At 43.0% G+C, this 71,424-nt stretch overlaps 4 protein-coding genes across 13 annotated transcripts; 1 reads left to right on the top strand and 3 right to left on the bottom strand.

The window, feature by feature from the left end:
• The first annotated feature begins 28,774 nt into the window (after positions 1–28,774).
• On the top strand, positions 28,775–37,282 carry LOC121847721 (cell growth regulator with EF hand domain protein 1-like). 2 transcript variants are annotated; one of them, XM_042329829.1, is made up of 6 exons: positions 28,775–28,943; positions 29,421–29,526; positions 30,047–30,118; positions 35,506–35,576; positions 35,648–35,772; positions 36,086–37,282. In XM_042329829.1, exons 1-6 carry the CDS (start codon positions 28,907–28,909, stop codon positions 36,485–36,487), a joined length of 813 nt encoding a protein of 270 aa, XP_042185763.1. In that variant the 5' UTR covers positions 28,775–28,906; the 3' UTR covers positions 36,488–37,282. The 2 variants fall into 2 exon arrangements, with proteins under 2 accessions (XP_042185763.1, XP_042185764.1); XM_042329830.1 differs by having other exon boundaries at positions 28,910–28,966.
• A 378-nt stretch (positions 37,283–37,660) lies between these two features.
• Positions 37,661–43,076, bottom strand: LOC112261490 (cathepsin B). Of its 2 annotated transcripts, none has more exons than XM_024436861.2 (9): positions 42,941–43,076; positions 40,153–40,360; positions 39,769–39,883; positions 39,575–39,690; positions 39,406–39,491; positions 39,153–39,299; positions 38,919–39,035; positions 38,682–38,810; positions 37,661–38,592 (listed from the first exon to the last, which is right to left on the bottom strand). In XM_024436861.2, exons 2-9 carry the CDS (start codon positions 40,353–40,355, stop codon positions 38,519–38,521), a joined length of 987 nt encoding a protein of 328 aa, XP_024292629.1. In that variant the 5' UTR covers positions 40,356–40,360; positions 42,941–43,076; the 3' UTR covers positions 37,661–38,518. The 2 variants fall into 2 exon arrangements, with proteins under 2 accessions (XP_024292629.1, XP_024292630.1); XM_024436862.2 differs by lacking the exon at positions 42,941–43,076 and adding an exon at positions 41,756–41,896.
• Positions 43,077–43,897: 821 nt separating this feature from the next.
• Positions 43,898–53,591, bottom strand: LOC112261489 (XK-related protein 5). The gene is made up of 9 exons (XM_024436860.2): positions 53,350–53,591; positions 52,271–52,466; positions 48,928–49,094; positions 48,664–48,797; positions 48,499–48,577; positions 48,193–48,362; positions 47,997–48,108; positions 47,493–47,905; positions 43,898–47,182 (listed from the first exon to the last, which is right to left on the bottom strand). The coding sequence occupies exons 1-9, from the start codon at positions 53,456–53,458 to the stop codon at positions 46,478–46,480; spliced, it is 2,085 nt and encodes a 694-aa protein (XP_024292628.1). The 5' UTR covers positions 53,459–53,591; the 3' UTR covers positions 43,898–46,477.
• A 684-nt stretch (positions 53,592–54,275) lies between these two features.
• LOC112261487 (protein eva-1 homolog A-like) lies at positions 54,276–64,974 on the bottom strand. 8 transcript variants are annotated; one of them, XM_042329824.1, is made up of 6 exons: positions 64,344–64,974; positions 62,740–63,744; positions 57,933–57,983; positions 57,405–57,743; positions 56,239–56,589; positions 54,276–56,120 (listed from the first exon to the last, which is right to left on the bottom strand). In XM_042329824.1, the coding sequence occupies exons 4-6, from the start codon at positions 57,511–57,513 to the stop codon at positions 56,008–56,010; spliced, it is 573 nt and encodes a 190-aa protein (XP_042185758.1). In that variant the 5' UTR covers positions 57,514–57,743; positions 57,933–57,983; positions 62,740–63,744; positions 64,344–64,974; the 3' UTR covers positions 54,276–56,007. The 8 variants fall into 8 exon arrangements, with proteins under 8 accessions (XP_042185758.1, XP_024292623.1, XP_024292625.1 ...); XM_024436855.2 differs by having other exon boundaries at positions 62,740–63,300; XM_024436857.1 differs by having other exon boundaries at positions 62,740–62,831.
• Between the last annotated feature and the right edge of the window lie 6,450 nt (positions 64,975–71,424).

The following is a 71,424-nucleotide window of genomic DNA, read 5'->3' as shown; positions in this document are numbered from 1 at the left end:
GGCACTCTCCCTCAACATGGATGAGTTTGTGAAATATTTTGCCAGTTCTCACCAGAACCGCAGAATTATGCTGTTTTACATCTACCTAGGATAATTTGGCATTTAGGCAGTCCTTCCGGTCATGATTAAAATCTGCACTGTGTACTAGCTAGTACACTGAGATTCTAAAATTATAAATCCAAAGGGTATCATGTCACACAGATTTAATTTGGTCTTGATTAGGCCAATTCCAAAACTTTCTCTGCTTTATTTTCTGAAAATATTTTGGATGTTCAACACTTATAGACCCAGATATGATATATTATGGAAAACAGAGTGACCCAAGTCTCTCCAATATGTGAGTACAGTCATGTGTGTGTGTGTGTGAGAGAGAAAGAAAGAGATTCATCTGCAGATCTGAGGTAGAGACACTGACTATTCATAGTATGTTAAAGAATTCCAGTGAAGTAACCCTTTTGAACCACCCTATCTGCCACATTGAAGAACTCCGGGTTAAGTGAATTATCACTTCTACCTCTAATAAGAAACCATAGGATTCATTCATGCTCCTTAGATGCCAGGTTAAGGTTACACACTAATCTTCTGTCATGGTCTATGGATCCCCTGAAGTAGCCTTGGCCACCCCACGTATGAAACTCTAGTTCCGCCACTGACCTCATGGCTCATGTCAACTGGCAGGTGTGAGCCTTTCCAAATCATGTCCAATCAATTGAATTGACCACTGGTGGACTCCAATCAAGTTGTAGAAACGTCTCAAAGATGATCAATAGAGCTCAATTTCAAGTCTCGTAGCAAATGGTCTGAATACTTAACCAAGTAAGGTATTTCTATAAACCTGTTTTCTCTTTGTCATTATGGGGTATTGTGTGTAGATTGATGAGGAAAAAAAGTAATTTCATCCATTTTAGAATAAGGCTGTAACGTAACAAAATTTGGAAAATGTCAAGGGATCTGAATACTTTCCGAATGCACTGCTACCTGGTTGTTGCTGAGGGTCGCTAGCAATAGGGGATAATAATTCATTAAAAGTTGGACATTTTGGGGGGACATGTCGCCTATTTGAATCATTATGCAACACAGACAAAACGTGGCAGTTTAAACCTGGAGCTTGGCATACTGTTCACGACGGGACCATTGTCATCACAGTCCCATAATCAGTGAAGACTGAGGTAGGTTTATATGACTAATGTTCAACTACTATTGTACACTTTTCTCCCCTTCTATTATTTCATGGATTAAACGACTGAATATGGCAATTTTCAGGATGAATCAAACCTCTGTATTTTTGATTTCCCAAAATGTTGTGCATAAAGGCTTTCCAAACTTGTTTTCTTTTTCATGAATTAGATAGATTTCTTAAATAGTAGATTTCATACTTTCATAACCCTAAATAATCTATAAATCAGAGTGTTTTAATCTACTAAACAGAGACAAAGGCACATTTGGATGGCTTTCTTCATTGATCCCTAATACTTAGAACCCATTCTCTCAATATATTCTTGTGAGTCTGTCGAGAAAAGTTTAGATAATTGTACTGAAAATCCTACTGAATGAAAACTCCATGAGAAAATCAATTGGCCAACAAGTGGGAGGGTTCTTGGCAGCTTAAATCAAAACACGTAAATAAGACATACATTTACAAATCGACCCCATTGAGTTTAAAAAAATATTTTTCAAGAGAGACCTGGCCATAGGCAGCACAAAGTTGTACACATTTAAATATAAAACACAAAGCACTACAGTTGAGAAACATCAGTTTACACATTGAACACATTGGCACATTGGTTTTGGGAGGAGTGGATCAACTTGGGGTCAAAAACATTTACAGCCCCCTAAATCATTATCCACCGTAGATTTGATCTTAGCTGTCTGTTCTGATGGACGTTAAACTAAAGACTCTCTTGGCTTTGGATGATGCCACTTCAGGGTCAAACTTCTGCACGTGCCCAGTAGGGTTCCACCTCAGAGTCAGTTGGAAAACAACCCTGACATTTCCACGATGACCCAAAAACCTTAATTAGGGAATAGGTCAAAGCAGCTCCTAACAACTGTCCTTGTCATTGTCAGGTCAGGAGGCTCCCATCCCATCCATAAATCACCCATAAGTAATCTATAAATCCAACAATGACTATTATTACTCCTGGACTATAAATAGACCTAGTTTTCACAGGATCAGAGATAGGGTAAGGGATAATCCCTCTGACCCTATGCTACATAACTAATGGGGCGGTGGGGTGCTCGGTGTGTATGTGTGTGCACGCGTGTCCTGTTTCTGTGGGACATGCACGTGAATGCACTTACACTATGTCTTGGAAAAACACAGCCATTTTGTTGCCTGACTGTAACTTCAGTTAGAGCAGTCCATGCTGGATGATGGGAACAAGCAACACAACATAGTTAGAGACGCATGTGGGTCGTTCCACAAAAATAACGCCTTTTAAGTAGAAATGTTGACATGTCCCTCGGTGAATCGTCTGTGACTTCTAGGGAGAGTTTAACCCCCCAAAATTCTCACACTTTTCACCATCATCGTACGCCCTAGTTATTTTGTTGCTTTGACAAAATCATCTCTGAAGATGATTATTTATTTCATCAGTGATTCATTTTAAGTTCAACACTGTTAACTGAACTCTTGTTTTAATATGGTAAAACTATTCCTTTTTTTTCAAAAGAAACAGTGAACATCTAATAGTCAAATCATAGTGTAAAAGCAGATGAGCCTGTTCTACTGTTTTTGGCAATTTTCTGGAGTTTTGTGGTGGAAAACGCAGCGAGTTGAGCATAACACATCAACCCTATTTACCCATAGATTAACCTAACATAGCAGGTGTAAAAGAAACACCTGAAATTAGATTCCCTACATACATAAGTAAGTGGACACCCCTTCAAATGAGTGGATTCAGCTAGTTCAGCTACACCCATTGCTGACAGGTAATAATATGTCCTTGGTTGCAATAATCACTACCGAGTTACAAACTGCCTCTGGAAATAAAGTCAGCACAAGAACTGTTCATCGAGAGCTTCTCAAAATGGGTTTCCTTAGCCGGCTGGTGTGATGTAAAGCTTGCCACCATTAGACTCCGGAGCAGTGGAAACGTGTTCCTGGAGTGATGAATCACGCTTCACCATCTGGCAGTCCGACAGAACAATCTGGGTTTGGTAGATGCCAGGAGAACGCTACCTTCCCAATGCATAGTGCCAACTGTAAAGATTGATGCAGGAGGAATAATGATCTGGGGCTGTTTTTCATGGTTCGGGCTAGGCCCCTTAGTTCCAGTGAAGAGAAATCTTAACTCAACCGAATTCAATGACATTCTAGACGATTCTGTGCTTCCAACTTTGTGGCAACAGATTGGTGAAGGCCCTTTCCTGTTTCACCATGACAATGCCCCCGTGCACAAAGCGATGTCCATAAAGAAATGGTTTGTCAAGATTATGTGGAAGAACTCAACTGCCTGCATAGAGCCTACAGAGTTGGTTATGCGTAAAGTAGCTTTTCTTTTCATTTTTAAAAAGGAATATATTTGTCTTAAGGGGGAAGGTGTTACAGGCTTTGGTTTTTCCATTTATATTTAGAGTTTGGACGTTAGCACGTTGGGCACACCGATTGGTGTCACCTCGTTAGTCAGTATGTGTTACACTTGTGCTGGCTTGTCATCTCAGAAGGTGAACCTGCCAGCATAGTTGATATTTAAGAGCGTCTGGTCCAATGCTCCAGTTGGCTTGAGAGATATGGAGGGTTAACACCTTTTAGTTGGCATCTCGCTATTTTGATATCTATAAAAACAATCCTTTAACTGATCTTCCCTGTTTTTGTTTTGCTCCACTTTTTGGTTTGCTCCCTGTCTAAGTTTGGTGTGGTTTTTATTTTGTTTGCCTCTTATTGGGCAAATGTAGTGGGTACTTATGTCTTTTAAGGCCCCGTGGTTGCTAGTCAACTTTGTGGCCACCCTCATGAGTGTCTTTCAGAACCCCTACAAAACTCCACCTGCTTCATTTTAGTTAGTGACATTTTGTTAGTTCCTCCTGTTTGAGTGATGATTTTTGGTTTCTTGCTGGGAGGCAACTAGAGGCTGTATGTGGGAAGAACCATCAACTGACTGGCCAAGAGCCATAGGACTACAATTTCTTTCAAACAGGAAACCAGCTGAGATAAAAGGCAGATTAAAAACATTACAGATCTGACCTTTGTCAGTAATGATGCAGGAGTTTAAAATGACTTGCTTAGACAGGGAAGTAAAGAAATTACACCAGCTTCAGTGAATGAACAAACGGTTTTCCAGAATTTAGAGTGATCAGTCAGTAATAGCACCAAGGAAGTAGTTTGTTTTAGCCTGTTTAACCGAGGCAGTGCACCTATTTCTCAAGTGACTAAATAGCCGCCAATCAGCTAACTAGCCAGTTTGACGATGGCCAAGGCTCGATTTTTTTATCAAGAGGTCTGCGAGTACAGAATAGTACCATGGGCTAGTTTGGTTTATCAGCCAGAGGTAAAAATAGCTGAGAAAATGTAGTGTCAAAACAGGATTTGGTTTGCAGCTAGTTGAAAAAAGCTCTGAATAATGTAGATCACAAAGGAACGCCTGGGGAGAGAATGTTTACATTTCTCTTCACAATTCTACTGAGTCAGAGTTTTTAAATTTGGTATCTAATGCAAGCAATAGGGCAAGGGTATGGGGTCAATTTCACTCCATATGTATTGAATTCAAAATAAAGAAATCGTGAACATGAAAAATAAAGTTTGTCACGTTCTTTCAAAATCGAACCCAGAAGCAGACCAGGACAAGGAGAGTAGGAAGAAGGTGAGTATTTATTTACAAGTGAATGTGAATGGGTAGATATATCCAGGTGGCGTAGCGGGCAGCGGTGGTGAGTTGATGGGAGTAAATAGGTGGATCCAATGGGGTAGCGGAATCCTCCGACGACCAGGCGGGAATGGGGTAAATGATCCGGGTGAGTAACTGAAGACAGAACAAACGGAGGTAAGTTTAAGGCAAGCAATACGTAAAAAACAACAAAACAAATTCTATCCAACTTGAGGCTGATACTATGGCACAACATACTGTTCATGGCTAACGATCCGGCAGGGAATGGATGTCAGGTCAGAGCTTTTGAAGGGGAGAGGTGATGATCAGGACAGGTGTGCAGATTACTGATGGGATACAGGTGCGGGTGAACATCGATCTCCCAACAAGCTAATTCGCCCGGCAACCAGACAGGGTGCGTTCCAGGACACCGGAAACACACTCCAGGACAGAAACACAGGCAAACACAGACTCAGGAAGCGGGATTCGTGACAAAGTTGAAGTTTATATCCACTCAATTACTATTTGATAGCATTGCCTTTAAAATTGTTTAACTTGGGTAAAATGTTTCGGGTAGCCTTCCACAAGCGTCCCACAATAAGTTGGGTGAATTTTGGCCCATTCCTCCTGACAGAGCTGGTGTAACTGAGTCAGGTTTGTAGGCCTCCTTGCTCACACACACTTTTTCAGTTCTACCCACAAACTTTCTATGGGATTGAGGTCAGGGCTTTGTGATGGCCACTCCAATACCTTGACTTTGTTGTCCTAAAGCAATTTTGCCACAACGTTGGAAGTATGCTTGTCCATTAGTCCATTTGGAAGACCCATTTGCGACCAAGCTTTAACCTCCTGACTGATATCTTGAGATGTTGCTTCAATATATCCACATAATTTTCCTCCCTCATGATGCCATCTATTTTGTGAAGTGCACCAGTCCCTCCTGCAGCAAAGCACCCTCACAACATGATGCTGCCACCCCCGTGCCTCACAGTTGGGATGGTGTTCTTCGGCTTGCAAGCCTCCCCCTTTTTCCTCCAAACATAACAATGGTCATTATGGCCAAACAGTTCTATTTGTGTCTCATCAGACGAGAGGACATCTTTGTTCCCATGTGCAGTTGCACACCGTAGTCTGGCTTTTTTATGGCGGTTTAGGAGCAGTAGCTGCTTCCTTGCTGAGCAGCCTTTCAGGTTATGTCGATATAGGACTCGTTTTACCGTGGATAGATACTTTGTACCTGTTTCATCCAGCATCTTCACAAGGTCCTTTGCTGTTGTTCTGGGATTCTTTGCACTTTTTGCACCAAAGTACGTTCATCTCTAGGAGACAGAACGCGTCTCCTTCCTGAGTGGTATGACGGCTGCGTCATCCCATGGTGTTTATACCTGCGTACTATTGTTTGTACAGATGAACATGGTACCTTCAGGCATTTGGAAATTGCTCCCAAAGATGAACCAGACTTGTGGAGGTCTACAATATTTGTTCTAAGGTCTTGGCTGATTTCTTTTGATTTTCCCATGATGTCAATTAAAGAGGCATTGAGTTTGAAGGTAGGCCTTGAAATACATCCACAGGTACACCTCTAATTGACTCAAATGATGTCAATTAGCCTATCAGAAGCTTCGAAAGCCATGACATAATTTTCTGGAATTTTCCAAGCTCTTTAAAGGCACAGTCAACTTTGTGTATGTGAACGTCTGACCCACTGGAATTGTGATACAGTGAATTATAAGTGAAATAATCTGTCTGTAAACAATTGTTGGAAAAATTATTTGTGTCATGCACAAAGTAGATGTCCTAACTGACTTGCCAAAACTATAGTTAGTTAACAAGACATTTGTGAAGTAGTTGAAAAAAAGAGTATTAATGACTCCAACCAAGTGTATATTAACTTCCGACTTCAACTGTAAGTACAACTCAGAATATGCTATTCTGTTCTTTTTATTTAACCAGGTAAATTGACTGTGAACATATTCTAATTTACAGCAACGACCTGGGAAATAGTTACAGGGGAGAGGAGGGATGAATGAGCCAATTGGAAGCTGGGGATGATTAGGTGACCATGATGGTATGAATTTAGCCAGGACACTGGGGTTAACACCCCTACTCTTACGATAAGTGCCATGGGCTCGTTAGTGACCACAGAGTCAGGACACCTGTTTAACGTCCCATCCGAAAGATGGCACCATACACAAGGTAATGTCCCCAATCACTGCCCTGGGGTATTGGGATATTTTTTATACCAGAGGAAAGAGTGCTACCTACTGGCCCCCCAACACCACTTCCAGCGGGTGGGGGCAGATGTTCCCCAATGCTGGAAGGGGGGCCCAGAGTGAAAAAGTTTGGGAACCCCTGGTGTAGGCTATATTAAATGGATTTATTAGACCTTTTAAAATGTAGATGTTCCAAAGGTCTGCATCAGTCGCTTGTAGGCTATGCGTGGAAGCCAGGTGATGCTAAATATGTTAATTAAAAGGTCAATTATCGTGAGACCGGCAGTTTTTTGCATGACAATCACCGGCTGACAAATGTAATGACCGCCACAGCCCTACTCAAGACAGATATTCTTAAACTGATCTGAGGCTTGTGTAAGCCAATCAAGATTTATATCTCTTATACAATGGGTTAAAGTTATGTATAGAATAATGGGTTAAAGTTATGTATAGTAAAATAGTATAGGTGTAAAACAGGATGCACCTGAGCTCAATTTCAAGTCTCATAGCCAAGGGTCTGAATACTTAGGTAAATAAGGTATTTCTGTTTTTTCTTTGTAATAAATGTCAAAACATTTCTAAAAACCAGCTGTCGCTTTGTCATTATGGGGTATTGTGTGTAGATTGAGGAGGAACATTTTTATTTAATCAATTTTAGACTACGGCTGTGATGTAACCAAATTTGGAAAAAGTCAAGGGGTCTGAATCCTTTCCAAATGCAATTCTATTTTACTGAGTTACAGTTCATGTAAGGAAATAAGTCTATTGACATACATTAATTAGGCCCTAATCTATGGATTTCTCATGGCATCTGTTGGTTACAGATATGTATCTGTTGGTTACGAATACCTTAAAAAAAAGGTACGGGTGTAGATTAGAAAACTAATGGTGTGACCACCATTAGCCTCATGCAGCGCGACACCTCTCCTTTGTATAGAGTTGATCAGACTTTCGATTGCGGCCTGTGGAATGCTGTCCCACTCCTCTTCAATGGCTGTGCGAAGTGGCTTGATATTAGCAGGAACTGAAACAGGCTGTCATACACATCGATCCAAACCATCCCAAACATTCACAAATTGGGGCATGTCAGGTGAGTATGCAAGCCATGGAAGAACTGGGACATTTTCAGTTTCCAGGAATTGTGTACAGATCCTTGCGACATGGGGCCGTGCATGATCATGCTGAAACGTCAATTTTCTGCAATGTTGCAAACTAGCTAGCATATGGAGCAACTTTCTACATAATGTGTCCTACCTGGTCGGAAAACAGTGACTAACATAACATGTACCACACCCTTCAATGGGCGTGTGGGGCACAGGAGGCTGCTGAGGAGAGAATGGCTCATAATAATGGCCGGAACGGCGCAAATGGAATGGCATCAAACACCTGGAAACCATGTGTTTGATGCATTTGTTACCATTCCACCTGTTCCGCCCCAGTCATTAGAGCCTGTTCTCCCCAATTAATGTGCCACCAACAACCTGTGGTGTGGGGGGACGGTTCTTGGAATGTAACATCCAATCAAAATCTTGCCACTGGGAGGCAGCGGACCATTCAAACCGTTTTTGCAATACAAAATCCTCCAGACCCCCAAGGGAGGCGTGACAACGATGTGATTCTGGAGGTATGGCAACGTGAGACTACACCTATCCTACCTGCCACTGGTAATAGAACAGTGAATGTGTACTGTATGTGTTCACAGATGCATCTATGGACCCAGCACTTGGAGACTTGACCGAGAGATAGGCACTTAACACATCCACAATGTAGGACTGAAGGTAATTACTAAAAATACAGGACAGCAGAAATATCCAGTATTTCAAACTTCAACATAGTACCTGTTTGTGTGTCAGATATTATCTATCCTTACTGCCATTGGTGATAGTCACGGTTCTATGTGTGTATGTGTTCACAGAAACATTATTGGAGACAGCACATGGAGACTTGCAAGATGATGTGTGAAGTCCAGACTGACAGACTGGCTTGATACTGATGTCTCTAAATGGAGAGAGACCTGCCACTCGGCATGACAATTTTACTAGACACAACTTTTACTTCAATTATTGAATTGATTATTGAATTGAATGGTATCAGTAAATATTGGGAGGGAGAAACCCTGTGTATTCTGTACCAGGATCAGGGAACTCCTGTTGTATACCGATAGACACAGTATATGTATCGGCTGGGAATGACAATGAAAGGTGAAAGGTGGACATTGTTATATTAGCTGAAAACTGCTTCTATGGTATTAGGTAAAGGGTTGTTTATTCTGCACGGACCTGTTATTACATTTGAAAGTTATCAAAACACTTACTTTAGAATATCTAGATAAATTACACAACTGCATTCTTCTCATATTATTCTGTAGGCTACTGACCTATTCAAAGCTTCCTCTGGCATCTCACCATACATCTTAATTTTTTATATAACTAAGGCAAGTAATTTAAGAACAAATTATTTTTTACAATGACGGCCTACCCCGGCCAAACCCTAAACCGGACGACACTGGGCCAATTGTTCGCCGCCCTTTGGGACTCCCAATCACGGTCGGTTGCGATACAGCCTGGAATTAAACTAGGGTCTGTAGTGATGCCTCTGGCACTAAGATGCAGTGCCTTAGACCAATGCGCCACTCAGGAGCCCCAACTACATCTGCCTGTAGTTATTGAACTCAACCTATATCAAGCCAACTCACGTTCTATGAAAAATGACCTATAATTACTTGCAATTTAAGTGACATTTCATCCTTTAAAAAAATTGTTTTCCTCATCCTTCTCTAGACCTCTGATTGGCCAGCTCATCCTCCTCATGACATCATACTATATTAGGAAATAGCAGTTTTTGATACAAGTTTGAGGTGGGGGTTTTTATGTTTTTTCTCCAATTTATGCTTTGTCCACACATCAACAACATTATTTGGGTATTTGGGTATTAACTTCTAAATGTTAGATTTTCACAGGACAGTTACTTTAATTGTTTTTATTTACATGAGTGTAGCCAAGCTAAGTAGCTAGCTCACTTTTGTATGCAAGTCAATTAGAACAAGATGGCATTTTGGAAGATTTCATATTTTCCATTATAAATGTTTTGGCTCTCAAATGTGTTTTTATTATTATTATTTTTACAAACGAGGGCTCATATTGAGTGTATTTACATGTGTACATATGAACCATGCTCATTATATATATTTTAGAATGCTACTTTTTATGACATTTGTATCTAATTGTCGCATGCTATTTGTTAACTGCTAGCTAGCTTACTAATAGGCGGTAGTTAGTCTTCTATTTTGTCCTAACTAGCTATTTTTTTGCTTCTGAATCATAAAACACGGGACGAGATGTTAAAAACGGTCCATTTTGCCAATAGATGGTATGCACTCACATGAGATTTGCCGTGATGTTGACAGAGTGGCATGGGAGGTTTATTTCTTAGACTGGGTTAAGATGTCAATTTTGGGACACATCCTCAGTAGTGTGCCTTTGAATCAGTGGGTGTTTCGGCCTTTAATCACTAAACACCCTCATCAAAGGTGGCCAGCTAAAGGGTGATCAAGCCTTAGCTTGTGTCCTATGCCCAATTAAGATTTCCCACGTGACTATGCAAGGCAGGGGCGTCCTCTTCCCTGAGCCAGCCCTACAGCTGACCGCATACCTCATATGCCCTCCTCAAGTTGGAGGGATCTGAATTGGGTTCTCAGGTGGGGGTGGGGGGTCATGAAGTTATAGCCCAGCAAGGGTCCTTCCGTTTGATCCAGATCCACTGGCTGCCTCTTTCACCTGCTTGAGAAACTGCTCTGACGGTCTGCCGCAGAGCCTGTCCATGGATTCCAAGTTCTTTCAGCAACCTGATGGTGGAAGAAGCCACGAATCCTCTGCATCCCACTTCAACTGGCCAGACTTTTGCATTCTAGCCACGCTGAGTTGCGTCTGCTGCCAACTCTGTGTAACACAGTTTCTTACACTCGTAGGCCTCTTCAACAGAGTTTTCCCACGGGACTGTGAGCTCTATGATGTACACAGCCTTTCGTGAAGGGGACCAGAGTACCATGTCTGGCCTAAGGTTGGTAGAAGCAATCTCTTGTGGAAAAATTAGTTGCTGGCCAATATCAACAAGCATCTTCCAGTCCCGGGCCATGGCTAGGTGTCCAGTTTCTGGTTTCGTAGGAGGATGCTCTGAGCTTTTTTGTCCCTCCCGGATGAATGTTGTTGTTTTGACAGGATTGCTTGTTTTTGGATTGGTTGCACTCCTCTTCGTCTCAAGTGCTTCAGCCAGGCTCTTGAGGACCTGATTGTGCCTCCAGGTGTAGCGGCCTTGTGAGAGGCTGGTCTTGCAACCTGTCATTATATGCCTGAGAGTCGCTGGAGCTGGGCAGAGGGGGCAGGTCGGGTCCTCGCCATATCATTGATGTAGGTTTTTTGGTGATGGAAGCACATCATAAACAGCTCTTATGATGAAGCTGATGTTGCTTGCCTCCATTTGCCAAAGCTTACTCCAGTTGATCTTTCTCCTCTCCAGGCCTTCCCACCGCGTCCATTGCCCTTGTTTAGCAAGAGAGACAGCCTTTGCACTTCTTGCAGTCTCCTCCTGTCTGCGCACCTCCTCGACCACCAGCTTCCTGCGTTCAGATGTTGTTGCCTTATGGAACGTTGGTTTGCTTGCTGCCAGGCCAAAGCCTCCTCTTCCATGCTGGATATTCCCCACAATGTCTTGGTGTCTCTGGGCTGATGTTGCTTGCTGCACAGCCTTGTATGATGTTCATTTCCGTCCAGTTTGTAGGGGAGGTGCAGCCTTGCTAATGGTCTGGTCTTTGGAGTCCTTCAATGTCATCTGAAGTCTTACTTTAGAGCACTTGTACTCCTCCATTAGACTTGTAAGAGGTAGTTCAAGGACCCCTTTGACATAGAGGCCGATGTTACTCAGGCATCGTGGGACACCCAGCCATTTCTTCACGTATGAGGTAATGGTTCGCTCCATCTTCTCCACTGTTGTTATTGGAACCTCATAGATGGTGAGTGGTCACATTACCCGGGGGAGGAGTCCAAACTGTAGGCACCAAAGCTTGAGCTTCCCAGGCAGTAGGGTTTTGTTGATGTTCTCAAGACCGTCGGCGATGTCCTGCCTTACTTGCTTCACTTGATCTTTATCCCGGAGGCTTTCGTTGTACCATCTACCCAGGCTCTTGATGGGTTGCTCAGACACCATTGGTATCGGGTCATCTCCAATGCAGAACCTCACATCTTTAAGCTGTCCCTTGACATGGAGATGCTTCGAGATTTGCTTGGCTTGATTTTCATCCGGGCCCACTTGATGTTATCCTGCAGTTTTGCAAGTAGCCGCCTAGTGCATGCTGCATCAGTGTAGTCATGTCATCGATGTATGCTCGGATAGGTGGGAGGCGGAGCCCTTCCTTAGTTCTCTCACCGCCGACCACCCATCTCGATGCCCCGATGATGACTTCCATGGCCATAGTGAAGGCCAGAGGTGAAATTGTACAGCCTGCCATTAAGTCAGGTGTTGTAAAACACAATTGCAGGTCTTGGAAATAGGCCTTTACCAGTGTAGTGATGGGTTCTGGTACATGGAAAATGTTGAAGGATTCCCAGAGGAGTTCATGGGGAACTGAGCCAAAGGCATTGGCCAGGTCAAGAAAGATGACATAGAGGTCTCTCTTGTCCTGCTTAGCTGTTTGGATCTGGTGTCAAATCATACTAGTATGTTCCAGGCAACCAGAAATTCCTGCTTTCCGTACAGATGTATCAATGTACTTGTTCCTTTCCAGGTAAGTGGACAGCCTCTGTGCTATTATACTGAAAAAGATCTTCCCTTCAACGTTGAGAAGGGAGATTGGTCGGAATTGACTGATGTCTGTCGCAACCTTCTCTTTTGGGATTAGCACACCACCAGCCCTTCACCATGCCTTTGGTATTATTTTCTTCTGCCACATTATCCTCATGAGCCTCCAAAGAAAGCGTATATATTTTAGAATGCTACTTTTTATGACATTTGTATCTAATTGTCACATGCTATTTGCTAACTAGCTTACTAATAGGCGGTAGTTAGCCTTCCATTTTGTCCTAACGAGCTATTGTTTCGCTTCTGTTATTGTTACATTTAACACACAAGCCGAAAAGGAATTTTAATGTATTTGAAAATGTATGAACATTTGCTATTGGAAAAAATGTGAACAGATACTTTAATTGTATGGTCTGAAAGTGTAAAAAACACCCAGAAAACATCAAAAATACATTATCTATAGAGCTAAAAAATTACAATGCCATGTCAAAACAAACTGACATTGATAAAAAAGTATGCTTTATCAATTTACAAGGTTTTGCTATCCATTACTTTGAAAAAAATCAAGATGTCAATATTCTTGTAATGCTTTTTATATAAAAAAACATATATATAAAATTACAGCTCAATTTGAGCAGAATTTTGTATATGTGATTAACTAACATTTTTAAACATTTGTTAATTGAACAGTCAATATTATGAGATTGAGAGAAATGTATAATAAAAAAGAAACCCAGCGTTGACCCTCTTGGTTTAATGGCCAAGACATTGGCTTCTCCCATTGGAGACCCAGATTGGGTACATGGTAGGCCATGAGATGCTACGCGAGCCAGTCCAAGAGGTGGCCTACCATTCAAGGGGTCTCACCTGAGCCTGCCCAAGTGGCTTACTCTGCAATGCCTACAGCACTCCTGACCAACAAGTGGTCCTAACATGGGGAGGCGGCCCACATATGCCAGCTTATCACTGTAAATGCCCACTAGGGTCGCACACCAGAAAGCCACAAAAGGGCCACTTTAGCCATTAGATTAGTCAGTAAAGTAAAGGACTGCATTGAGCTTTTACCAATTAGAAATGTGCAACACACATTAGGGACGGCTGTACAAAATCCCTCCTAGTGGAGCAGAATACTGCTGAGATGGACTTGATCAAGCAAGTGGATTTCACCTGTTGACTCTCATGCAATCACACACCTGTCACTAAATATCAGGAATGCCCTGATAGGCTCACCTATTAATAGAACAAAGTCTGATGGGCTGGCTCAACTTCAGAGAGAGATGGATGAAAATTAATCTCAATGAGCACATGTGAGGAAAAGAGAGCAGAGGCAAATGGATAATGGAGGAGAGAGGCAAAGGGATAATGGAGGAGAGAGAGCGGTGAGAGAGATAGGAGAGCGAGAGGGCTATAGAGTGGTGAGAGAGAAGAGTTAAGCTTCAGTTATGTGGTGATGTCTCTGAATGGAATTCCACTGAATGGCTGAGTTGGTTTAGCTCAGCCTATCCAGTGAGCTGTGTGTGTGTCAAAAAGTGGAAAAGTGACAAGTTATTTTGGATCTGGGTTTAGCAGGCAGAGTGAAGTAGGCTGAGTTTATATCAGCAGCTTAATTCTGATTTTCACCAATCACATCAGATCTTTTTCAGAGTGGATCTGATTGGTCGAAAAAAAAATTAGTGGGGAAAAAAGATCAGAACAGAGCTACCGGTCTAAATGCAGCCATTCACAGACATCAAGGACCAGTTTCAAACATTTAATAAATGAAGGCATGGATTACGTAACTGTTGTTCTCAGTCTCAGAATGTGATATGTAATCTTTAGTTTTCTATTCACACATCAAACCCAACCAATAAACCTTGCATATTAAAGTCTAACCAAAACCAGTCACAGGAGGTGGTGCAGCCCAAGAGGCAAGAGTTTGTTCCTCAAACTCACAAGCCTCCATTACAACATGCCCCCTGGTACAACCATACCTCTGGTGTGCGTCACCTCCCTAGCGCACCTCAAACAGAAACAAAATGGGGTTAAATACAATACAAATAACACAGTTAGTTAATGAAATGTCTTGGGGCGTTAAAAAGGAAATTAGTCACACCTAATGTGTGTGTTTATGATGAGTAGAATTTCACCATTGTTCAAGTCTGTGAGGAAACCGTTCCACAAACTTTCCCATCACGCACACACAAACACATGGCAGCTTTCAAAACACTTCCGCGATAAGGAGCTGAGATACACTTGTGCTTCTTAGGTAGGAGGAGGACACTCCTTTGTTCGCCTACTAAAAAATTGTCACTCTCCTCGACCACTTATCGGTTTCCGGGTCACGTAGCCGAGGAGGACGGAAGAACGAGGAGAGAACAGACTTTTGCCCAATTAGGATTATCCCTAGGAATTAGGCTAACAGCACTCAATTTTGACCCCAATGCAACCTGGGAGCAGAAAATTAGACAAAGATGGTTCTCTCCCCAAGGAGCCATTATGGGGTCAGGAGGTTACGTCTCCACAGAGTAACTGATGAGTCCTAGAGGACCCATCTCTCATAGAGGACCAATCTCTCATAGTAATGCGTGGGTTGAAACAACCTGCAGTCCCCATGGTTATATCCGCAGGGTGGGCAGGTTTAGGGCACTGAAATATTGTGTGGGTAAAGGGCGGGTGGTTTGAATAAAGAAAAACCAATGCATTCAAAATCCATAAATGTATCATTCTTGTGCAGTTCATATCTGTAGGCTACATTGAGGTTTGTCTTTTACTATCTGGCGTTAGTGTGTAGCCTTAGCTTAATTTTCAGATTTGTCCTGTTTTTCAATTTTTCAGATGTTAAATACATTTTCTAAACTTCATTTTTAAGCCCACATTATATCACATTATTTATTAAAAAGATCTGTCAGCTGTGGCCTCCTGAGTAGCGCAGTGGTCTAAGGCACTAGCTGTGCCACTAGAGATTCTAGGTTCGAGTCAAGGCTGTCGCAGCCGGCCGCGACCGGGAGACCCATGGGGCGTCTGGGTTAGGGGAGGGTTTGGCTGGCAGGGATGACCTCGTCCCATCACGCACTAGCGACTCCTGTGGTGGGCCGTGTGCAGTGCACGCTGACACTGTCGCCAGGTGTACGGTGTTTCCTCCGACACATTCCTCCTACCAACTGGATACCACAAAATTGGGGAGAAAAAGGGGTAAAACAATAAATAAGAGTGTCCCCCTTATCCTCCCTAAGTGGTTCCTTCCAAGGTGCACCACGGAGCAGATATTCATGCAGACAGTATCATGAGTGGAGGAGGAGAGAGAGTGTTACGAGTGACACAGAGCATTTGATTTGATTGTAGCTGCCAGTGATGGCCAGGACTAGCAGGTAGTAAGTTTGTAAATTAATTTCATCAAGCTATGTAGCCTATTGATTCCTTCTTGATGTATAAATACCACATACTGTACATGTTTTGTTGTGTCTCTGTAATACTTGCCACCCAGCAATTTTATGGAGTTGGCATTAGCTGGCCAGCTAGATGGAAGAAGTTTGGAACCACCAAGATTCTTCCTAGAGCTGGCCGTCCAGCCAAACTGAGCAATCGGGGGAGAAGGGCCTTGGTTAGGGAGGTGACCAAAAACCTGATGGTCACTCTGACAGAGCTCCAGAGTTCCTCTGTGGAGATAGGAGAACCTTCCAAAAGGACAACCATCTCTGCAGCACTCCACCAATCAGGCCTTTATGGTAGAGTGGCTAGGCGGAAGCCACTCCTCAGTCAAATGCGCATGACAGCCCACTTGGAGTTTGCCAAATGGCACCTTAAGGACTCTCAGAGAAAGAAGATTCTCTGGTCTGATGAAACCAACATTGAACTCTTTGGCCTGAATACCAAGTGTCACAGCTGGAGGAAACCTGGTAGCAGCATCATGCTGTGGGGATGTTCTTCAGCGGCAGGGACTGGGAGACTAGTCAGGATTGAGGGAAAGATGAACAGAGCAAAGTACAGAGAGATCCTTGATGAAAACCTGCTCCACAGCGCTCAGGACCTGACTGTGGCGAAGGGTCACCTTCCAACAGGACAACAACCCTAAGCACACAGCCAAGACAATGCAGGAGTGGCTTCGGGACAAGTTTCTGAATGTCGTTGAGTGGCCCAGCCAGAGGCCGGACTTGAATCCTTTCGAACATCTCTGGAGAGACCTGTGCAGCAGCGCTACCCATCCAACCTGACAAAGTATGAGAGGATATGCAGAGAAGAATGGGAGATACTCCCCAAATACAGGTGTGCCAAGCTTGTAGCGTCATACCCAAGAAGACTCAAGGCTGTAATCGCTGTCAATTGTGCTTCAAAAAAGTACCAAGTAAAGGTTCTGAATACTTATGTAAATGTGATATTTTTTAAATATATTTTTTTAAACAACTGTTTTTGCTTTGTCATTATGGGGTATTGTGTGTAGAATGATGAGAGAAAAATGTTGTTTTTTATCCATTTTAGAATAAATCTGTAACGTAACAAAATGTGGAAAAAGTAAAGGGTCCTGAATACTTTCCGAATGCACTGTATACGGTATATTTATAGTTTGGGTATAATTAATATATTTATGTTGTATTGTAATGTAGACGCAGGGCGTTAGGAAGGATGTGTAGTTGGAGAGTTTTGTATAAATGAACATGTAAAACAAAAACAAGAGAAGCGTCTGGACATGAGAACATAAACAGAGACAATAACGCATGCCGTGAAATGACAACGGAGTGCTATATATAGGGGGAGTAATCAGGGAAGTGATAAGGTCCAGGTGTGCCTAATGATGAGGTGCAGGTGTGCGTAATAAAGGGTTGCCAGGTGTGCATAGTGATGGATTGCCAGGACCGGTGGTAGGTAGACAGGCTACATCCAGTGCAGTAGAGGGGGAGAGAGGGAGGGAGGGGTAGAGGGAGGGGGAGAGGGAGGTGGAGAGAGGGAGAGGGGAGGTGGAGAGAAGGGGGGCGGAGGGGGAGAGAAGGGGGGGGGCGGAGGGGGAGAGAAGGGGGGCGGAGGGGGTTGGGGGAGAGAGGGAGCTGGAATAGAGGGAGTAGAAGGGGCAAGTATATTCAGGGCGCATTTGTGAAAGAGACCTACTGTAGGTCCCAGTATGTCTGCCCTGTTAAAATAAAGGTTAAATAAAAAAAATAAAGTCAAAATAGTCCTCTATTACCAAATAAATGTTGAGCTAATGATAAGAGTTCACACAGCAGCTCCATCCTTCTCAGTACCAAAGTCCAAACTATCAAACCTAGAATATACAGTACATTCGGAAAGTATTCAGACCCCTTTACTTTTTCCACATTTTGTTAGGTTACAGCCTTATTCTAAAATTGATTAAATAGTTTTTCTCCCTCATCAATCTACACACGAATACCCCATAATTACCAAGCGAAAACAGTTAAAGTATTATTATGTTTTACATTTCTGCTAATTTCTTACAAATTAAAAATAGAAATACCTTACTTACATAAGTATTCAGACCCTTTGCTATGAGACTCGAAATTGAGCTCAGGTGCATCAACGGCAAAGACGAGGAGAACCTGAGGTAAACTTTGTTAGCTTGCTATTACTACAGCACATTTTGTTAGCCCATGATGATGTTATTCAGAGTTTTTGATCTCACAGTCAGCTAGGTATGAGTAACTTATGTTTCAACACGTTGACTCAAAAGCAGCACTGACAGAACGTTAAACTAACGAACGTGAGGGACTACCCAGTCTAGCTAGCAGCGGTGTTGCTACATTAGCAACCTAGCAAATGTTATGAGCAGTGTTTTGACAGTAGCGTAGTTATTGATTAGCTATCTGGACACTGAATCCAACTGCTGGAACTCTGTTCTCCACCAAACAAAGTATCACCAACTAACCACTTATTGTCAAATCAAGTACTGTCCAAATATGAACAAAATTACTAATAAAGGCAGCTAGCTAACATGACGTTAGCTACTTTTGGTAACGTCAGCTCAATAAGCTAGCTACGGTTATCTGTTGTTTTTTCAATGCTTGGAAATCAGAGTCAACGTTGTTTCCAATTGATAAAAGATGGACATACAGAATTTCTTCTTGAGAGAGATGCAGCTCAGCAAATACAGAGAAGGTTGTTGTATTTGCAGGAGTATGTGAATATATTTTGTGTGCGTTTACAATACAATTATTTAGCATCAGGCTACATAGATGGGTTGCCAACTGTCCCGTATTAGCCGGGATGTCCCTTATATTGTGGTTAAATTGGTTTGTCCCGTACGGGACCTCCCTTGTCCCGTAGACGCTCCAGTTCCCGCAAAGTCATTTCTGTTGTTTTTCGGTCGGTTTGGCATATCAAGGAAATATGGATAAACCTGCAAAAAAAGAAAAGACTGCGGCTACAACAAAACAATGGGAAGCAAAAGAAAAAAGACGTGGGTTAAGCCCGTCAGTAGTGACTCGACGAAAGCTTTCTGTCCTTTATGCCGTCGGGGATTCTCAATATTCATAGAGGGGGAAAATGACCTAACTTGGCATGCATCCACGGAAATGCACAAGAAGGCCCCGCTAGCTAAAAGTGCTAGTAATATCGGTGCATTCTTTGTGGCGTCTCCTGTGGAAAATGATGATCTACCCCCTACGGAAGGTGAGACCGTGTATTTCCCCAGTGATGCCTCAAACAAGGGAAATAGATACGTGTGCGTGAGATATTTCTGTGTCTGATGAAGTGCAGTGCAAGCTACTTTACTTTTATTAAGACGGTGATGAAACTGCAAATGGCATACATCAAGCTCTGATGAACTGTCTGGAAAAGCATGAACTTGATATTAGACACGTCACAGCCTATGCAGCATTAATGCCAATGTCAACTTTGGAAAACACCACTCCGTTTACCGGTTATTGAGCAGTGCCAACAATCGCATTCTGATAGCTAATTGTCCATCTCACATAACTCATAATGCCGTTTGCCGTTCCAATTTAATAATAATATGAATATACACTGTATATTCATTCATTCATTCACACAACACCATACCCACACCGCCGTGGCACCGTGCACGCCACCTTTTTGTCCCTTATTTCGTAGTATGTCACGAAAACGATGTGCGCGCTTCCATGGGGCAGAAGTCAGCCTGTTGTGATTTTGGATGGCCAGATTGTGAGCAAGAATGACACTGCCATGTTGGGAATAAGTGGCTTCTTTCAGCATGTTTCATCATGTTATTGATACCATGTCTCATTTTGAGGTGTTTTGGCTGATTTGGCTATTATTTTTCATGTCAATGCAAAAATGGCTAAAATTCGCGAACTAGCTAACCAACAACTGTAATGATGTACGGTACCAGTATTATTTTCTACATTGTAGAATAATAGTGAAGACATCAAAACTATGAAATAGTGTCAAACAAATCTGTCCTTTGGTCTGATGAGTCCAAATTTAGGATTTTTGTTCCAACCACCGTGTCTTTGTGAGATGCAGAGTAGGTGAACAGATGATCTTTGCATGTGTGGTTCCCACTGTGAAGCATGGAGGAGGAGGTGTGATGGTGTGGGGGTGCTTTTCTGGTGACACTGTCAGTGATTTATTTAGAATTCAGGGTACACTTAACCAGCATGGCTATCATTCTGAAGTGATACGCCGTCAAATCTGGTTTGCGCTTAGTGGGACTATCATTTGTTTTTCAACAGGACAATGACCCAACACACCTCCAGGCTGTGTAAGGGCTATTTGACCAAGAAGGAGAGGGGTGGAGTGCTGCATCAGATGACCTGGCCTCCACAATCACCCAACCTCAACACAATTGAGATGGTTTGGGATGAGTTGGACTGCAGACTGAATCGAAAAGCAGCCAACAAGTGCTCAGCATATGTGGGAACTCCTTCAAGACTGTTGGAAAAGCATTCCAGGTGAAGCTGGTTGAGAGAATGCCAAGAGTGTGCAAAGCTGTCAAGGCAAAGAGTGGCTACTTTGAAGAATCTAAAATATATTTAGATTTAACATTTTTTTTTGGTTACTACATGATTCCATATGTGTTATTTCATAGTTTTGATGTCTTCACTATTATTCTACAATGTAGAAAATAGTAAAAAATAAAGAAAAACCCTTGAATGAGTAGATGTGCCCAAACCTTTGACTGGTACTGTATTTGAAACAACAAGTGTGCACTCGTTTATTTTGCTCTATGGTTGCACACATGTTGATTTTTGTTACTAAAGCGAGAACACAAGTATTGTGGACAATGAAGGGTAAGACAGTTGAATGTTAATCAGGTTTAAGATTGAGTGAACTGCTAATATCATTAAGGAACAGAAATGATCCCAGATTTGACCTTTAGCTCAATTCAGGTAAGCATTGTGTGTGCGTGTGTGTATATTACTTCTGTGTGTGTTTGTCTGTTCAGAATACTCCATATTGCTACGATACTACTGATATTGTGCCATCTCTGTAATAGTATAGGAGATCCAGACTAGTGATGGGCATTCTGGCTCTTTTCAGTGAGTCGGCTCAGCACACCAAAAAGAGCCTGCTACTTTTGGCTCCCACATGACTCTTTGAAAAAATATATGTATTGTATTTTTCAAATCAAACAGTTTGTGATAGTTTGACTATGATTGGTGTTAAAACAATTCTAATTAAATGATTACATGAAATCATACTCTACCTTAACCACAATGCATTGATTTGTTATGAAAAAGAATGCTATTAAACATTTACATTTAAAGTATCACTTTTTTTTACCCCCTTTTTCTCCCCAATTTCGTGGTATCCAATTGTTAGTAGTTACTGTCTTGTCTCATCGCTACAACTCCCGTACGGGCTCAAGAGAGACGAAGGTCGAGAGCCATGCATCCTCCGAAACACAACCCAACCAAGCCGCACTGCTTCTTAACACAGCACGCATCCAACCCGGAAGCCAGCCGCACTAATTTGTCGGAGGAAACACAGTACACCTGGCGACCTGGTCATCGTGCACTGCGCCCGGCCCGCCACAGGAGTCGCAAGTGCGCGATGAGACAAGGATATCCCTACCTTGCCAATTGTGCGTCGCCCCATGGACCTCCCGGTCGCGGCCGGCTGCGACAGAGCCTGGCCTCGAACCCAGAGTCTCTGGTGGCACAGCTAGCACTGCGATGCAGTGCCTGACCACTGCTCCACCCGGGAGGCCCAAAAGGTATAACTTTTTAATGTATATAAACAAAGTGCATATAAATGTAACAATTCAAAATGAATAAAATCTTTACATAATAATAGAATATTGCACCATATAAAAGAAAAATAAATATCAATGTGCAAAACTGCAGCATCCCACTTAAAACATTAAACTGGTCCTTCTTTTCTCTCTCTTCTTTATTGCCATGTTATAACCAGCAGCACACAGCAATGCTGACCATATTTTTCTTTTATGAGAGATTTGCATTCAGAAACGCAAGCTGCCTCACTTGAGGGGCTGATGTGGTTTCTTCTCTCAGTAATTATCTGTACCGTTTTCGAGAAGACCTTCTGAGGGAACGGATGTGCCCACTATGCAAAGTCTCCTTGTCATGACTTTAGTAAGCCGTGGGTAGACAGAGGCCTTGTTCTTCCACCAGCTCAGAGGATCTGCAGGTCTTTGGAGGGGCTCCTCGAAATAGGATTGGACCTCCATTATGGTGTCTACTGAAGGATTCCTTTGTGCTGCATCCCCAGTTGCTCTCTTGTCAAACAGCAGACATTTGTGGCACTACTGCTGGTGCTTCTGCTCCATCTGAACCCTCTTCTTCCTGTTGCCCTGGTGCCTGAGCCAGCTGACTGCTGGGGCTGTCCCTCCCTGCTGCTGAGGTTATTCTTTGAAGATCCTCATCAATCTAGCACGTGATTATATTCCATTCTGTGGAACTTAGGGTGTCTGTCACATGTTCTGTGGTTACATTTGAATTTGCTTCTCTCTGGCGGCTGGCTGTGATTCGCTGCAGACCCTTACACAAGAGTATCATTTTTGAGGCTGTCACATAGCTGAAAAGAGAGAACAGTAACTTATTAGTTCAGGTTCATGTTTTGTCTACTGATACTACATTCTCATCTACTGCTCATATACATATATACTTCTGGATTAAATAATGATGTAATAACTGCTTACTGTACCTCCACTGATCTCCACAGTGACCTGCTCAAAGGGTTCCAGGACTCTGCACACCTCTTCCACCACCTCCCATTTCTCATGAAACAGAGCATCAACAGGTGCATTGACAATGGCCAGAGTAGAGATGATGGCTTCCTTTGACTCAAGAAACTGCTTCAACATATAAAATGTTGAGTTCCACCTTGTAGTGCAGTCTTGTTTTTAGGCCTCAGCTCAGGCATCCCCATCTGGCGTTGTGTGGACTTTATTTTTTCAGCACCTACTGTGCTCCTGTGGAAGTATTCCACAGCTGATTTCACTTTATCCACAGTGGGCTTCATCACCTTCAGAGCATCTCTTACAATCAGGTTGATTGTGTGGGCAAGACATGGATGATGGGCCATTTTAAAAATGTCATGGCTTTGGTTATGTTAGCTGCATTGTCGCTAACACAACAGATCTCTTTTCCATCTTCTTGCCATTCTCTGGCCACTCTCAACAGCTCCTCTGCCATGTTCTCTGGGGTGTGTCTGTCGCTGAACTCAAAGCAGTCCAGAAGACATTGAAAAATCGTCAATGAAGTTTTAATTTTTTAATTTTTAATTTCACCTTTATTTAACCAGGTAGGCTAGTTGAGAACAAGTTCTCATTTGCAACTGCGACCTGGCCAAGATAAAGCATAGCAGTGTGAGCAGACAACACAGAGTTACACATGGAATAAACAAGACGAGACGGCCTACAGGGAGGAGGTGAGGGCCCTCGGAGTGTGGTGTCAGGAAAATAACCTCACACTCAACGTCAACAAAACTAAGGAGATGATTGTGGACTTCAGGAAACAGCAGAGGGAACACCCCCCCATCCACATCGATGGAACAGTAGTGGAGAGGGTAGCAAGTTTTAAGTTCCTCGGCATACACATCACAGACAAACGGAATTGGTCCACTCACACAGACAGCATCGTGAAGAAGGCGCAGCAGCGCCTCTTCAACCTCAGGAGGCTGAAGAAATTCGGCTTGTCACCAAAAGCACTCACAAACTTCTACAGATGCACAATCGAGAGCATCCTGGCGGGCTGTATCACGGCCTGGTATGGCAACTGCACCGCCCTCAACCGTAAGGCTCTCCAGAGGGTAGTGAGGTCTGCACAACGCATCACCGGGGGCAAACTACCTGCCCTCCAGGACACCTACACCACCCGATGCTACAGGAAGGCCATAAAGATCATCAAGGACATCAACCACCCGAGCCACTGCCTGTTCACCCTGCTGTCATCCAGAAGGCGAGGTCAGTACAGGTGCATCAAAGCTGGGACCGAGAGACTGAAAAACAGCTTCTATCTCAAGGCCATCAGACTGTTAAACAGCCACCACTAACATTGAGTGGCTGCTGCCAACACACTGTCAATGACACTGACTCAACTCCAGCCACTTTAATAATGGGAATTGATGGGAAATGATGTAAATATATCACTAGCCACTTTAAACAATGCTACCTTATATAATGTTACTTACCCTACATTATTCATCTCATATGCATACGTATATACTGTACTCTATATCATCGACTGCATCCTTATGTAATACATGTATCACTAGCCACTTTAACTATGCCACTTGGTTTACATACTCATCTCATATGTATATACTGTACTCGATATCATCTACTGTATCTTGCCTATGCTGCTCTGTACCATCACTCATTCATATATCCTTATGTACATATTCTTTATCCCCTTACACTGTGTATAAGACAGTAGTTTTTTTGGAATTGTTAGTTAGATTACTTGTTCGTTATTACTGCATTGTCGGAACTAGAAGCACAAGCATTTCGCTACACTCGCATTAACATCTGCTAACCATGTGTATGTGACAAATAAAATTGGATTTGATTTGATTTGATAACAATTAACAAGTCAATAACACAGTAGAAAACAAAGGGGGGAGTCTATATACAATGTGTGCAAAAGGCATGAGGAGGTAAGCGAATAATTACAATTTTGCAGATTAACACTGGAGTGATAAATGATCAGATGGTCATGTACAGGTAGAGATATTGGTGTGCAAAAGAGCAGAAAAGTAAATAAATAAAAACAGTATGGGGATGAGGTAGGTGAAAATGGGTGGGCTATTTACCAATAGACTATGTACAGCTGCAGCGATCGGTTAGCTGCTCAGACAGCTGATGTTTGAAGTTGGTGAGGGAGATAAAAGTCTCCAACTTCAGCGATTTTTGCAATTCGTTCCAGTCACAGGCAGCAGAGTACTGGAACGAAAGGCGGCCAAATGAGGTGTTGGCTTTAGGGATGATCAGTGAGATACACCTGCTGGAGCGCGTGCTACGGATGGGTGTTGCCATCGTGACCAGTGAACTGAGATAAGGCGGAGCTTTACCTAACATGGACTTGTAGATGACCTGGAGCCAGTGGGTTTGGCGACGAATATGTAACGAGGGCCAGCCGACTAGAGCATACAAGTCGCAGTGGTGGGTGGTATAAGGTGCTTTAGTGACAAAACGGATGGCACTGTGATAGACTGCATCCAGTTTGCTGAGTAGAGTGTTGGAAGCCATTTTGTAGATGACATCGCCGAAGTCGAGGATCGGTAGGATAGTCAGTTTTACTAGGGTAAGCTTGGCGGCGTGAGTGAAGGAGGCTTTGTTGCGGAATAGAAAGCCGACTCTTGATTTGATTTTCGATTGGAGATGTTTGATATGAGTCTGGAAGGAGAGTTTGCAGTCTAGCCAGACACCTAGGTACTTATAGATGTCCACATATTCAAGGTCGGAACCATCCAGGGAGGTGATGCTATTCGGGCATGCGGGTGCAGGCAGCGATCGGTTGAAAAGCATGCATTTGGTTTTACTAGCGTTTAAGAGCAGTTGGAGGCCACGGAAGGAGTGTTGTATGGCATTGAAGCTTGTTTGGAGGTTAGATAGCACAGTGTCCAATGACGGGCCGAAAGTATATAGAATGGTGTCGTCTGCGTAGAGGTGGATCAGGGAATCGCCCGCAGCAAGAGCAACATCATTGATATATACAGAGAAAAGAGTCGGCCCGAGAATTGAACTCTGTGGCACCCCCATAGAGACTGCCAGAGGACCGGACAGCATGAGTGACAAGTGACATGTAACCGACATGGTTACCCTTGATGTCTAGTAGTCAGTGATAAGGTAAACTGCAATAGCTTTTTGGACTCTCTCCCACACTGAAGCCTGTGTGCTCTCGTACAGTTGTGGAATAAGTGATTTTGAAAGGGTTTTCCTGAATTGTGTAAATTAGATTTAAACTATTGCTATCATTTCTGGAACCTCTGTCCTCCACAATGTAAAATGGCTGGAAATCAGTGGCAATCATTTTAGCCAATGCAATATCAATTTGGCCTTGTTTTTCTACAGACATAGACTTTGACATAAACTGGTCCATAGAAGACTTGACTGAGTGGATACATCTCCACTTGTGGAGGTGCTGGGTCCACCACTATCACTAGCAGGCCCGCTAGATTCTCGAAGCTCCGCTACAGCTAGCTTCACAGTTGGGTGCACAGTTTGCATATGCCGGTATAGGTTGTGCGTAGAACCGGCTTTATATGAGATTTTGTTTTTGCAAATTCTACACTGTGCTCTAACATTGTCTACATTATTAACAACAGGTGAGGCTGTTAGTCTGTTCAGACAGTCAGAACAAATGTGTGTACGCTTGAGCATTTAGGCCTAAAGTTCCCATCACTGAAGGCAATCATACAGGCCACACTGACCATCCCAGTTAGCAGCTGTGAGAGAGATTTGACTGAAGGGAGGGCCATCAAATTTTATTTCAGAGAGCTACGATTTTCTCCAGGTGTCCCTCATTAAAAATAACATACAGTCCCTTAAAACCGAACAAACTGATGTAATTTGGATTTTAATGGAAAATCTTTGGCCTTTTTGGGGGGTTGGCATATTCTCCACATCCCTAAGCGTCTTTTCTGTGCGTAAGAGAGAACCAACTCAATTGAAGCATTCATTCGATTGATTTGACATTACACTAGTGAGAGGGTATTTATTCTATCTATATATGACATTATTCTGGTGAGCAAGGGTTTATTTAGCCTAGGGCAACAAGTAATGACAGAAGAGAAGCTGCATGTAGGCTATCTAATCCTAAAATGTGAACTTTATCACTGTAGCCTATAGTGTGCGTGTGTCTGTGCCCTTGCCTCAGTACGTATGTGCGTGTCAGCCTCTCCCCGACAACCAATCTGGCGCTCCAGCACAGGGATCATGCTGAGATTGTCTTCTGATACTCAATCCTTTCATCTCTCTCCTGCTCTCCATCCATCCCTCTCACCATCCTTCCCTTTCTGCCTCACTCTCCCTGATTTGAGACTGAGGCCCTCTGTTTGTTCTCTCCTTCCCTCTACCACATGTTCTTATTTCCTACCTCCCTCGCCGCCTCCCTCTCTCATTCTCCTCTGTTTGCATTACCGTCCTTTGGCCCACCACAATTCACAGAAGTAAAGAGAGGTCCAAAATAGGGCAAGTGTGTGTCAGACAAACTTTTTATTTCCATATCAAGTGAGAGACAACAGCACTGGGAGGAAATCTGCTAGTAAGACAAGATTGTCATCTAGTGGTGAAAACAAATCATTACAGTGGAAGATTACAATAATGTGGTTAAACACACGCAAACCTACACTGAGTATATCAAACATGAGGAACACCTTCCTAATATTGAGTCCCCTCACCCCTTTTGCCCTCAGAACAGCATTAATTTGTCGGGGAATGGATTCTACAAGGTGTCAAAAGGGTTCCAAAAGGATGTTGACTCCAATGCTCCAATGCACGGTTGTCAAGTTGGCTTGATGTCCTTTGGGTGGTGGACCATTCTTGATATACATGGAACTGTTGAGCATGAAAAACCCAGCAGCGTTGCCGTTTGTGACACAAACCGGTTCTGCTGGCACCTACCACCATACCCCGTTCAAAGGCACTTAAATATTTTGTCTTTCCCATTCACTTTCTGAATGGCACACACACAATCCATGTCTCAATGCTTAAATATCCTTCTTTAACCCGTCTCCTTCCCTTAATCTACACTGATCGAAGTGGATTTAACAAGTGACATCAATAAGGGATCATAGCTTTCACCTGGATTCAGTTGGTTCATTCTATGTAATGGAGAGTGCAGGCGTTCTTAATGTTTTGTATACTCTGTATATGTCGCACTTTGGACTAATCATTGCTCCAACTCTCTATAACCAAGCAGCCACACCCTACTCCACCAAGCTTTTCCAACAGCGAGAGAGACAAGTGGACTACATTTTCAAAAACAATCCATTTGTTCCAACGGGAAATTCGTAGCTGTGTAGTCAAAAGAAACATTATAAATGAAGGTGAATGTTGTCATGTCAGTTATAATGATGAAAAGTAGGTATTGGACCAATGTAGTCTGCCAGTGAGAATGTGTGAGTGAGCTATTTTATAGCGGCTGCTGGCTGGCGAGGATGAGCGCCCTGCGGTGCACCATTTGCTCGGTAGCGGGGGACATCCATGCTCACAATTCATGTAGAAAAGTGCAGTTCATGGGCTTATACGAGAAAGAGAGGCAGGGGGAAATTACACTACAGAACAGTAGCAGCGCAGCTGCACACACAATCTACCGTCGTTCCCTCCCCGTCTGAGTCGTGCCTAGTCAGCTGCAGCTACGTGGCATCGCCAGTATAGGGCGGAAAGAGAGCCCTTAAATTGAAATTGAGAGAAAGCGAGAGACCGCACTGACCATGACACGTCCTCTCCTCGCCCGGGGTTCCACGTGGACCCAGTCATTGACCAAAACAGATCCCGTGGGCCAGTTCGAATACTTTCAAAATACATCCTTCCCACCATATATCGTCCACCTCTGCTGTTACGTCAGATCAGTGAACACTTAAAGGAAGAAAAGAAGGATGTATTGTAATGATTCGACCGGTGACTCGCTCTCGCTGCTGCGCAGTGCAGATATTACCGGGAGGGCTGAACTGTAGAATCTCCCGCTATGAAATCACAACCTCAATTTACAACACGGCGTTAGCATGCGTTTCTCTGTCTACTCGTCAAACGGGCCATCAGGTAGGATAAGGCAACATTGCAATGTAAGATTGCAACTATTTAAAACGATGCATCATAACTTATTTGACAGACGTTTTGAGTGAGAGATTGCTACGTTACTTTTGTAGCGTCAGATGGATACAATGTTGCAGCATTAGCATCACAGCTATCTCTGTAGTAATAATGGAGATGTTTTAAAGCACCAGGCCTACTGTATGTTATGATGATACCGCTTAATAATTCAACGTTGGACACAAATGCCAAATCACTGCAACTGTAAAATAGCCTACGCTCGTCTGGCCTTCCTACGGATGCAGAACTGATGGGCTGAAAGCATAAATGATTTCTCATAGCCTACGGTTATTGCCTTAGTTACATCTTCCAGAACATCATTCAGAAATGTTTGAATAACAAAATGAACGGCCTAAATGTTACGATACGCCTAAAATGTTTAATGTCGGAGCGGAATGACAGCCCCAGTTATTTTCGTACTTGCAGGTGCATCGTTAGAGACTGGCGCTGACATGTTGGTGACGGGTGTGCTTTCCCTGCTCCTACTCGCGCACCAGTGTGTTTCTGCGCCACAGGTGCCCGGGGACCAAAGGTGGGCCCTGACACACACACACATACACACATCGAAGGTATAGGGTTTGGCCTCAAGTTTTTAATATGAACCTAGATGGATTTTCCAGCAGGTTTAGGTTTCCTGTTGGCTTGGGTATATTTTGCCTTCCTTTCTTTTGTTGTTTATTTGGTGAGCCAGTCAGACAACATGATGTGTAGTGCTCCTGACAGCATTCAGCCATCAGCCAGCACTGAGGGACTAGCGTTGTGTAGGAGTGATGCCACCTGAAGTAAAAATCTTTTTTTTAAACAGAGGAAGTCATATAGGAATAACAGAGACAGGAAGTATGATGTTTAGGGAATTACATCACATCCTGTCCCTGGGTGGTAACAACAACAGAGGAGAAATAGGGATCAGAGTTCCGAGAGCCTGTTTTATATAGTACCTCAGGTAGAGGTCAAAGATAATCTTTCCCTGCATTTAATCCTATTAATAAAACCAACAAAGTATTTGTTATCACAAGTCTCTCTCTTTCTCTGTGTGTGTATTTGTCCCACAGAGTAGAGTCAGCAGGAGCCCCTCCCCCTCTCACACTGGCCAATCCCTTTGGCTCTGGAGACGAGGAGCGCAGGTGCGTGGCACCTTTTACTTTAATTATTACAGGGGTGGTCAACTCTACAAGATAAAGGGTTTAATGAGGCCAAATCTGGCCAACCCTCCTCCAGGAGAGCTGCTGTGTGTGCAGGGCTTTGCTCCAGCCCTAATTTAACCCTTTAATCTGACAGGGGCATGTATTATGTTAATTCACAATGTCTGCTCTGGACTTTGAGTAGGTGTTATGATGTGTCTCCCAGACAGATAAGATACTGTATGTAGCTATGTTCTAACACAGGTTTATGATGCTGTTATAATGTTTGCCTTTGTCAACCTGACTTGTGTTATGCTGCCAGTATGACTGCCTATTTTCACAACAATCTGGTTGAACAAACAAATGACTGAAATAGTTTCTGCTTATTACACAATTACCCCATTTAGTTGTGTTCTCTAAAAGGTGAAAGGTTGTCTAGGTGTGTGATCTGTCCAGGCCTCAATTTATATGCAGCTCACACACCGCCACTGACTAGGCCTACTGTGTGATTTAAGACAGGTGAGCACAAGGGCATGCTAACTGTACACTAGGGGTTGAATAGCATATTTCCGTCCGAACGCACTCCTTTTTCCTGGGATGAATAACTGCGAGAAACCGGTAAATTATAATAAATTCTTTCTATGAACAGCATGATGTGAAATGGAACTTTAAAATTATATGCAATGTCTAAATCTGTCTTGTCTACGGACTTCTCTGCTATCTGCATGATCAATCATCATCACTCAGGGTGGGGGACAGACAGGGCATCTCAGTATGAAACCCAGTTCACAATGCATATATCATCTCATCATGGTTACTTTTTTTTCTTGACTCACCAATGTGCTGCAGCATAGCCTATACTACATTAACAGGCTATAAGTACTGAATCTGCATCTTATTTACACATCTCCATCTGGCTTTCAGGGGTCAGCTTTTTTAAAATGTAATTTCAGCTGCAGAGTTTTAAAACTGCATATAGCTTGAATATCGTTGCTTTAAGTCAGTGCGCTCGCGAGCACTCTCGCAGTCTTTCTCTCTCGCCAAAATAGATAGTTATGTTCAAGATTGATACTTTTGTATAAATAGTGCATGTGGACACCCCTTCAAATGAGTGGATTGGGCTATTTCAGCCACACTCGTCAACGTTTCCCTTTACTGTGGCAATAGTGATCAAATCAGCGCAATATTAGCTGCTTTCATTGCAACATACCGAAACAAAACCAACTATGCAAGAGATTTCGGAGTAGGAGTCTATTTCGCACGACCAGACCAGTGCGGCATAACAAATCAGAGCTGCAGTAGGCCTATATGCAAATAGACCATTGTCATATATGGATCTTACTTGAACTGTACTGTGCAGATCAAAGCAAGAGCTCCATGTAGCCATTTGTGCACATTTTGCTCATATCCTTTGCTAGTTAGTGAGATATTAGCCTGGTTATAGATAACTTCTAGTCCGCAATAGGGTCGTGACTGCCTACAAGAGCACAAAATGTGTACAAGTCAGGTAAAGAGCTTTTTTTTGTCATAAAGGGGCAGTGTTGTATTTTGAGGCAGGCTTGAATAAGCTAAGCAGCCAATAGGCAGAGAGCAGCATAATTTGTCTGATTCTCTGTAATAATGGTATGGGAATAATAATTGCATTTGATTTTGTAAAGTGGTTTCTTGCATCAAACAACACCATTTTCAGTCACCTCCTTGTCTGAAGGACAAGTGTATAAACAGGTTAATGTCAAGCCCTGCATGTTTTTTTAAGTCTCATGGAATGTAGGTCTACTGTACATTCAACACCATACATTGGCTGCTACTGTAGGCTGAATGATAGAACAGCAATTTCCATGTTCATATGTCATGCGATGCATTTTCTCCATTGTTTTTTATGGTAGGGCACTCTGGTAGGCCTATATTATGATCAAATATCCACAGTAGCCTAGTTGGCCATTGTTACAACTGTAACTTAAAGTGGGTACAGCCTCAGTATTCACAGTAAACGTGCACTGGAAGTTGCACAGAATCTTCACAACATTCAAGCTTGCGCTCAGCAGACCTGAAATTTGCTCAGTGACGAAACATTTTGAGGGAACATTGTGTACAGTAGTACATGCCATGCGCACCAGTTTGAGTGTGTCAAAAACTCTGCCGGGTTTTTCATGCTCAATAGTTTCCCATATGTATCAAGAATGGTCCACCACCCAAAGGACATCCAGCCAACGTCAGACCAGTGGTCGAAAACGGGTTATTGATGAAAGAGGACAAAGCTGGCTGTCACAAATTGTGCTGAGCAACAAACGGGCTACAGTTAGTCAACTGACAGTCCAGTACAACATTGGTGCCCAAAGACCCATAAAAGAATGCACAACATGTCGTACCTTGACACGAATTGGGTATGGCAGCCGACGACCTTATAGTTCTTTCAGCAAAAAAAAAAACAAGAAACTGTAGTTGCAGTGGGCTAAAGAACGAAAACACCGGACACTGGAGAATTGGAAACATTGCCTGGTCTGATGAATCCTGGTTCCTGCTGTTTCACACTGATAGGACGACTAGGGTATGGAGAAAACCACGAGTACATCCATCCATCATGCCTCATCTCAACATTGCAGGCTGGTGGTGATGGTGTGGGGTGTTTTCATTCCATACATTGGGTCCCTTGATAAAAGTGGAGCAACGTTTGCCACAGGATACAGTGAGGGGAAAAAGTATTTGATCCCCTGCTGATTTTGTATGTTTGCCCACTGATAAAGAAATGATCAGTCTATAATTTGAATGGTAGGTTTATTTGAACAGTGAGAGACAGAATAACAACAACAAAATCCAGAAAAACGCATGTCAAAAATGTTATAAATTTATTTGCATTTTAATGAGGGAAATAAGTATTTGACCCCTCTGCAAAACATGACTTAATACTTGGTGGCAAAACCCTTGTTGGCAATCACAGGGGTCAGACATTTCTTGTAGTTGGCCACCAGGTTTGCACACATCTCAGGAGGGATTTCATCCCACTCCTCTTTGCAGATCTTCTCCAAGTCATTAAGGTTTCGAGGCTGACGTTTGGCAACTCGAACCTTCAGCTCCCTCCACAGATTTTCTATGGGATTAAGGTCTGGAGACTGGCTAGGCCCCTCCAGGACCTTAACTTCTCATGGCTGCAATCCCATTAACGGGAGCGATATGACAACAGCCAGTGAAAGTGCAGGGCGTCAATTTCAAAACATAAAAAAATCTCATAAAATTCCTCAAACATACATGTATCTCATACTATTTTAAAGCTAATCTTGTTGTTAATCCCACCACAGTGTCCGATTTCAAATATGCTTTACAGCAAAAGCACCATAAACAATTATGTTAGGTCACCACACAGCCACAGAAAAACACAGCCATTTTTCCAGCAAAAGATTTTCCAGCCAGAGTCACAAAAACCACAAATAGAGATAAAATTAATCACTAACCTTTGATCATCTTCATCAGATGACAATCATAGGACTTCATGTTACACAATACATGTATGTTTTGTTTGATAAAGTTCATATTTATCAAAATATGAGTTTACATTGGCGCGTTACATTCACTAGTTCCAAAAACATCCAGTGTTTTGCATAGCCACATCATTCAACAGAAATAATCATCATAAATGTAGATGATAATACAAGCTATACACATGGAATTATAGATATACCTCTCCTTAATGCAACCACTGTGTCAGATTTCAAAAAAACTTTACGGAAAAAGAAACCCATGCAATAATCTGAGACGGCGCTCAGAAGTAAACGTCACAATAGCCGCAAAGATGGCGTCAACATAAACAAGAAATGACATGATAAATATTCCCTTACCTTTGATGATCTACATCAGAAAGCACTCCAGGAATCCCAGGTCCACAATAAATGTTTGTTTTGTTCGATAAGGTCCGTTATTTATGTCCAAATACCTTTTGTTAACGCGTTTGGTATACATATCCAAAAGCTCATTCTGGTCAGTGTTACATCGGACAAAATGTTATATTACTGGTCGACAAAACATTTCAAACTAAGTACAGAATCAATCATTAGGATGTTTTTAACATATAGCTTCAATAAAGTTCCAACCGGAGTATTCCTTCGTGTCTTCATGAACAATGGAACGCAAGTGGGTACCATGAGGAATAAGCGTGATCAGAAAATGTCTGACTGCCAGACACCTGATAGATTCTGTTCTCATTCACTCCCACAACACCGTAGAAGTCTCACTCAAATTTCTATGGATGGTTGACGTCTAGTGGACCCCTTAGGCAGTGCAACATCATTAATATCTCAAGGGGATTTCATTGGGGACTCTGATGAATACATACAAAGCTCAGATTTCTCACTTCCTGTTTTGATTTCTCCTCAGGATTTTGCCTGCCATATGAGTTCTGTTATACTCACATCATTCAAACAGTTTTAGGAACTTTAGAGTGTTTTCTATCCAATACCAATAATAATATGCATATATTAGCAACTGAGACTGAGGAGCAGGCCGTTTACTTTAGCCAACTTATTCATCCAAGCTACTAAATACTGCCCCCCCAGCCATAAGAAGTTAATATGCTTTTTCTTGAGCCACTCCTTTGTTGCCTTGGCCGTGTGTTTTGGGTCATTGTCATGCTGGAATACCCATCCACGACCCATTTTCAATGCCCTGGCTGAGGGAAGGAGGTTCTCATCCAAGATTTAACGGTACATGGCCCCATCCATTGTCCCTTTGATGCAGTGAAGTTGTCCTGTCCCCTTAGCAGAAAAACACCCCCAAAGCATAATGTTTCCACCTCCATGTTTGACGATGGGGATGGTGTTCAGCCACCAGATCTCAATCTAATTGAGCATCTGTGGGATGAGATGGAACGACCTATTTGGAGTAGAGATCCACTACCAGGGAGGGGGGGTGCAGCTCAATATTAAGAAGGTGTTCGTAATGTTTTAACATGACACTTCCGGTTTGGGTGGGGAAATATCTGCTTACACGGGAGAAAAGTGATTTATTCTCGGGATTGTTTGAACATTTGAAAAATACAGGGAATATATTTAACCCTACTGTACACAGAACACACCAGGGAGGGAACAGAGAGCTTGTTTGTAAAACCTTGAGACATGTTGAGACTAGATTATACTTTCTGTACAGTGAAGTAATGTGCTACCCAGTCAGGTGGGCCTGAGGTTGAACCTTGAACCTATCCCGAGCCCTAACCTCTGTGAACCGTAACTGCTGGCCTCTAACCGTGTGTGTGTGTGTGTGTGTGTGTGTGTGTGTGTGTGTGTGTGTGTGTGTGTGTGTGTGTGTGTGTGTGTGTGTGTGTGTGTGTGTGTGTGTGTGTGTGTGTGTGTGTGTGTGTGTGTGTGTGTGTGTGTGTGTGTGTGTGTGTGTGTGTGTGTTAGGCTGCTGCAGAGCTACATCAAGGCCAACCTGAAGGAGGGACAGGGAGGACCAGATAGCACCTGGGAACAAGGTAAACACATCACACACACAATCATTGACATAAATAATGAATAAAACATCTTCCTATTTCCTGCTGGTCAGAGGTGTTTTTCCTGTTTAGTCTCCATGACTATGACCGCAGCGGTGACATGGATGGCCTGGAGATGATGAGGCTGCTCTCTGAATACAACTCCCACAATAGGCCTGGAGAACAGTCAGCTGAGCCGGTGAGAGGGGTGTGTGTGTGTGTGTGTGTGTGTGGAACATCTGTAGAAAAGATCTTCATTGTTATGGTTAGGACATACTTTGTCTTGATCTTAGTCAGTTTAGCCTACTAGCTAGCAGGACATAATATAAGGGTTGTGTATCAGGATTCAAATAGATAATGTAGCCTGCACTGTTGTCAGTATGAAGATGTTACTGTTGGACTCACTTTAGCTGTAAGTAAATCTCCACTAACGCTGAAGTTGACCGTACAGTGTTTCAGTTAGTGAATATGTACACTAAGCCAATGTTTTTTGTCGTGTGTGTGCGTCCCAGGTGGTGGACATGGTAGACTTTCTCCTGCAGACTCAGGATCTAAACATGGATGGTCTAATAGCTCCCCCCGAGCTACTCTCTCCCCCCAAACTACAACAACCAGACTCCTACTCCCAGGGTGCACCTGAACAGGGAGGAAGTGTGGCACAGGAGCAGGTAAATGTCCAAGTGGAAGTCAAAGTTGAGGAACCAAAACTAGAAAAAGCAGCACAGAAAGAGAGGAATGTAGAGGAACAGCCCAAGGACGAAGAGTCAAAGCCAAGAGTTGTGGGACAGGAAGTTAAGACCAATGAACATCCTATACAGGCAGAGGAGAAAGGACTGCATATCCCAGAGGCCCCTACTGCTGATCATGAGCAAAATAGGCCTGCTCCTGTACATCAGGGGCAGCCTGAAATGTAAACACACAATAACACGTAAACAGCACTCCAACACTTCCGTCCAGACAATAGCAGGAGCCCTTTGACTGACAGCAGTTAGCAAATCACAGCCCCTCATCTACCTTGGAGGGGCTTGTTTTTCACATTGAGGGATTTTTCTTTGGTACTGAATTAAACATGTCAGCCAGATTGTTTAAGCTGCTGTTATTTCACATTGCACTTCTGAACAAGATCAAGTGAGAATATAATTCAGTATTAAATGTATTTTGCCAAAAGATACCATACACTGCTAAATAGTTGCTATGAAAATGAAGCCATATTGGAATGGACAATCTGAAGAAGTTAATGGACTGCATGTATGAACTTGTCAACACAATGCCTTTAAATGATACTTGGAGAAAGTGTTCCCCTCCAGTGCAATATTAAATGTTCACTCCCCTCATGAATGCAAAAGGAGTGGTGTGGTTTAAGAAATTCAGTGGGAAAAGCCCTTTAACTCATGGAATTGGGCTCCGTCACAGCAGCTGTTGACTAGATTCTCCCTTTTCCAGATCGAAAAACCTATAAACTGAAGTGCCATCTGGTGATTTTCAGATTACATTTATTTTGCTGCCTGCTCACAGTAAACTAGAGCCCAATTTAGTCTCAATTCTAGAAGTGTGCACTTGTTCCTTTAAAATCCATGAGGGGAGGAAACACTTTGTGGAGTTGTGTAATCAATGATTTAGGAACATGGGATAAATATTTGGTTTGCTGTAAAGTTCCTGAATTGGAAGGTTTGTATATTTATGACAAAAAAAAGCCAACACGACTGCCACCTTTGTAGTTTCTCAGTGGTCACTGATTGCACCTTGTTTAAAAAAATAAATTTAAAAAACTTCCACTCAGGGATTGCTATGCCAAAACCCAATTGGGCCCCTAAGCACTTGGAGAGCCAAGAGGATGACAGCTGTAAGCAATATGGTAATATTCACCACCTTGTCATCTAAGCTACCAGTATGTGGAAGTCTCACCATGTTGCTTACACTATGAAAACCCACAAGTGCATATGGGTCCATACCTACTAATGACAATTTAGTCACCAGATGGGTCAAAGTAAAACAGAATGCCGAGGCATGTATAGAACATTAGGTGGACGTTTAGAAAAACATGTTCTGGGGGAATCCACTGAAGGACATGACAGTTTGAGGCCAAGTCAAACATGTAAACTTTTATTTCATCATGTAACTCAAACAAGCATCTCAGAACACTTCATCAGAGTAAGGAGAGAACCATTAGAAAAATCATTCAAATCACAACCCATCACTACTACAAAAAAAATCAATTTCTCAATGATGATCCAAGTTAACAAAATGTGCACAACTGATCACGTCAAATGAAAAATATATAAAAAAAAAAAAAAGGGTTTAACACTTTAAAAGCATAATTAAATAAATGCATACTGGGACAGAAGTATTTTAGCATAGCTAGTGACCTTGCCATCACTGGCAACATCATACTCACTGGGGACGGTCTCTATAGTCTAGTGGTTATTCTCCCTGCACTGACAACACAACTGGACAGGTGAAAGCATATACGTCACAGGGATCCTCCATATTGCCTTCACCCATTCTGTGTTGTCAGATACAAGAGGAAGCCACTAGAGACACCCGGTGTGACATTGACCCAGAGCCACCCCGAGACAGCTGGTCATACACGTAACATGAGCCATAGGTAACACTGTACCACAGACATTAGTAGTGTTCTGTCCTGTAGTTCAAAATAGTGAAACATTGAACTAAAAATAGACAAAGCCATGGTCCAAATAGAACCCTAGCCACTACTCTGACACACTACTCAGATCTGAAGCAAATCAGAATAGGACAGATCTGAAGCAAATCAGAATAAGACAGGTATGAGCAATATGGTAGTAGCTCCATCTTTCCCTCTGATAGGGTGGAGTTTCCTTCTCTTAAATTATTTTGGAACTACAGAGTTGCCGGGTCGCCGTCTAGTGGACAGGAAACCGGCGCATCTGCAGCCACCTCATCACATCCTGTTAACATTGTCATGGTTACAAAGGGATGCCAGCCACCATCTCAGACTCGATGCCACAGTGGTCTTCACCTCGCACGATCTTGAAGAAACCTGAGACACAGGAGAGAAAATACACACATTAGACACCAGAAAAAGCTATTGCTCAACAGGTGAGGTCTTATTTGACCAGAGTGTCTCACCATTATCTCCCCAGTCAGTGTTCCAGGAGTTAGCAGCCAGCCAGTAAGGAGTTCCCCCCTCCTCTCCCCAGCCTAGGACCTTAATGGCATGGCCTCCTACTGCACTACCAGAGACATGCCGGTACACACCTATAGAGAGATAAGTGTTAGGGTGTGAGAAATAGGAAAAATGTTTGATAGAGTGAAAAGTGAGTGGGTAAATGAAAGCAAGAGTGGAAATTAAGTGCGTGACCTCACCAGACTTGTAGAGCAGGAAGTCTTCATAGACAGTGAAAGCACCCTCTACAGGCCCATTCTTGTAGAGCTCCTTCATGATCTCCTTCTCGTCAGAGGGCACACTGTACGAACGCTTACCTAGAGGACAGGAGATAGGGCATGTGCATCTCCATGGGCCAGAGCCTTGCTTGAATACACTAACAGTACAGATTAAATCACTCATTTTCAAATTAATACATAATGCATGTGTCTTACCGAAGTGCTTGTCCTGCTTGTAGCCAGGTGTGTATCCCGGCTCACACTGGTTGGTACATTGTGGGGTGTCACCCTCCTCTCCTTTACAGGGGGGTCGTGTGCCGTTGACATGGTGCTCACAGGGAGGGATGGAGTAGGGCCTGCAACCTGAGAGACAACCAGACAGAGAATAAGTGCGTTTCACATGATGCTCAGAGAGGATGGAGTAGGGACGACTGTGGGGAAACAGTGAGAAAGTGTGCTCACTACTCACCAATGTGAGAGTCATAGAGTCCTCCAGAGACCAGCCCCTCTTTAGTCCAGAAGTCCCACGCAGCAGAGGGGTAACCACCATTACATCTAAGAACACACAGTTAATGCAAGCGCACAAATCACACCAATTGCACAGAGCAGGTGAACGAGAAACATTTATATGCACATACCCCATGCCACAACTTTCACAACAGCTGAGCAGGTCTTCAGAGGAGATCTCCACGCTGACTTTGGCGTTGCTGTGGATACACACGCGGTCTGAGATGGCCTCCACAGCACCAAACGCCTTCAGAGGAACAAGCATGTCAAACACGCACTCAACTTCACAGATCAGTCACAGGAATATCCGTGTGTGTGTTCTTACCCAGCAGCTGCCACAGGAGCCCTGGTCCCTGACCTCCTTCAGAGTGGGGCAGTTGGGCCACTGCAGTCTGGGGTCAAAGTTTTTAGGCAGCTCCATGTCCCCTGTATACTGCACCCTACAGAGGAGAGAACAAGGCGGTCATTAACCCTACATGCTACAACCTACCTTACACACTAACCCTCCAGAGAGACAGCCATGGAGAAAGAGGGGAGAGAATAACAGGAGAGGACCAAGACTGAACATGTGTACAGTTACTGTGTAGTGTTGGTGGAATCAACCTGAAGTTCAGCCACTTTTCACTTCCTTCTTGCAGTCTCTCGATTCAGCACCAACACACTAGCTAGTACATTCCCTCAATACAACCCACACACAGCTGACACTCACATGGTGGAGAGTTTGGGTCCTTTGAGCAGGGTGCCACACAGCTTCTTGACATAGCTGTAGTCCACATTATGAAAGTTGTGGCCAGCCTTCCATGTAGTGTTGGCCTCGTTGATGTAGTTTACCATCTCATGAGAGAGCAGAGGTAGGCGGGGCCGGGCCCAGCTGATTGACAGCCCAGACACCAGCAACAGCACACACCACATACTTCCTGTAAGGACATGAAGGCATCATGGGAACTGGAGTGCAAACTAAAGAAGAGTAAGGCAATGTAGTTTTGGACATTTGCGTGCCCAGACGAAGTCAACCCCGTATCTAGACACCCACAGGTGGAAATTAGACTTAACTAAATGTGGCACATTTACCGAGATGTCGACTGACGATGGGAATTCTTCCACCAACTGTTGAAAGAGACTAGTCTCTCTGTAACAGTATAACTATAGACCGTCCCCTCGCCCATACCCAGGCGCGAACCAGGGACCCTCTGCACACATCAACAGTCACCCACAAAGCATCGTTACCCATCGCTCCACAAAAGCCACTGCCCTTGCAGAGCAAGGGGAACTACTTCAAGGTCTCAGAGCAAGTGACGTCACCGATTGAAACGCTATTTAACGCGCACCACCGCTAACTAAGCTAGCCGTTTCACATCCGTTACATCTCCACTCCATGTGATCCTTGTAAAGGTGAAGGCTAGGCCCTAATCAACAAGTTTGGTACGTAATCGCCTAGTTAATAACAAAGCTAATGCCACATGCAGACCTACCGCCTGCAGACTGGCGTCAGGTAGTCACAAGTGTTGTGACGTGAGCATGCAGTCATGCAGGGACACAAACACGTGAGCTGACCTAAAGCAGCTCTTAAGAGCAAGGCCACAGAACAGACCACTCAGCACAATCAGATCAAGAGGACAGAAAGAAGAGGTCTTCCATTTAACTGGAGGTGCAGTCATTCTTGGTAAAGGGGGGTTGGTGGTGCAATATTGAAGTCACATGGCAGGCATAAGTCAGCAGCAAAATGATCTAGAAAGGGGCAAGTAGTTCAACATGAAATTCCCCTCGACAACATGACTGCCTAGGACTCCTCTCAACGCAGCATTGACAACATTCAGCCAGGCAGGCAGCCAAGTACTACTTCCCTAATAAGCAGGGCCAGTAGCAATAACTTCTCTAAAGCACAGGACCACTGGTCATATGGTAGAGGAACATATGACTCACCAAGACTTTCAGATTTCATTTTTTGACTTGATTAAAGTTAAAGGAATTGCTACATGCCTATAAGACATTTTTTCCCCATCCTGTCTGAGACTGGTGCAACAAGCTATCCCATTGGCAATTGATAAAGCAGCACCACGTCTTCCATCAGTAGGTCAAGGTTAGGGTAACTCCAACCACGTCTAAACTAGTCTCAAAAGGACATAAACAGGGCAACGTTTAGTAAGGGGGAAATACCTGAACTGTCAGAACAGGCATTCATAAAAGGTGGAACGTTCCAAAAGGAATCTGTTCCAAAAACTTCGTAATGTACAAGGATGCCAACAAAGGCATACAAAGTAACATGGATCAATTCACCTAGCTAACTAGCTGCCGAATAGGCATCTACTCACCACGTAGCTTATTCTTAATGTTTGTCCATAGGCTACCAGAGTGAGGACATAACTTGTTTATTCCCGAAAAAAAATGAGTGAAAACGTGATTAAATAGCCATCTTACTCTGCCGCTATACAACTTTGTATTCGTTGTTTGTTACCAACCTTGTTATCTACGAAGTTTTGTTACAGATTCCTGTTGGAACGCACCACAAATTGTACCCACCCACAGAGGAAATTGAAAGAGTATTTCTCAGCAGTGACTCTTATTGTTCTGCTTTGACATGAATCACTAGCCTCATCACATGGGAAATTAACTGACAAACGTTGGTAGGTCGGTCTGCAAGCACCCGCATATAACGGTCTAGATAGAACCTGTACGGACAGGATTTTGCTCTGGCTAAACACCAACACTCACGATTGAGCTAGCTACTCAATCAAATAACCATCAAGACATTAAGTTCGTTGGTTGAATAAAGTATTTGGCTAGTAGACTTGGACAAAATGCCTGTACACAGGGAGACCTGGGACAGGAGTGAAGAACACTGCATATGAAATGGGGGGTGGCCCAGGCACTTCAGATCACTTGACTTCGGACACCACAAGAGTCACTTTGAGATTCAATTACTAAGGGAGTGTCTGGCTTTCAATTTCTTATCCAGGGCTATCAGACTTGTTTACATTGAAACCAGGATTTCCGTTACATACCAGTCCAGACATGTTGCTTACATAGGGTAGGGAATTGATCCGAACCCTTTCCGAAAAGGTATTGAGAGTTGTAGTCATTGCAGATTGTCATCGCACAACTCATAGCGCGCACACGCGTATAGCGAAAACAAGTTGTGAGACGAGAATAGCATCAGGTTGCCATCAACCCATTTCAGAACTGGCACTCTGAAAGTAACGTAGCTGGCTGACAGAGACACCGCCCAAAACAACACCGCCGCGTTTCAAAGCGCATAACGTTAAGTCATTCTAACATTAATATCGATCTGTGTGTCACAACAAAATGTACATCAGGAAATAAATAACTAGCTAACGTTATCTATTGTGGTCTTATCCAAGAGGACAATCTTGCTAGCTTGCGAATGAACGTTAGTGTAGCTATTGTTGCCTACAGTAGTTAACGTAAACTAGCTAACGATGTTGCCAGTTCCTGTAGCTACATTAACATTCCCCAAGTTGTGAATTCAGATACGTTACCTGTTGTCTGCTTGTCCGGTGTACCGAATAATAATTACACTACACGTGCACCTTTCTTAAACTACTTTCGCCTTAACGAGTCTGACGTTTAAATCCGGTGAATCACGTGACTTGTCACGAGCCTCTGGCGTATCCCTCGTGATTCTTGCAGATGCACGTTAGATTTGGTAACGAGTAAATTGATACAATAGGCCCGTGATTTAACCACTATAGGCCTATTTATTTATAACAACTATGATGAGTAGGGGATATATTCAGGCGAGATGAAATGTGCACAATGTCAGACAGTTCTAGCCCAATAATGTTTGGACCATGTTTTGGGGTGCTAACATGTTGGCTGTTGCCATGTTGTTGCTACCATACTATGTTGTTGTTTTAGGTCTCTTTATGTCATGTTGTGTTGTCTCTCTTGTCGTGATGTGTGTTTTGCCCTATATTTTAATTACATTTACTTTTTATTCTCAGCCCCGGTCCCCGCAAGAGGCCTTTTGGTAGGCCGTCCCCATAGGAGGCCTTTTGCTTTTTGGTAGGCTGTCATTTTATAAGAATAAGAATTTGTTCTTAACTGACTTGCCTAGTAAAATAAAGGTAAAATACAAATAAATACACTCCTCCTGAACAGGCCCCTTGATGCAGGTAAAGCAGAAACGTAGGCCTATAGGATTTGCATTTACTAACACTTTCTACACAAGACTGCGTTTCAAGAACAACTTGTGACTGCAAAACAAGCCAAGTCATCATATAAAATAAAGCATCAGAGGGCAAAAGACATAAACCACAGCAAAGCTATTGTGTAACTAATGAATGATCAGTCTTCTTTCTGTTCCTCTGTTCGTTTAACTCAGCTGACAAACAACTTATTAGATAATCATGAAGAAACAGAATAAAGAAGGTGTGACAGATTGGCCTTGAACCCTGGTCGTCTGCATGACTAGATAAACAACAGCAACAGCATCCTTCCATCGTGGTAACGCTAGTGTTTATTCAGCTGTACTTTATACAATTATGAATAACCATTATATTATTTGAATAACGACATTAGATGAAGCAATCAGATGCATCACGTTCACCTGGTGTAACAATAATAACAACAACAACAACAAGATCTTATTAACACATTGTCAAGTACAGATACAAAACTTTACCGAGTCAAAACACAGTGAATAACACTACTGTACACATTTCATACAGTAAATGTGGGCAAAAAAGAAGAAGATGTATACAATGCAAGAAGCTGGAAATTGACGTGCACCATTCCATTCATTGTGACGAGCATATACAGATAAGGCAATGAGACTGACAGCCATTGCAGCTGATGCTGTCGTTTCTACAAGGCAAGCGCTGATTATTTCCTTATCAAGCCAGGCATTGAGATAGCATTCTAAAGCGTGTTTGTGCACCAAGATACATTTAAAAGTCCATACTGATATTAGTAGGCTATATTAGCTAGTATATTAACTTTGCATGGACATACATTCTAAAAGCTGTTTAATGCAATGTGTGTGTAAGTGATTTCTCTTTTCACATCTATCATTAGACACAGTACACTGTCTTTGACAGGCTGTGTAAAAATAAGGACGAGCATGCAGTAGTACCATTTTCCTCAGCTCTAGGTAGCTCACACATTCCCTTTATATCAACAGAGATAAAACAATAGTTCTGAACTGATCTCGTCCCGAGCTGTCTCTCTCTCTCTTGAGCCTGGGGACAAAGTTAGTTCTGAATTCACTATAAACACAATTAAACAAAAAATAAACTACAGTAAAAAACAATGTAAAAAACACAACATTCTGATAACACTGACCTCCAAACATCCATAGCAGCACATGACCTATAACCTCTAGATTGGCCTAGCTCTATTTCTCTCCCTACCTAGCCTTCTAGGAACAAAGGGCCCCCTTGGGGGGATAGGATAGGGATAGGAATAGGACCAGGCTGTAGAGGATCCGGAAGCTCATCAATACTACTAGCAGCTTGTTTCAGGCACTTCCACACTGATAGATACAGTCTGCTTTGATGCCACGTGAATAGATACGATTAGTTGGATCTTTCTCCTGTCTCACAGAAATAGAAATGATTTCTCCCGACAATGGTCCACAAAGATCTTATATCTTCGCCATTTGAGGTAAATTCGAGATTTAGAAATAGCACCTATACTGACCGAAATGAATTGAACACTGAACACATTTGAATAATTTTGTATATATTTAAATACTAGTACCTATCAGACTTAAAGGTCTGCTTGACATGTCGGGACTAGCTGTAAACAAATTGTAAATAAGAGTAAGAATATCGGTTAAAATTTCACATAATGAAAGTATCTACGTACATTACCTATTATTGTTGTTAACTTTAGATTAAATATCACATTTGAATACTATAATAATGAATGTATATACAGTAGCCTATAATAGTAGAGTAAAACCTAACATGTGATCAGAGCGTCTCCATTGACTAACTATTAGCACCCCTTCAATTATCCCAATCATATCATAATACCTCGTAAAAGTGCAAACTGCCTCAAATTATTGCAGTTATATACAAGAAAGAAAGAAGCAAAGACAAACATATAAACTCTCTTCTCTGTCAAACCTTAATAAACCCCAACTTAAGCTATCATAGCCTAATGATGAATCATAACGCTTTATGATGGCACTAATTCAATCCATAGCATAAAGTAAACCACACTGAGGGTTCACTCACAATTTCTATGTCATAGAAATATAATCTAGTTTTAGATTCTAGTTTTAGATTCTATTTCTATGGTATATCCTCTACCAGAGGCGTTAAACCATGTGACACACCACACACGCCATTACTCTCACGGACATTATCATTCAATGTCAACATGAAACCGCATCTGTTATTAAAATAATACTGCATGGACATTCTGAGCATACTCACAGTGCAGTTTTCTTAATCTGTGATTGATTGAATCGGGGCCTAAGAGCAAAAGGACATCCCTCTGTTCCTTAACTAAAGACTACTTCCAGTGCAGTTTCTCTGTTAGTGTGTCTGTGTGTGATAGATACATGTGGATTCACAACCTCACACCGGCTAATTAAAATGGATACTCAAGACAAGCTATTGTTATTTAGTGTGAAACACGTCTGGCTAACCTGGGTGCTGAGCTGGTTCTAATTTAGTCAACAAGCCCTTGGCTAGTAATAGACCAGTTGTCTGGCATGACAACAATTTTGTAATAGCACTGTTGAATACAGAACCAGCCTGACACTCAGGCTAACGTCATATATCTTGTAACATATTCTCTATATTTTGTGTTCTTTATCATCTCTAGACCTGGGTCAAATACAATCATGTTAAATACTTTTAAATACTTTAGGCACACTTGATTTAGCTTGGAATGGAATGGAACAGTGGTACAATGGAACCAATTAAATAGTCCTGAAAGTGTAAACCTCACCCACCCAGCTCCACCCCGGTCAAGCTAAATCAAATACACCTCAATAAGTATTTGAGAGTATTTTACATGTATTTGACCAGGTCTGATCATCTCACTCCACCCATTGTCCTCCTTTAGATCAACTTTTCTCTATGGTCTACAAACTGGACCAGTTGTTTTCTAGCGTGCGTGGTGGTGGCGGTGGTAGAGGGGCTAGGACCTGGTTCCTCTGGAACAGCACGAGGCTCCTGTCTGGGGGTGGAGGTAAAGAGGGGCTCCCTGATGCGGTAGGGTCTACGGTAGGTGGAGATGGGCGACAGCTCAGAGCCCCAGCCCAGGTAACTGCCACTGGATGGGGAGACTGTGTCAGTGCTGAAGTACAAGGCGGTGCCAGACTCCGTGGGGTTAAAGTTCCGCTGGGGGCTTCCCATGCCCAACAGCAGGGACGGTGATCTCTCTGGAGACGAATCACGTCTGGCATCCAGTGACCCCGCAGAAGATGACCCTTCGGTGTTCGAGGTGACCACGTTGCTGTCGATGTGGCGGTAGTCTGGGTACTTGGGTGAAGAGGGTGTGGGGGAGCAGTAGGTTGCGCTCTGGAAGTCTTCCTCATCTCGTTCTTCAGAGGGAGGGGGACTGGAATGAGGGGGGCTGGAGTCGTCTTGCGGGTTGGAGGGCTCAGAGAGGTGACCTCTAACCTCCTCAACTAGGACCTCCACCAGCGGCGGGTTGACTTCCTGGATGGGAGAGGGTGAGGGCAGCACATGTCTCACCTCCCCCTGTCTCACTGCCTGTCTCACCTCACTGATGATGTCTCTGGCTGGGGCTGCCTTTATAACCTAGGAAGAAGAAGGACAGCTATGGTGAATGATATTCTATAATAATAATAATTTGGTTGGTGCTTAAATTTGTCCTGTTTTCACATCCAGGAAATAGATATAGGAACTTATCAGAGAACATCCAACAGTAGTAGAGAATAGCAAATAAATCTGCACCCATTCAAAAGCAGATACCAGAGTGCGGGTTTATTTGGAAAAGATCACTGTTTTGAACATCTAAACATGACACAGAAACTTGACCAAAACAATAACCTGTCAAGGATACACTTCAAGGAGAAGGGGGAAAAATGGAATTGGGTGCTTATCTCACCTCCTCCACCTGTCTGACCTCGTCAACCTGGGGAACGATGGGAGAAGATTGTGGAACGTTGAGAGAACGTTGCGGAATGTCTGGGGACCTTGGCAGAGTCTCTTCCTCTAGTCCCAGCAGCCTGACCAATCCCCCTTCACCATAGGCATGGCTTATTCTAGCCACATCACCTGTCTTCATGGCTAGGCGAATCAGCAACCAGTGGTGGTGCTTCCAGCCCTGCCATTGGCTAGGGAGCTCCAACAGATTCCCGCCACCCACAAGTTGACTGTGGCGATGGCTCTTCTCTTCCAATGAGAGAGAAGAGCCCCGGACTGCACAAGCTCCGCCCATTCCATGGTGACGTATGCTCTGGAAGATCTCAAAGGACTTAGGGTGGAGGAACCGGTAGTACAGGACTAAAGCTATCACTCCTGTAATAACAAAGACCGACATATGAGTATGTGAGTATGAGTGTGGGTGCGTGTGTGTGCGCACGCGTGCGTGTGTGTGCGCGTGTCTCACCAATGAGGAAACTACAGAACACGGCGGCTGGGATACCCATGCTATCCCATGATGCAACACTGAAGAAGTCGGAACCTGCCAGCAGAAGAAGAGCGTTCTCGATAAACATGGCCTGCAGGAGAGAGTAGAGAGAGTTACACACACACAGGATGCGCATGATTGTATATGTGTAGGGAACACACACACACACACACACCAAGTAGAAGCCGGCCATGCGGCATCTGGAGGCTCCGTCTTTGACGTTGAGGAAGAGGAAGATGTGAACAGCTCCCAGAACCAGGTTGAACAGGCGCCAGCGCAATGGCGTTTTAATGATGTCACTCTGCTGCGACACCAACCAGAACGTAGCACCCAACCAGTGAAGACCTGAGACACACAGGAGCAGGACAAACATCACTGAATGTTCACACACACACACACACACACACACACACACACATCTATCTACAAACGCACACTAAAAGAGACACACACACACACACATATATATACACACACTCACCAATAACACCAAGTACCCACTGGCGGAACAGGCGTGTGAAGAGAGTGAGGGTGGCGAGACGTGCTCCCAACATACTGACCTAAACACAATTACAACAAGTCTGTTACTATCACACACACACTTCCACACACACTTCCACACACCCAGCCCAGCCAGCCCTCCTACCCTCCAGAGCAGTCTACAGGCAATAGCAGCAGGGGTCATGGGGAGATGTCCAGGTCTGATGAGGGAACAGGCTCTGGCATACAACACTAAGGCCCAGGCCAGGGACAGCAGGCACACCGCAAAACACACTGACACTGGAGAGAGAGTGAGAGAGAGAGAAAGAGGTTGGGGAGAGAGGTAGAGGGATAGATAATATGAATACTCTGTAGGGTGATTGTATCAAACACACACACAGACACACACACACACACAGACAAGTAGTACCTGGTGAAGAGAGTCCTACATCGGTACAGATGAGGACATATGTCTGCAAGACAGTCTGTGGCAGAGTTACCACCAGTGCCTCTAACAGGCGGAGAGCTGAAACATCAGCCTGCTGCATTATCTCACTACACCGATCCTCTCCAGTGGATGTCATAGTCTCCCATAACCTGGAACACACACACACACACAAAACAGAGTTAGAGGGAGTGAGACACTTGTTTTTGTTTCATCGCTGACCTCTCACCTCTGACCCCTAACCCTAAAGAGGTACTACAGTAGCACACAGCAACATTTGCAGTGTTAAATCAACACTTAAATAGTTCATTTTAACACTATCTCTGAGTGTAAAAAGTGCTCTGATTATAGTGTTAATGTAACACTCTGTAGTGTAGAAAATGTAAACTGCATATATATATATATATTATATATATATATTAGTGTTAAACAAAAACACTGTTACAGTAAGTCATTTTGGGTGTTGTTTTAACACTGTATGGCAGGGACTAGATTCAGCCGTGGCCCATTTTTTTCTTGAGTGGATGATCAGGGGGACGGAATATAATTAAAATAATTTGTAGACTGCAAAAAGCCCAAACAGATATAATATTTGACTAAAACATAATTATTACAAACCTTGCTTACACTTTAATTACAATCACATATATCTCTATATTATTTGTAGGAATACTTTAGAACAGATTTCCAAATTAAAATCACTGAGCCTCCTTTTTTTTTGGTTGTTGAATTTTTACCCCTTTTTTCTCCCCAATTTTGTGGTATCCAATTGTTTTTTAGTAGCTACTATCTTGTCTCATCGCTACAACTCCCGTACGGGCTCGGGAGAGACGAAGGTTGAAAGTCATGCGTCCTCTGATACACAACCCGACCAAGCCGCACTGCTTCTTAACACAGCGCCATCCAACCCGGAAGCCAGCCACACAAATGTTTTGGAGGAAACACTGTGCACCTGGCAACCTTGGTTAGCGCGCACTGCGCCCGGCCCACCACAGGAGTCGCTGGTGCGCAATGAGACAAGGATTTCCCTACCGGCCAAACCCTCCCTAACCCGGACAAAGCTAAACCAATTGTGTGTCGCCCCACGGACCTCCCGGTCGCGGCCAGTTACGACAGAGCCTGGGCGCGAACCCATAGTCTCTGGTGGCGCAGCTGGCGCTGCAGTACAGCACCCTTAACCACTGTGCCACCAGGGAGTCCCCTGCTGCCATTCCTGAGCAAGCTCTGTACTGGTGGTGCCCCAATCCCGCAGCTGAATCAACTTTAGGAGACAGTCCTGGCGCTTGCTGGACTTTCTTGGGCACCCTGAAGCCTTCTTCACAACAATTGAACCGCTCTCCTTGAAGTTCTTGATGATTCGATAAATGGTTGATTTAGGTGCAATCTTACTGGCAGCAATATTCTTGCCTGTGAAGCCCTTTTTGTGCAAAGCAATGATGACGGCACGTGTTTCCTTGCAGGTAACCATGGTTGACATAGGAAGAACAATGATTCCAAGCACCACCCTCCTTTTTAAGCTTCCAGTCTGTTATTGGAACTCAATCAGCATGACAGAGTGATCTCCAGCCTTGTCCTCGTCAACACTCACACCTGTGTTAACGAGGAGGGAATCAGTGACATGATGTCAGCCTGTCCTTTTGTGGCAGGGCTGAAATGCAGTGGAAATGTTTTGGGGGGATTCAGTTCATTTGCATGGCAAAGAGGGACTTTGCAATTAATTGCAATTCATCTGATCACTCTTCATAACATTCTGGAGTATATGCAAATTGCCATCAATCAAACTGAGGCAGCAGACTTTGTGAAAATTAATATTTGTGTCATTCTCAAAACGTTTGGCCACGACAGTACAATACCTTTCAGAAGTTTGGGGTCACTTAGAAATGTCCTTGTTTTTGAAAGAAAAGCAAATTTTTTGTCCATTAAAATAACATAAAATTGATCAGAAATACAGTGTAAACATTGTTAATGTTGTAAATGACTATTTTAGCTGGAAACTGAGGATTTTTAATGGAATATCTACATAGGGGTACAGAGGCCCATTATCAGCAACCATCACTCCTGTGTTCCAATGGCATGTTGTGTTAGCTAATCCAAGTTTATCATTTTAAAAGGCTAATTGATCATTAGAAAACCCTTTTGCAATTATGTTAGCACAGCTGAAAACTGTCGTACTGATTAAAGAAGCAATAAAACTGGTCTTCTTTAGACTAGTTGAGTATCTGGAGCATCAGCATTTGTGGGTTCGATTACAGGCTCAAAATGGCCAGAAACAAAGCACTTTCTTCTGAAACTCGTCAGTCTATTGTTGTTCTGAGAAATGATGACTATTCCATTAGAGAAATTGCCAAGAAACTGAAGATCTCGTACAATGCTGTGTACTACTCCCTTCACAGAACAGAGCAAACTGGCTCTAACCAGAATAGAAAGAGGAGTGGGAGGCCCCGGTGCACAGCTGAGCAAGAGGACATGTCCATCAGAGTGTCTAGTTTGAGAAACAGATGCCTCACAAGTCCTCAACTTGCAGCTTCATTAAATAGTACCTGCAGTCGTCTAACGTTGAATGACAACAAACACTTTATTGAAGCATCACCACTGTTGACCAATCACCGTCGAATCAGCGTAGACTTCGGCTTCTGATCTTCGGCATTGCCTCGAGAATTTTTTTGTCTTCACAAACCCTTGCCGAAGGCTAAAACTAACAAAAACGTCACAAAATATCATAATATATGCACAAACTGTTTCGAACTGTTTCAGAGGGGAAGGATGCGGACGCCTTAACACAGTAGTGTTTAGGAAACTCCAGGATTACAGGCCACATCAGGCCTGCAAGTCACATTATGCTGGCTTGCAAAGTGATGTGTAATTCCTATTGAAATCCAGAGTTAGGATATCCAACAGTTTTTATTCACCCGCAAACTGCATTCAGAATGGCTGTCAGGGTTAGAAAAATTGATAAAAAAGATGACCTAAAGACGTAAACCATTTAAATCAGTAACGGGTGCAGTAAATCTAACTAACTGGTTGGATTTGTTTTGAAAAATGTATGTTATTTATCTTAGTGTATAAGATGAATCAATGTACATGCAAATACAGATATTAAAACAATCCTAAAGATTCTACCTACAGTAGAGCATGCTGGGAAATATAATGATGTGTATGGGACTGTTTTACTCTCCACAGTGTAAAACAATAACTCTGTTTATCAACACCAACACTGGGGGCTCTTTTATGCCACTGAGTGTTAATTTCACACTTGCAGCGTGAATTTAACACTTGAAATGTTACACTGAAAAATCAACACAGCTCAATTTGCTATGTAGTACATTACCTTCTAAAGATGCCCAGGTGCAGGATGTGAGTCCATTTGAGATCTTTGCTGCATATACGTCCATCTGCCTGGTACCACAGCCAACTAAGCAACTGGGGGCCCCATCCAGGGAGGAGAAACAAGGCTGTAAGCCCCGCCCAGTGGCCATAGCAATAGTTATGCCCCACCCACAGGTAGTACACGAAACAGTAGATCACTGTGGAGACACACGCACTGGTAAATACATCTACACAAATGTACACTTTTGCTGACTTGCTGACGGTGTTTATGTACAAATGTGAACAGGCAAAATGTCATCGATATGTAATTAACATCAACTAATGTGTAATTAATATCCTAATTAACATCTGTTCTGACTCGAGACCACAAACGTGCTAAGCATTTGAACAAGTGCAGTTTCAGCATAGTATGTGTGTGTGCGACCTCCACCACGACTATAGGCTGAGGCCAGGGTAGGGTCTGGGAGATTCTGCGCTGTTTCCGTATCTCTAATTGGCTACAAAATGCACGCTCCTCATGTCTGGGAGAACCACTGAACGAACGATGCAGTGCTCTCTCCCTTCAGATCTGCATTTTCTTTCTCCTCCCCTACCCTCCCTCTTTCTCCCTCTCCTGTCTCGGCAATATGAACCATCTGCCGGACCAGATGGGCGGTATAGGAGGGAGGGTAGAGTCGGGTCCCCCCAATCCGCTATCCATTCATGGCACCCAGAAAAAGGCGCTCGAATATGACAAAAATGCGCCACATTTCTATTAGCATAACTAAAGCTACAGCTGCAATGTGTTCGCGGCTGTGCTGCTGCATGGTTTCATAACCATCTGGGTAAATATAGAAAAACAACACCAGTGACGCACGCACCTATAAAGATTCGAATGTATCTGGAAATGCAGATTAACATTTTTATACTTTAGGAAATATGAATTAATTAAACCTTTATGCATGCAGCCTTTCGTGGTATAACCCTGTACTGATATGATTTGACGTGTAGCCTAGGTGTGGTGAGAGATACAATAGGCCTATCTCCATCACCGGAGAGGTGTGTTTCGGTCGTTCTCGGTAATGGCAGTGCTAAACTTACGCGCAGTCCGCTCAGCCACAATGAGAAATGCAGTAAACGCGAAAACGCAAACTTGGCAGCAGGCCACGCAGGAGCCTCCCCTGTCCCGGGAAGTGGTGTATTGTCTCATCACGGATATGTAGAATCTTAAACTGTTGTGTTGTTATTGTGATGAGTCCCATGCAGCATAATCCGGTACAAGGTAGGGAGGGTACCCGGTTCTCTGCTCGGATCCGTAGTCCTTTGAAGATGGCTTCTGACGTCATGGCCCGTCATGGTCCATTAAAAAGTCAATCTGCAGTTGCTACATCTGTTTTTGGACGTATAAATTAATGATATGTACCCATTGATTCTTGAAGAATATACCTTGCAAATATCTCATGAGCTTAGTACAGTTGTCTTTCCCGCATCAGAATCCAAAATATTCGCTTTTTTTTCTTTCATTCCAATGTTTGTAAACAAACATTATATCGCCTCAAAACATGGTTACAATTATCATGTTCATATCATGGATGGTCAGTCCTTGTATTCATAGCTCTGTCTATGAATTTGAGAGTGGTTACACTTATCCAGTCCCATCCCTCAGCTTTTTACCGAAAGGGGAGGGGTGTGGCTTTGCTATTGTTTCAACTACCGATTGCCCCTTTAAAAGGCAAAGTCTCAGATTTTTTTTCATTTCAACTAATGAATAACATTGGTAAAAAGCATGACTTTCATAATACATAGTTAATACAGTATTTAGTGTCATGTATTAGATAGTTAATACAATATTTGTCTCGTGATTGCATTTGTTACCAAATAACTAAGAATTTGACCAAATATTTGGAAAGGAAGCCCCTTCATCCATCCCATCTCGTTTTGGAGGGATTGAACAAGCGGTGTAGTACACTACAGTTAACATCAGATGGTAGTATAATCCCACAGGACAGACCGAAACAGGCAGGCCATTTGTTTCCAAAGGGTTTTATTATTCAATAAAAGGTCCGTGTGTTAGTCTCAGTCATTCACTGTCCCTGTTTGAGCACTAAACTAAGTATCCTTCAATGCAATGTTTATTTCCCGTCTTTTCTCCCTTCCTTGAGGAAATCACTGATCTGTATGGACTGGATAAGTGAGAACGAGACTGTTTTCACCTAGACACCTCTCTCAGACCTGTGATTCCCTCAAGGAAGATCGGAAGGAAGGATGCATACAGAACCTCTCTCTCAGACAGACTTTTCACTTCACAGACAGCTTTTCTAATATAGACGACAAGCTAGGGGAAACACCCAGAAACACTGCAGAGATAATAACACTGTTGTGTTGCGCCATTTACCCGATTAAAAACACCATAGTGTTCCACCACCCAGCTTCACTCCAAAAGCAACACATATAGTAGAGACTCTAGCTACCTCTTCAGTGTTTCACATCTGAAGGGAAAAGATAGGTGTTAGCAATATGGTGGTGGCTTCTTTTAGGGCTGTACAGGGACTGTATTGCACTTGTTGTCTGAATGGCACTGTTCAGGAGCTGACTGAATTGGAGCAGTGCCTCTGTCTGTCGTGACTACATTTAAGGCACACAGCCGTGCTATTTACCTAACGAATGCACACTCCTGCTGACAAACCAAACTGACACAAATTTATAGTCACAGTCTCTCTAAGGAAGGATTGTTGCATCATCTTCAAAATGCAAACATTTCCCCAACGACAACCCTTCAAAGCGTCCCTGAGACAAACTAAGAAAGTGTTGCTATTTTATAAAAAGGAATGAATCCACAAAGTATAACAGTGAATCAATTAAATACACATTAAGATTGAGTGAAGGCAAAAAAAATGTCATTCCAGTTGACAGGTCTTCTCTGCGGTCCTTGTCCTTGTAGTGAACTGTGCTGTGTAAGTCAGTACCTGTCTGGAACGAAGGACAAAAACCAGAACGTTTAGCCAGAAAAACAGAGATTTCCATAGATGTGAATTGTGGGCCGCTGTCAACGGTGATGGTGATGACGTCAGGAAGGTCACAGTTTACACACAGGTTGATGACAACATCCACCTCAGGTCTCGGGCGGGGGCTGACTCCAGAGGAACCACCCTGGGCAACGATTAGGCTGCTGCATTCTCATTACCTACTTCTTTCCTCTAGTGTGAAGTGTGCACTTTCTCCCTCCCCAGCACAGCTCCCAAGAGCCTTAGATTGGCGTAAGCCTGGTGTCATGTCAGACCAGTGGTGTAGTGGAGGGTAAATGCACGTAAAAGCTGTTTACACACCTTTTTTATGTTTGCGCATTTTTGTGGAAAATGCATTGACAGTATAAGGAACGTTACTTTACTCACTGCGAAGGCAATCAAGCGTGTACCCACCTATTTCTTTACCACTACATCACTGCGCCAGACACACCCTAAACCTCATGGTTCTGTGCCCAGTGTCAGAGGGACTGGATGGAGGTCATTGTCCTCTCCCTCATCCATTCCCATTTGTCTCTATCCACAACTACTGAACACAAGCATTTCGCTACACCCGCAATAACATCTGCTAAATATGTCTATGTGTCCAATAATATTTGATTTGTAGGCTTCACGCACCCAATGCGACATTGTCTAAAATTGCATAATTTCCCTATCCTTTCTTTTTCTCTTCTTCCATCCTTATGTGTATCCATCACTCTCTTTGTCTCTCTCTTCCTCTCTTTCTCCATTCCTGTTAGTAGTATCTGTTGAGGCTGCGTGTGACAGTGTTGACATCAGGCTGTCCATTCATCCAGATCTCTCGCATGATCCTCTCTCGCTCCTCAACCCTCTGAGCTCGCTCCAACTCTACAGAACAAAACAAAACACAACCATCTTTATTTCAACTGCTTCCAGAACATTTTAATAATAAACTGTACACTTAAAAACAAAAAAGCACTTAAAATGTTTTCACAGTGTGTGTTACCTTCTGCGGAGGTGAAAACGCTGGTTTGCAGCAGCGTTCTCTCAAATCGCCTTCGTCGTCGAGCCGTACGGTCAGAGTTCCTGTCGTCCCAGTCCTCTGAGTCGCTGTCTTCACTCGTCTCTGTGGTTACGCCAGGGTTGCCTGTGTTAGGGTGGCCAGGTTGGTGGTGGTGGTGACAGTGATGGTCCCCATGGTGATGGTGGTGAGTCCTGTTTCTATGGTGATGTCGCCGTCGGTTACTGTAGTGACAGTCGGTGCGACAGTGTATCTGCACCACCAGGGCACAGAGGGTGAGAAGGAGACCCACACACACACCACTAACAAACACAAGAGCTGCTCGCTCCGGCTGGTCTGAGACAAGAGAGAGAGGGAGAGGGAGAGAGAAAGAGAGACAAACAAAGAGCATGAGAGCAGAAAATATATTTTTTAAATGTTACCTTTATTTAACGAGGCAAGTCAGTTCAGAACAAATCCTTATTTACAATGAAGGCCTACCAGGGAACAGTGGGTTAACTGCCTTGTTCAGGGGATTTAATTACCTTGTCAGCTCGGGGATTCAATCCAGCAACCTTTCGGTTACTAGTCCAACGCTCTAACCACTAGGCTACCTGCCAAGATTAATAAGAGTAATCTTCTTTATATATGCAAGTAAGACTGACAGACACCTGTCGAGCTCCCGAGTGGCGCGGCGGTCTAAGGCACTGCATCTCAGTGCTAGAGGCATCACTACAGAACCTGGTTAGATTCCAAGCTGTATCACAACCGGCCGAGATAGGGAGTCCCATAGGGCGGCTCACAGTTGTCCAGGTTAGGGTTTGGCCGGGATAGACCATCATTGTAAATAAGAATTTGTTCTTAACTGACTTGTCTAGTTAAATAAAGGTAAAAAAGTATATGTTTTTCAATCATCATTTGTAACAAAAATATATTCCAAACAATAGCAATAACACCTGTACAATCCAGGCGGCTGGAGGCACCTTAACTGGGGAGGATGTGCTCATAGTAATGGCTGGAACGGAATCAATGGAACGGTATCGAACACTTCAAACATGTGGTTTCCATGTGTTTGATACCATTCCATTCACTCAATTCCAGCCATTGTTTTGAGCCTTCCCCCACTCAGCACCCTCCTGTGCTGTACAACTGTTGTATCAGTCAATATTTACCTGCTATGAAGGTGTAGGCCGCCAGGGCGTTGCTAAACAACGCCATCTCCTGGGAGACCACCTTCACCTCCATATTTGGGCTGGGACTTCCTGTGGGTGGGGCATTCATGATGATGCCACTAACTGTGTCTTTGGCCTCTCTGGTCTAGGCTAGTATCTTCTGTCTATAAGTCAGACTCGGCTGACTCTGGTCTTTAATCCTATATGGTTTTATGGAAACACAATTTGAACCCTTAGGGCATCATCAGGTCTTCTGGCTACCCCTTCCATAAAGTCTGAACTGAATTCTCTCCTTTCCTCAGCTGAGAACAGCACAGCAGTCTTCTCTGTCACTGTAGGCTTCAAATATGGGGGGAGGGAGAGAGGGAGGGAAGGAGAGTAGTGAGTGACAAAGTAAGATCATTTTAATTGATCTCATAATTATTGCATGATTTACAAGAAAGTCTGAGAAATGTCCCTATCCTGGTATCTCCTCGTTAGCCATATGTTAAATAAAAGTGTCACAAAAACATTGAGCAAGCGACGAACCCCGTCTCAAACTCTGATGGCTCTGGATGATGGTGGGTCTGTCTGGCGAGTCTAGAGAAAATGACAGAGCCCGAGACAATCATTGGTTTCCACTTTTCCCCCTTGTAAACATGCCATTGCAGTTATGTAGTCAATAAAGCAATACAAAATGCTCTAATTTACCCCAGACATACCACTTAGATGTTATCCAAACACAGTGGCCTTCCACCCAATCAGAAGGAGAGGACAAAATGGCAGTATTTAGTGAAGGGAAAGAAATTGTAAACACTGTAAACTTAGAAAGGCAGCGCTGCTTTTCATGGTTTGGCAAGCCTCGTTGCGATAAATAAAAATATATACCAATGTAATTTAACGACCAAAAAATGGACAGCTGTGCCATATAAATTGTAAAATTGATATTTTCGATGTACCAATTCCATGGCACGTGGTTAATGAATTGACATGCAGAATTACGCCGGATTCAAAACGTCCAATTTTTCTGTTTAAAATATTATACAAAAATCTTGCAACCAATAGAATGTTATATATATACAACTATCCCAGCTCTGCAGATTTTCATTAGATCATTTATTTTGGTATTGTCCATATGTAGCTCATTTGTGGTCACAGGTCCAGGAATGGCTGAGAATTGCAACATTTACCTAGAACTAACGCTGCAGATAGCAATATTGGGTGATTTGAAAAGTCAAAGTCAATCGATCAATAATATAATAATTATTTTAGCAAAATGTTTCTCTTTAATTTACAATCTGTAGAAGCTAGAAGAATAGAAAGGTTCAGGACTTTTGGGAAGTGTCACACCCTGACCATAGTTTGCTTTGTAGGTTTCTATGTTTTGGTTGGTCAGGGTGTGATCTGAGTGGGCATTCTATGTTGGATGTCTTGTTTGTCTATTTCTATGTCTGGCCTGATATGGTTCTCAATCAGAGGCAGGTGTTAGTCATTGTCTCTGGTTGGGAACCATATTTAGGTAGCCTGGGTTTCACTGTGTGTTTGTGGGTGATTGTTCCTGTCTCTGTGTTTGCACCAGATAGGACTGTTTAGGTTTTTGCAAATGTATTGTTTTGTTAGTTATTTCATGTCTAGTTCCTTTATTAAAGAACATGAATAACCACCACGCTGCATTTTGGTCTGCTTCTCCTTCACCACAGGAAAACCCTTACAAGAAGCTTCACAGCACAGTTGAAAAATATATGGCAAATAGAAATCCAAAATGGATGGTGTTAAGCAATAGATGGGAGTGGTTGAATGGAGCTGAAGGGTGGGACTACTAACAACAATGTATATAGGTTCAGAAATGTTGTGAAATAGCACAGTTACAAATAGAAATCAAACTCGATGGACATCAGAAATAGAGGAAGGACTAAAATCAAACAAAATATAACTATTGTAAAATGGATTGTGTCTGTAAAGTGTGTAACTTATGTATAAACTGAAGGTAGAAGCCTAAGTGTTATTGTTTATTAGTTTACTCCAATTGGGGGAAGGGTGGTAGGGGTTGTGGGTAATAATAAAGGTACAGTTGAAGTCGGACGTTTACATACACTTAGGTTGGAGTCATTAAATATAATTTTTCAACCACCCCACAAATGTATTGTTAACAAACTATAGTTTTGACAAGTCGCTTAGGACATCTACTTTGTGCATGACACAAGTCATTTAAAAAAAAAAAAATGTTTTATTTGACTTATTACTTATCCCACTATATCACAAATCCAGTGGGTCAGAAGTTTACATACACTAAGTTGACTGTGCCTTTAAACAGCTTGGAAAATTCTAGAAAATGATGTCATGGCTTTAGAAGCTTCTGTTAGGCTAATTGACATAATTTGAGTCAATTGGAGTTGTTGCCTACCTTCAAACTCAGTGCCTCTTTGCTTGACATCATGGGAAAATCAAAATAAATCAGTCAATCAGTCAAGACCTCCACAAGTCTGGTTCATCCTTGGGAGCAATTTCCAAACCCCTGAAGGTACCACATTCATCTGTACAAACAACAGTACGCAAGTATAAACAGCATGGGACCCCGCAGCCGTCATACCGCTCAGGAAGGAGACGCGTTCTGTCTCCTAGAGGTGAACGTACTTGGTGCGAAAATTGCAAATCAAACCCAGAACAACAGCAAAGGAACTTTTGAAGATGCTGGAGGAAACGGGTATCTATTTCCACAGTGAAACGAGTCCTATATTGACATAACCCGCTCAGCAAGGAAGAAGCCACTGCTCCAAAACCACCATAAAAGAGCCAGACTACGGTTTGCAACTGCACATGGGGACAAAGATCGTACTTTTTGGAGAAATGTCCTCTGGTCTGATGAAACAAAAATAGAACTGTTTGGCCATAATGACCATAGTTATGTTTGGAGGAAAAAGGGGGAGGCTTGCAAGCCGAAGAACACCATCCCAACTGTGCAGCATCATGTTGTGGGGGTGCTTTGCGGCAGGAGGGACTGGTGCACTTCACATAATAGATGGCATCATGAGGGAGGAAAATGATGTGGATATATTGAAGCAACATCTCAAGACATCAGTAAGGAAGATAAAGCTTGCGTCTTCTAAATGAACCAAGACCCTAAGCTTTCTTCCAAAGTTGTGGCAAAATGTCTTAAGGACGACAACAGTCAAGGTATTGGAGTGGCCATCACAAAGCCCCGACCTCAATCCTATAGAAAATTTGTGGGCAGAACTGAAAAGGCGTGTGCGAGCAAGGAGACCTACAAACCTGACTCAGTTACACCAGCTCTGTCAGGAGGAATGGGCCAAAATTCACCCAATTTATTGTGGGAAGCTTGTGGAAGCCTTCCTGAAATGTTTGACCCAAGTTAAACAATTTAAAGGAAATGCTACCAAATACTAATCCAGTGTATGTAAACTTCTGACCCACTGGGAATGTGATGAAAGAAATGAAAGCTGAAATAAATCATTCTCTACTATTATTCTGACATTTCACAGTCTTAAAATAAAGTGGTGATCCTAACTGACCTAAAACAGGGAATTTTTACTATGATTAAATGTCAGGAATTGTGAAAAACTGAGTTTAAATGTATTTGACTAAGGTGTATGTAAACTTCTGACTTCCACTGTATATGTATGTGTATGTATGTATGTATTTTAGATATATTTACCCCAAAAATATATAGGGGATTGGAAATGATGCAGACAATTACATCGATGGAAGCAACAATCTATCCACAATATTAAAGCTGATACACCCCCTAAAAAAAACGTTTATTTTTTATAAAGCCTTGTTCCTTGGGTTACGGTTTTCCAAGGAGAGGGAGAGAGAGGAGAGAAAGAAAAAGAGCGAAGGAGAGAGAGTGAAGGTGTGGGAATATAGGGTCCATGAGTCATTGTCTGATCAGAATAGCAGACCGGCAACCCTGAAGAAAACACCCCTCTCTTCCATTTCCCCTTCTACCCACTTTCTCCTTGTCTCTCTTTCCTCCGCTCCCCCTCTCATTCTCTTCCCTCCTACACACATAGGACTCATATTCCAGACAGAAAATAAAGTTGCATCGGTATGTCTTCTCTCCTTTTCTCACATAAACTCAAGCAATCGTCCAGGCAGGCACAAGCACACACACTCAACAGACAGAAGGAAAGAAATAACTTAAATAAGGGAGAAAGCCCTGTGTAAATTTGTGACAGATACATATTCATCTATCTTCCGTGGAGATGATTTGGACAGTACTGAAAATGAGGAACAGGGAACTGTAGACTACACAGTTTCAGCGCTGGTTGTGTGTGTGTGTGTGTGCGCAGTAATGTGTGTTTGCGTGTGAATTTAGCAGAGGTGTGGACTCGAGTCACAAATATGATGACTTGCAACTCGACTTTGACTTTAACACCAATGACTCGCGACTTGACTTGATACCCTCCCCAAGCCCAAATAGTAAAAATTATGCTATTAAAAAAAGTGTGCAGCACATCAACTCTTAATTTAACGGATTACAGTTTGAATCGGACAGCAGCCAATCAAATTGTGCCAGCTGAGAAAAAGTTGTGCGTGGCAGTGCAGAGGAACGTCGGCGGGTGAATTCAGATGGAGCCCTTGGAAAGATGATACCCAAAATTATTATTTTTGGATATAAAGACAACGCTGTATCAACAAAAAAACGGATTGCAACTTGCAAAACACGCGGGAAGAAAATTACAGACGGAGGCGCAACATTTTCCAACTTTGTTCGACATTTGAAGCTGCACAAGGACGTTAAAAGTCGTGGCTAATATAGCCGACAGCTATATATTTTATTACTTTACTGGTGTATCATGTAGGCTAACGTAATGTTACATCAATGAGCCTCCACACAGTCAGTCAGTGCGGGAACGTGATCATTGCACCCAAGATTGAGCTACAACTGGTTAGGCAGTTGGTAGCCTAAATCCTGCCTGATGTTACTGCTGTTTCTAAAACCATTGACATACGTTAGCCTACTGTAACCACACAGAGAGTGTGTGCGCGTGTGCGTGTGTGTGTGTTGGACGATTGTGTACAAGCCTACATCGCCGATTGTGCCCCATAGCGATCCTGGATAGTCGATCACTATTGGGGGGGGGTCTTTGTCATGGCTACCCATGTATTTCCATGGAAATATAACATTTATTTGGAAAGTAATAAATATAGAGATATTTTTAAAAGCATTCATGATTTGCATAAATGTGAAATTACACTTGTTAAAATTATGAAATGGTATTACATTTGGTGAAGAGCACATTATGACTTGTTTAGGACTCAAAACTCAAAGTTTAGGACTTGAGACTTGACTCGGACTTGCCTGCCCTGACTTAGGACTTGACTTGGGACTTACTTGTGACTTGTAAAACAATGACTTGGTTGGTCCCACCTCTGGAACGCAGACTGAGTTTAGTTGACTGTCAGTGAAACAATCCACGCTGTCTGCTTTGTGATGGACGGGAGAGAGAAACAAAGAGAATGAGAGGGGAACAGACCAGGTCAGCTAAAGGTGAAATTAAATCTATTATCCAGGCGTGGTTTGTCGGATGCCCTTATCAAACAGACTGAGCTGATAATGATAGGTGAGTTTTATAAGAGTCAGACTTGGCTCACACACAGCTCGTTAAAACTGGTCACAGCTCGTTAGACCTCATTAGAACACTCAACTCAACGGATTACAGTCTAATACAGTTAGAATGACTCGACTAAACACAGTTCATGAACTCTCCTTCTTTTTTAGCCTCTCCTTTCCTCTCTCCTTCTCCCCTCTTCCTCCTTTCCATTCGTATGTCTCCTTTCCTCTCTCCTTCTCCCCTCTTCCTCCTTTCCATTCGTATGTCTCCTTCTTCTCTCCTTTTTTCTTCTTCTTCTACTCTGTTTCTGTGAGACTGCAGGTGCAGACGAAAACCTATTGCTTGGTAATTGACACAGACATGTACAGACAGAGACAGACAGACAGTCTTACAGCACAATAGTCCATTGTAGTGCAGAGTCCCTGTGCTGTTTTAAACTGGGCTCCTATTTCTCTCCTATAATGCTCAACTCCTAACCCACTTTGGCATGACTCCGATCAGTGTGTGCAGAATTCTGACAAAAATAAGCCCCCCCCCACACCACACACACACACACACACAGCTCTGACCATTAATATTCCAGAGAAGCCATGCCTCCAGCTTTCAGACCAAATTTAGCCAAAAAAGCGTGCATGTGCATGTGTGTGTTTACTCTGAGACGATTGCAGAGTGACACTGGACTGTCTGCTTTTAACATACAACCATCTCATTAAACTGCTTAAAGAGTGAATGGGAACAGACAGACAGACAGAGAGAGAGAGACAGACAGACAGACAGACAAAGACCTATAGAAACAGAGAGAGGATATTGTAGTTAGAGCATGCTACAGTCCAAACACAGCAACACTACAGGTCACCAGTTTTTTCAAAGCAAATGTAGATCACATCTTTTGAGTGAACGAGAAGGCGAGACAGTTGGAGAGCGAGAGGGAGAGCAAGAAAGAGAAAGAGTCTGCACCCCCCCTCCCCTCACAACCACACTGTAGGAGCCCCCCATTCATAAATCAACTCAACAACTCTCTGCTGGTGCCTGTGTGTGTGTGTGTGTGTGGGTGTGTGTGTGTGTGTGTGTGTGTGTGTTCCCTAAACATATACAATCATGCGCATCCTGTAGCCAAACCCACAGACCAGCAGTGGAGTCACAATGTGACACACTAGATTATTCTGCTTCTCTAAATGCCACACATTATCCAACACACACACACACACACACACACACACACACACACACACACACACACACACACACACACACACACACACACACACATACACCAACACACAACTTCATACACACACAAAGACACATACTATATGTCCCACTCATCCACCAGAAACGTTAAGGGAACATTAACGTCAACAAATAGGCTACTGTTCATACTTACACATCCATGATCCAGATTATTAATCTATTCCATTGAAACATTTTTTACATTTCATGTTCTCCTTTCTTCCTCTGCCCTCTTCTTTTTTCTCCTCCCGTCCTGTTTTTGAGCCGTGGTAAGTGCGGCACCAGTGAAACCAATATCCAAAGCCCAGAGACCCAGCAGCAGAAACAGAGGAAGTGGAGAGTAGAGAGGAGGGATTCCTCCTTCAACAGATTAGTATTTTCCGAGCGAGACCAGCAACAGCTCAAAGTCACAGAGAGATACAGGTTTACAGAGGTTTTACAATCACAGTTTTCCAATAATGATTTTTCAAAGTTTTCCAGGTCCGTCTCCCGGTAGACAGGGGTCGATCCCTGGAAGCTGGAATGTGACACGCGAGCAGCTCACCCCCACGGACACTCACTCACACACACACAAACACACTACCCTCACTCACATATACACACACTCTCTTGCCCCACACTCGTCTTCCTATAATCCCCTCACACTCTTCTTCCTAAAAACCCCTCACACTCTCATCTCCCACACTCAGTAAGACCCTCAGTCTCTGCCATGCATTCCCCCTCCTACACCTCAACCTGATGACTATACTGAACAGAGAGAGAGCAACACTGGGGCACAAAGAAAGACGGAGAGAAACAGAGAGAGCGAGAAGCCAGGGGAGAGGGGGGAGAGAGAGAGCGAGAGGGAGGGAGGAGTGAGTATGACATGGGAATTTCATTCAGCTTTGACTGGGAATTTGCCTGCTGAATTTTCCAGAGAACATTCCCTGGGGACGTCAGATGCTATAACACACACACACACACACACATACACACACACAAACACACACTAATCTAGTAGACAAAACAGTTATTCCAGATGTTTTGCCCATGTCTGCTTGAAACCCTGAGTTATCTGTTGTTGTCACCTGATCCAGTGGGCCGAACACCCACCCCCACTGCCCCGACCACACACACCTGGGAGCAGACCTACTTTGACCTCCAACCCTTGTGAACCTTTTTAATATGTTGTGAAAAACTCTCAGTATGAGATACTTGTGTGTGTGTGTGTGTGTGTGTGTGTGTGTGTGTGTGTGTGTGAGAGCTGCAACAATGATTGAAGAATCTGAAAGAGCCAATCAAATGCAATCAGTGTTAGATGATAAGGAAACATGACATCTGTCTTTCGCTCTGTTGATTGCATCATTTACTCTACCAGACCTTAGTAATGCACAACATACCAATGCAACTTTTCCCCCTAGGGAACAACAATATACACAACTTTGACCAATAACGCACCATTGCTCACAACTCTCACACAACCTTTTAGAGAACAACACAACCACCATACAACCTACACACAACTCCCTTTCACCTACGTATTGACTGGCCAACAGGGCAGTCATTCAGTCCTCTGTGTGAGAACAGCTATTGTGTGCCTCTATGATTGTCCTCTCCCTTTCCCTGTGTGTGTGTGTGTGTGTGTGTGTGTGTGTGTGTGTGTGTGTGTGTGTCAATATATATATATATATATATATATATATACTGTATATATTATAAATATTTATATATTTCTTAATTCCATTATTTTACTTTGAGATGTGTGTGTAATGTTGTGAATTGTTAGATACTACTGCACTGTTGGAGCTAGGAACACAATTCTGGATATTGTTTGCTTACAACTAGGAAATGTAGATGGCCGTGTCTACCGGTGAGATGCAGAAATGCTCATTTTAAATGGCACATATTACATGTTAATAACATATTAATGACTAGATTAGGAGAGGGACTCACAGAAAGAGAGAGAGAAAGCCGGAGAGAGAAATCTGGGTCGAGAGGAGAGGAGAGGAAGAGGCAGATTGGGCCTCTGCTCCAGCTGACTCGGTCATGGGAATGATTCGATTAGCACTGTGCATGAGCACGACTTATGTAACATAACACACAAACATCTCAAAAAATAATGAAGGGACTGTCTCTGAGCCAAAACACAAACCAACCAAGACTGGCATTCAGATAGAGGTCATGTCAGGGAAGATACATGCACACACCCACACAGACAATCGCACACGCACACACACACACACACACACACACACACACACACACACACACACACACACACACACACACGTGCGTCAGGAGAAATACACCTCCCTTTTTCTCCAGCACATACAGTATACTGTATAAAAACACTCTTAGCAGTGTTAATACAAAAAATGACATTAACATGTCGCAATGGCAGTTGGTTGCACGACTCAAGACTGTGTGAGCCCACTGAGCTAAAAGTGTGAGCCCACTGAGCTCAAGATACAGGCAAGGGTAGCTCTGCTCCTTAGGGAATTGACAGATGTGTTAGTGCAGGGGTGGAGAAAACCCCTGCCTTAGAGTTCCAGTGAGAAGCTTCACTTTAATTAGTCACGTTAGATTTATATAGATACAGTATACTGCACAATGGAGATGGAGTGCTCTCAAAAGTAAATTCTTCTCTGATAAGTGGGTCATGGAGTGCACTTGAGTTGTCACTATGCAGACGTAGCGGCGTACAGGACACTTCAGAGTCGTTAGTGCGCACTGCTGCCCCTCACTTACCCACAACCCTCTGTGCCTCTATCTCATTGGAGGATCATTATGCAACCTTTCAGCCACTGTCTCTCTGTGCTGAAAGAATTTCCTCCACTAACCTTAAGAAATCATCTGCCTTCAGGTTACAAAGATCGTTGTTTCTGTGAGTTGTGTTGACAATGCTTGCTCTCAATAGACGTGATGTTGTTCTCCAACCATGTGTTTGTGCGAGTGTGCGTGTGCGTGTCTATGCCTGTTTGTCTCTGTGTATGTGTTTGTGTGTGAAACAACATGGACGTGTGGAGAGATTCTCTCAAACTGCCCGTGCTCCATTTTTTTAGAGGTTTCAACCAGAACTGAGCAACAAACGTAACACATCTTTAAGAGCACTTCAGGTCCTAACCACATGTGACGAGAGAGCAGCAGCAGAGTGTGTATGTTTGTGTACTGCCGTGCGTTCTGTTAGTCTCTCTGCCTTGTGTGTGTGTCTGTGTGTGTGTGTGTGTGTGTGTGTGTGTGTGTGTGTGTGTGTGTGTGTGTGTGTGTGTGTGTGTGTGTGTGTGTGTGTGTGTGTGTGTGTGTGTGTGTTGGCCAGTGAACAGACAGAGATTGGTTAACAAACACACTGTATCACACAGCCTGTCATTCACTGGCTCCTCTCTAATGTTACACTGTCATATAGGCTTTACTGAGGGTTTGACCTCAGGGCCAGGTTAGGGATGATAAAAGCTATGTGTTGGTGTGGGTGTGTGTGTGTAATATTGGCTTTAGTGTGGGTTTAACCTTAGTGCCAGACACGATTCATTCAGGCTACATCAGAGTTCAGCTGAACTGACTGTGCACTCAGATATAGATTTCCTTCATGAGTAAATTCATTTACACAGCTTCAACATGCCATTTACACCAAAAATAGAGATTTGGTTGTAAAAAAATGATCCTTTAATACACATTCTAAGTTCATTTGTCCAAATACTTTTGGTTCCCTAAAATGGGGCGACTCTGTACAACGGGTGCTGTAATTTCTAAACGGTTCACCCAATATGGATGAAAATACCATCAAATGAAATCTGACAGTCTGCGCTTTAACCTCATAGTCATTGTAATAATATCAAGTGCAGAGCCAAAACAACAAAACATTTGTCCAAATGGACCTCACTGTATGCGACTGCAGACACACATGACGCGCGCACACACACACACACACACACACACACACACACACACACACACACACACACACACACACACACACACACACACATCCTGAGTGTTTTAGAGCTGAGAAGGGTCCAGATACTTTTTTTGCAATTTCACTTGTTTTTGAGAAACCCCAACCAGCGATTCACATCCTCATCCTCGTTGTGCAGTACATGGGGATCATGAACAACTGCTCCACAAACACTGAAATATGTCCTTTTAGAAACTGAAAAGCTCTCAGTACAGTGATGCAGGTCTTTAAATGTTTTTGGAGCATTTCTTTAAAAAATATCCTGAGCCCCGGTACTGCACAACAGGTATGAGGAAGTGAATCGCTGGTTGGGGTAAGTGCACTTAATTCTCCTTTAAAGTAGTCAAATATTTAGTATTTGGTCCCATATTCTTAGCACACAATGACTACATCAAGCTTGTGACTCTACAAGCTTGTTGGATGCATTTGCAGTTTGTTTCGATTGTGTTTCAGATGATTTTGTGTCCAACAGAAAATAATGGTAAATAATGTAGATGTTTCGGAACACTTCTACATTCATGTGGATGCTACCATGGTTACGGATAATCCCGAATGAATCGTGAATACTGATGACTGAAAAAGATACAGAGGAACAAAGATCATACCCCCAAGACATGTTAACCTTTTACCATTACCAATAACAGGGGAGGTTAGCGTGGCTTGGGGGTATGATATTTGTGCATCTATAACGCCACTCATCGATATTCACGATTCATTCAGGATTATCCGCAATCATGGTAGCATCCACATTAATGTAGAAGTGTTTAGAAACATATTATATTCTAATTTACAATAAAGGTTCATCTAAAATGACACAATACCTTATTTACCATTAATTTCTATTGGGTACAAAATCATCTGAAACATAACCAAAACAAACTTCAAATGCTTCCAACAAGTGTGTAGAGTCACAAGCCTGATGTAATCATTGCATGCTTGGAATATGGGACCAAATACTAAACTTTTAACTACATTAATACACATATACAGTTGAAGTCGGAAGTTTACATACACCTTAGCCAATTACATTTAATCTCGTTTTTTCACAATTCCTGACATTTAATCCTAGTAAAAATTCCCTGTCTTAGGTCAGTTAGGATCACCACTTTATTTTCAGAATGTGAAATGTCAGAATAATAGTAAAGATAATTATTTATTTCAGCTTTCATTTCTTTCATCATATTCCCAGTGGGTCAGAAGTTTACATACACTCAATTAGTATTTGGTAGCATTGCCTTTAAATCGTTTAACTTGGGTCAAACATTTCAGGTACCTTCTACAAGCTTCCCACAATAAGTTGGGGGAATTTTGGCTCATTCCTCCTGACAGAGCTGGTGTAACTGAGTCAGGTTTGTAGGCCTCCTTGCTCGCACATGCCTTTTCAGTTCGGCCAACAAATTTTCCATATGATTGAGGTCAGGGCTTTGTGATGGCCACCCCAATACCTTGACTTTGTTGTCCTTAAGCCATTTTGCCACAACTTTGGAAGTATGCTTACGGTCATTGTCCATTTGGAAGATCAACACATATATTGAAGCAACATTGGAAGATGTTGCTTCAATATGTGTCACGTTCTGACCTTTATTTCCTTTGTTTTGTCGTTATTTAGTATGGTCAGGGCGTGAGTTGGGGTGGGCAGTCTATGTTTGTTTTTCTATGATTTGGGATTTCTATGTTTCGGCCTAGTATGGTTCTCAATCAGAGGCAGGTGTCGTTAGTTGTCTCTGATTGAGAATCATACTTAGGTAGCCTGGGTTTCACTGTTTGTGGGTGGGTGTTTGTTTCCGTGTCTGTGCTTTTCACCACACGGTACTGTTTCGGTTTTTGTTCGTTTATTGTTTTTGTATTCATAGTGTTCAGTTTATGTTTTTTAAATAAACAACCATGGACACTTACCACGCTGCGCATTGGTTTTCTGATCCTTCTCGCTTCTCCTCCTCAGATGAAGATGAGGAGGAAAACCCTTACAATATGTCCACATATTTTCCTCCCTCATGATGCCATCTATTTTGTGAAGTGCACCAGTCCCTCCTGCAGCAAAGCACCCCCACAACATGATGCTGGCACTCCTATACTTCACGGTTGGGATGGTGTTCTTCTGCTTGCAAGCCTCCCCCTTTTTCAAACAAACATAACTATGGTTATTATGGCCAAACAGTTTTATTTTTGTTTCATCAGACGAGGGGACATTCCTCCAATAAGTATGATATTGTTCCCATGTGCAGTTGCAAACCGTAGTCTGGCTTTTTTATGGTGGTTTTGGAGCAGTGGCTTCTTCCTTGTTGAGCAGCCATGTCGATATAGGACTAGTTTTACTGTTGATATAGATACTTTTGTACCTGTTGCCTCCAGCATCTTCACAAGGTCCTTTGCTGTTGTTCTGGGATTGATTTGCACTTTTCGCACCAAAGCACGTTCACCTCTAGGAGACAGAACGCGTCTGCTTTCTGAGCAGTATGACAGCATGACAGAGTGGTCCCATGCTGTTTATACTTGCGTACTGTTGTTTGTACAGATGAACGTGGTACCTTCAGGCATTGACTGATTTCTTTTGATTATCCCATGATGTCAAGCAAAGAGGCACTGACTTTGAAGGTAGGCCTTGAAATACATCCACAGGTACACCTCCAATTGACTCAAATTATGTCAATTAGTCTATCAGAAGCTTCTAAAGCCATGACATAATTTTCTGGAATTTTCCAAGCTGTTTAAAGGCACAGTCAACTTAGTGTATGTAAACTTCTGACCCACTGGAATTGGGATACAGTGAATTATAAGTGAAATATTCTGTCTTTAAACAATTGTTGGAAAAATTACTTGTGTCATGCACAAAGTAGATGTCCTAACCGACTTGCCAAAACTATAGTTTGTTAACAACACATTTGTGGAGTGGTTGAAAAACACGTTTTAATGACTCCGACTTCAACTGTACATATCCAAACCAGAAGCCATGGATTACAGGCAACATCCGCATCGAGCTAAAGGGTAGAGCTGACGCTTTCAAGGAGCGGGAGTCTAATCCAGACGCTTATAAGAAATCCCGCTATGCCCTCAGACGATCCATCAAACAAGCGTCAATACAGGGTTAAGATTGAATTCTACAACATCGGCTCTGACGCTCGTCCGATGTGGCATGGCTTCAAAACTATTATGGTCTACAAAGGGAAACCCAGACACGAGCTGCCCAGTGACGTGAGCCTAATGCCTTGTATGCTCGCTTCGAGGCAAGCAACACTGAAGCATACACAAGAGCACCAGCTGTTCTTGATGACTGTGTAATAACGCTTTCGGTAGCCGATGTAAAGAA

Source organism: Oncorhynchus tshawytscha, linkage group LG11 (genome assembly GCF_018296145.1).
Source record: "Oncorhynchus tshawytscha isolate Ot180627B linkage group LG11, Otsh_v2.0, whole genome shotgun sequence".
Taxonomy (NCBI): Eukaryota; Metazoa; Chordata; class Actinopteri; order Salmoniformes; family Salmonidae; genus Oncorhynchus; species Oncorhynchus tshawytscha.
Note: the sequence above shows the minus strand (reverse complement) of the source record. Positions and strands in the feature narration are given on the sequence as shown.

Bases quoted from the DNA above. Each gene is read 5' to 3' on its own strand.
- LOC121847721 (XM_042329829.1), top strand. From the start codon at position 28,907: ATGCGTTTCTCTGTCTACTCGTCAAACGGGCCATCAG. The intron at 30,119-35,505 runs GTGCGTGGCACC...TGTGTGTGTTAG, and splicing joins TCTGGAGACGAGGAGCGCAG to GCTGCTGCAGAGCTACATCA. The intron at 35,773-36,085 runs GTGAGAGGGGTG...TGTGCGTCCCAG, and splicing joins GAGAACAGTCAGCTGAGCCG to GTGGTGGACATGGTAGACTT.
- LOC112261490 (XM_024436861.2), bottom strand. From the start codon at position 40,355: ATGTGGTGTGTGCTGTTGCTGGTGTCTGGGCTGTCAATCAGCTGGGCC. The intron at 39,300-39,405 runs GTGAGTAGTGAG...GTTGTCTCTCAG, and splicing joins ACTCTATGACTCTCACATTG to GTTGCAGGCCCTACTCCATC. The intron at 38,811-38,918 runs GTGAGGTCACGC...ATCTCTCTATAG, and splicing joins CTTCCTGCTCTACAAGTCTG to GTGTGTACCGGCATGTCTCT.
- LOC112261489 (XM_024436860.2), bottom strand. From the start codon at position 53,458: ATGAGACAATACACCACTTCCCGGGACAGGGGAGGCTCCTGCGTGGCC. The intron at 48,109-48,192 runs GTGTGTGTGTGT...TCTCTCCTGCAG, and splicing joins GCATGGCCGGCTTCTACTTG to GCCATGTTTATCGAGAACGC. The intron at 47,183-47,492 runs GTGAGATAAGCA...TCTTCTTCCTAG, and splicing joins AGGTCAGACAGGTGGAGGAG to GTTATAAAGGCAGCCCCAGC.
- LOC112261487 (XM_042329824.1), bottom strand. From the start codon at position 57,513: ATGAATGCCCCACCCACAGGAAGTCCCAGCCCAAATATGGAGGTGAAG. The intron at 56,590-57,404 runs GTAAATATTGAC...CTCTTGTCTCAG, and splicing joins GGCCTACACCTTCATAGCAG to ACCAGCCGGAGCGAGCAGCT. The intron at 56,121-56,238 runs GTAACACACACT...TTTGTTCTGTAG, and splicing joins CGTTTTCACCTCCGCAGAAG to AGTTGGAGCGAGCTCAGAGG.